Genomic DNA, 72089 nt, shown 5'->3' on the forward strand with positions numbered 1-72089 from the left:
GCTATCAGTTTTTTCTTCCGCTTTTTACCCATGCCTTTTAAAATTCATTCTGCTTAATGGGTCTCTTGTAACTTGTAGAATAGAAGCCAGGTTCTTCACAATCACACACAAAGTTTTTCATAAGCTGATCCTCACAATCCTTTCATCACCATATCACCACATATCCAAGTAGTGCCAGGAAACTTTAGTCTTTTCCTTCCACCTGAAATATCCTCCCATCTCATGCTAATTCTGCTATGAATGATGACAGCAAAACTTACTTGTATTTCTTACTGTTAGGGAACCATCCTCGGAGAAAGTAACTGTAGTACAGTTTGAAAGAAAGTAACTGCACAGTAGAAAAGTAACCGCTCTAGAGCATACGTTTGAAAAGGGACGGATTGATCAGATGGCCTAACTGCAAACTACAAACCAACTGTCATAACCATCGTCTCCATGACTACAGGACCCTGGGAGGTCGACGGGTGGGCGGGGCTAGCCTCTAGAAACTGTATATAAGGGGACCCTCAGACGCTGTAAACCAGAGGTTGCTCAGCCTCTCTCCCTGGTCCATAGTGCCTTGTGCCCACGGGGAGAAGCTCCTGGTCCATAGTGCCTTGTGCCCACGGGGAGAAGCTCCTGGTCCATAGTGCCTAGTACCCGCAGGAGTTGGCTTGATCGATCTCTCCTCCTAGTCGCCTAGAGTACCAATAAAGTGTATTTAGCTTGACTTTCCTCAGTCTCCTCGACTCTTCCTTCACAGCAACCCACCAGTTCCTGCAGGGGGAGATCCTGACACTTACCAATCTTTGGGCTAGGTGATTTATATCACATCATGTTGTCAAAATATTTTACCATATCTATTTTTACACACTTGGAAATAAAGTTTCAGACAAATTAAGTAACTTGCCCAAGGTGACTCAGCTAGTGAGTTCTAGAGCAAAGAATAAAACAAAAGTCTACAAGATAGAGCCCCAAATCCTTGCCCCTGTGATTCAATGCCCTTCATGATCTTCTTGTAGCCTTTGACAAACAAGTAAAGTACCACAGAGATTGGGAGCATAGGGTCTGTCTGGATCCAAACTTCTTGGTTTGAATTTTTACTCTATCATTTGCTGTCTGTTATCTTTTGCAAGTTGCTTAACTCCTTTAGGCCTCAGTTTCTTAGCTGTAAAATAGGGTCAATGATGATAATTATATTAACCTATATGCTAGGACTGTTGTGAATATCAAATAACTTAACACGGGGCCAGCACTTTTATATAACAGTTACGGTGCTGCTTGGGACACCTCTGTCCCATATTGGAGTGCCTGGGTTTCAGTTCCAGCTCTGCTATCAACTCCATCTTCCTGCTAATGCACACCCTGGGAAGGAGCAGGTGCTGATTTGAGTGCTTGAGTCCATGCCATCCATGTGGGAGACCTGGATGGAATTTCAGCCCCTTCTGTGTGGACTGTTGCAGACATCTGGAGAGTGAACCAGGAGATAGGAGATCTTGGTATGTCTCTTTCTTTCTGCATTTCAAATAAATTAAACAAATACATTAGAATAATAAGATATGTTAAACTTATCATTGTTCCTGACATATAGTATGTGATCCAGAAAAATTAACTATTAGTTTAACTGTTATTTTCTTTCACTCTCATTACTACACATACTTTATCCTGCTTTAGCTTTCTTCTGTCCATTTGTCCATGCTGTCTCCTAATACCAAATTCATTCTTCCCAGCCTAGATTAAATATCACCTCCTTTGTGTAACCTTTTTGAATTCCTCTAACTAGAAGTCAACCTTCCTTCTCCAGTATTCTAAGTAATTTATGGCTATCTTCCTCCTATAGTTCTTATCAATTTCTGCCCTTGATAACTTGTGTAAGTATCTGTCTCTTTCACAACTTCTTATGTTCAAGGACAGCAACTTATTTCTTTATGTGCTGCTTACAGTGTACAGCACATTACATGGTACATGACTTTTTAATAAATGTTTATTTATTTATTTGAAAGGCAGTTACAGAGAGGCAGAGGCAGAAAGAGAGAGAGAGAGAGAGAGAGAGAGAGAGGTCTTCCATCTGCTGGTTCACTTCCCAGATGGCCACAACAGCAGGAGCTGTGCCAATCCGAAGCCAGGAGCTTCTTCCCCATCTCCCACGCAGGTGCAAGGGCCTAAGGAATTGGGCCATCTTCTTCTGCTTTCCCAGGCCATAGCAGAGAGCTGGACTGGAAGTGGAGCAGCAAGGACTATAACCGGCACCCATATGGGATGCCAGCACTGCAGGCTGCAGCTTTACCTGCTACACCACAGTGCTGGCCCTGCACATGACCTTTAAGTGCAATAAATCGCTATTGAATTGTACTCATATTTTTCTTGTTATTCCTAGCAGTGCCAGCTGCAGCCTAGAACAAGCTGATGGAAGCTTCACTATGAAGTTAAGACAGCCAAGGCTTTCATCTCCTCTTTGCAGGCACTTTTATTTTGTGTTAATATTTTCCATGTGGGTGAACAAAAGCCCTGCCCGTGGGGGTGGCTAAAATAGGCTTAGTTCAGATAAGCCACCCTCTAGTTATTAGTTGTTATCCACCTGTAGACTGCCCTTCCAGTGGATATGGGGATGAGGTGCCTTTCTAAGTTTTTGAGATTGATGCACACATTGACTCAGGACTCCACGTGTCCCCAAGTCATTACACAGAACTAGGATGCTTCAGCTTTCTGGCATCCAGAGTAACTTCTAAGTTACCCTTTCTGGTTTCACCCAGACCCCCTCCCTTCGCCCCCCCCCCCCACACACTCCTTCACTTAACCACAAGTAATGCGGACCCTTATGCCTCTATGAGGAATTGCACATGAGTTTTACAGAACGGATAGTGCTCTGATGTGTGTTTTGGTGGTGGAGGGGGCAGCAGGGAGTATGGCTAGGTAGGGTGAGCATGAGATGAAACCTGCACTGATAACAGTGGCATTTCTAATGCTTCAGTTCCCAAAAATTGGAGATGAGCTCAGTAGAACAACTATTATTTATTGAACCAGTTGTACTAATTTAATCTCGATTCCCATGAAATAAAAAGAAAAAAAAATCCTCTCATATGTAGACTCATTTCATCTGAGAATATTGCCTGTTACTCTTTTATATTACTGCTTCCTTAACTTCCTGGCCCATGTCTCTCATTTCATGTGGACATTGGCACCTGGATCATTTTTTCCTTCTCTGTCATCATCCTGGGTGACTTCAAGGTTGTAAGAGATAACGCAGCTAACATCTGGATCCCTTGGGTCCTTTAACTTCCTCATTTGCAGTGATTTTGTACTCTGTCTCTCCTCAGCTCCCCCAACTGCTGTCATCATGTGAAACTGCTCCACTCTTGTTTTCTCTTTCTGTTTAATCTGATGATTATTTGATTTTTCATAGAATTCCTAAAAGAGAAAAAAAAATCACTTTACCTCTGATTCAACAAAACACACATACATACATTCTTTTTTTGTAGATCATTCAAATTTCATATATTTAAGTGTATATTTTGGTGAGGTACAGTGCAATGCTTCATTATATGTATACAAATGTGTAATGATCAAACAGAGTGGTTGACATTTACATTTACATTTTTTGCACATTTTGATTAACTTGCAATAACAGTGCATTCCTCTGGGGTACAATGTGAAATTCTATTAAATGTGCCACTAGACAATGGACAAATCAGGGCAATAAAATCTCCATATACCCATGATCACCACATGCTTGGCTGTTCTACTCTTGGATTATTAAATTCAAACATCCAGTTATTATCATACAATATTTCCAGGGTACCTTTCAGTTACTACCAGGCAATTCCTTTATGTAAACAGGTTCCAATTATAATGCAATCTTATTTATGAAGTTTCCAAAAAGAAGGAACTGAATCCTCAATCCTCCCCTCTTACCTATCTCCCAACCCTACTCTTTGAGCTCATATTATCAAATGAAGTTCCTCCTCAGACTAAGCAACGTCGCCTAGGCAAAGCCACTATGGCCATGGTTTGTCAATCATTGTTTATTATAAGGCTGTTCAGCTTAAAGTTAACCAATGACTAGGTCTAATAGTCAACAGTAGAATTAGAGTATGTGGATACAACAGGGACCTTCCTAGATTATTTTTTGTAGGAAGGCATGTAATTATAATGGTTTGGGGAGAATCTCTTTGGTGGCTTTGAACACCTATACACATGGCATTTTAAAATAGACTTTCCCTTTGGCCACCACAGTATTCCATTTTTTAAAAAATATTTTATTCTTTATTTTTTAAATAAAATACTTTTATTATTTAAATTAAAACTATTTATTTTATTATTTCTTTGAAAGGCAGAATTACAGATAGCAGGGTAGAGACAAAGAGAGAAAGAGATCTCCAGTCCACTGATCCACTCTCCAAATGACGATGATGGCTGGGGCTGGACCAGGCTGAGGCCAGGAGCCTGGAACTCCATTCAAGTCTCCAACATGGGTGACCGAGAACAATGTACTTGAATCATGTTCTACTGCTTTCCTAAGCACATTAGGAGGGAGCTGAATCAGAAGTGGAGCAACTGGGACTCAAACCAACGCTGATATGAATACCAGCACCACAGGCAGCAACTTAATCTGCTCCACCACAGTTTTTATTTTTTTAAAGAATTATTTATTTATTGGGAAGGCAATGTGATACAGAGTCCTTCCATCTACTGGTTCATTCCCCCAAATGGCTGCAACTGCTGTGGCTGGGGCCACACTGAAGCCAGGAGCCTTGGAACTCCATCCAGGGTTTCCCAGGGTTTCCCAGGGTTTCAGGGACCCAAAACACTTGGGCCATCATCCACTGCCTTCCCGGGCATGTTAGCAGCGAGCTGGATTGGAAACAGCAGCAAGGACTTGAACCAGCCCTTCAATATGGGATGCCATATGGCAGGCAGCAGTTTGGCTCACTGAACAGCAATGCCAGCTGCTCCTTTAATGATGGGAAGCCTGTGGGCCTTAAATGAAAAGCAAACCAAAATGACTTGATTTTCAATCAGCAGTTTCATTGGGCCTCATATACTGGATTTCAAACGTAAGAGTGGCTTATACTAATGGCTGCATAGGGCTGATGAATCTGTAGAGCCTGCAAAACTGGAGTTCTGGATACTTGGCTGCTCTTCTCTTGATAAGGGCTGTAATTATGCCTAGGGCCTTCTGTCCAGGACAGCCTGAAGTAACAGGGTGCATTTTCAGTCAGATATTGTTATCACTGCTAAAACATTCAGTAGGAATTATTTTGAATAAGCAAAAAAGAGAGACTGAGCCATCTGGAGACTCTCAAGCTGCTGCAAACAATGTTCATCATGCTTTTCTACAGTCTGTCCAAATAGGAGCAACTCTAATCATTTTCTCGCCTCTGTTTCAAATGAGGAGTCACTATAAAACTTGCATATGTTCACTTCTGTCCAATCTACACTTTTTGTAGGAAGGGCCACTCATTTAGAAGGAGGGAAATGCTACTCCTCACTGAGCTCCATCTTTCAAACTAGAACCGTGATCACAGTCAGATGAGGGATGGATGCTGGAAGGGAAGGGATGGGAGGACAAGTGGAGCTAAGTCACACCAAGAGAGCCCTGGACCACCAGCATACTGTGCAAGAGAGGTCAGGGAGTCTAATCTACTGCCAGTACATCTCCCCTCCCCAATACCAAAATGTAGTATCAGAGGAACTCCAGAACCATAATGCCTGTTTCAAATCATAGTACTTCCTATCTGTGTCAATTTAGGCAAGAAATTTCACCTCTATGAGCCTCAAAATCTCTGTCTCTCAATTGGGAATGCTAAAAAAATCCTATAAGGTTATATAGTTAGGTCTGAATGAAATGACAGGTACAGAAGCAATAGATTTGTTTGCTCATCTAATAACAACCTCGGTAGACAGGAAATATCCTGATTAGAACAAAGTATACAGAGGCCCAAGGGTAACAGAAGTAACAGACGGGGATATCTACTCCTTTGTGGTAATGCACCTTGTATTCTCATCCCACAGGGCCAGATGAGACAGTATTTACTTAAGAAACTATATTTGAGCACTCTGAATCCTCAGTACTTCTTTCTCAGGTCCTTATAGTAAATGGCATTGATTTAGGATTCAGGCTGATTGATTGGGTTCAAATTATACTACACCTTTTTCTAGCTATGAGGCCTTGTGCAAATGACTTAAGTTCTTAGGCCTCAGTATGTCTAATGGACATAATAAAGGCATAAATATGCTTAAATCACTTAAATATGCTTCGATATATGTAAATGCTTCATGTATTAAAAGTACCACAAAATTTGTTTACATATAAATATTTTAAAAGATTATTTATTTATTTGAAAGGCAGAATTACATAAAGAGATGAGAGAGGAAGAGAGAGAGAGTGATTCATTCCCCAAATGGCTGCAATGGCCTTGGCTGGGCCAGGTTGAAGCCAGGGGCCAGTATTTTGACAGCACCCCAATGACTTGGGTCATCTTCTGTCTCTTTTCCAGGGAGCTGGATCGGAACCGAGCAGTTAGGACCCAAACTGGCATCTGTATGTGATGCCAGCCCTGCACGCAGTGGCTTAACTTGCTGTGTCACAGTGCCGGCCCCAGAATTTGTTTGCTTTTATTACCACTGTGTCAGTGCTAGTCACAGTGCACTGCCCTCATCTGTTATCAGTTTTTAGCACATACCCAAACTTGCCTTGGAACTCATGCAATTCAAATAGTACATATCATAAAAATTCCAAACAGTAGTGCATGAAGACAATGAAGAATGGACATCCTCTTTATTTTACCTGCGGCCAATTTACTTTTTTAGAAAATATTAATTATTTATTTATGTGTGTGTGTGTGAGAGAGAGAGAAAGAGAGAGAGAGAGAGGTTTTTTTTTGTTGTTGTTGTTGTTGTTTTTTTTTTTTTTTTTTTTTTTTTTTTTATCTCCTGGTTCACTTTGCAAATGGTAGCAACAGCCAGGAATGGGCCACGACAAAGCCAGGAGCCAGAAGCTCTATCTGGGTCTCCCATGCACGTGGCTTGCAGGAGTCTGAGGACTTGCCTCATCTTCTGCTGCTTTCCCAGGTGTGTTACCAAGGAGCTGGATTGGACACAGAACAGCTGGGACTTGAACCAGCACTGTAATATGGGATGCTCGCATTGCAGACAGTAGCTTAACCCATTGGCTTAATGTAAGCCCTGAAAACCAGTTTTCTTGTATGAGTTTATAATATAATGTTATATAATCTGCCCTTTTCAGTTCACAAAAAATCATGGGAGTCTTTTCTTGCAAGTTCTCCTTTTTAGTTTAAAAAATGTTCAGGTAATTATTAAGATCAATGCCAACATTTCAGTATAAAGTAATCGAGAAAATATTACACACAAAAATACACTAAATGTATCATAGCTACATCTAAAAATCTTTGAAAAATTTGTCTAATACAAATTATTTATCCCAGAGATTTACCTATGTGTTAAAGCTTCTGGGGTGCCATGACCCCAAGAATGGAAGCCTATGATGCAAAGTGGCCTTTACACATTAATTATATGGCTTTTTATAGGATGGTAGATACCGGTGGAACCTGATAGGTCCCTTTTGCTAATCAACATGATGAACTGTACTTAGACACAGGTAAAACTTCCCTTTTGCTCAGGAACAGTCTTACGTGTGGGCCAGGCTGTTAGGAGAGAGAAAAAAGGGAGCAGGAACAAGATGGAGTGGAGGATGCAAACAGCTCAAAGTCCACCAGGAGACAGTTTAAAGAAAATCTACATTCAGAGAGATAAGGGGGAATTTAGTCATGAGAAGGAGAAGAGAAGACAATTTGAACCCTGAAAAATTTGTGGTTCCTGCTGAGGCTTAGAAAGAACATTACTAAAAGAGTGTGAAACACTCCTTTCATATTTCACATTATAAATGAAAAAATAATAAACTAAAAATAAAAATCTCCCATTGCTCCTATACCTGGAAATCAAGATATACTTAGAAATTATAGACACTTGTTAACAAGGCAGAAGCTGTGATTCATACTTACTGTGTTTTTAGACCCAGAGTTTTTAGACTCAGAAGAGGAAGGCAAAGGAAACTAATTACTACAGTGCATCCCAACCAGCTTCGTACTTCAGAACTCAGTTGAAAGCTCTAGAACTATGGCAGTCTTTTGCAGTACTTTTCAGGTTTACAAATTTCATATACTAAAACATTTTCTCTAAGAGATTTTTCATAAGGTTATCACCTTCCTGCTTTGCCAATTAAGGACATTAAAACAACAACAAAACTACTCCTTACTAATTCCAACATTTCTGAAGATAATGGGCATTTCATCATCAAAGATTTAAATATGATTAATCTCAGTATAACCATATTTTTATCAGTCAAATTTAGACTTAGTGAAAAGCCCTATTTTTCTCAATTCACTGTGGACCAGTGCAAATATAGCCACATACCCTTATGCTCCATCATTTGAAAATATCGGCCTAAATTGTTTTTAATAATCTTGCCAATCAAGACTCAAATCCTGGGACCAACACTGTGGCATAGGTTGTAAAGTCGCTGCCTGCAGTGTCGGCATCCCATACGGGCGCCGGTTTGAGACCTCACTGCTCTACTTCCGATCCAGCTCTCTGCTATGGCCTGGGAAAGCAGTAGAAGATGGCACAAGCTCTTGGGCTCCTGCACCCACATAGGAGACCCGGAAGAAGCTCCTGGCTCCTGGCTTCAGATCAGCGCAGCTCTGGCTTTTGCAACCAATTGGGGAGTGAACCAGCAGATGGAAGACCTGTATCCCTCTCTGCTCTCCTTCTCTCTCTGTGTAACTCTGACTTTCAAATAACTAAATAAATCTTTTTAAAAAAGACTCAAATCCTTTAGTCAGAAATACCATTTTCTTTTTACTTAGTACACTACTATCCTACTGCAATCTGATTTTTATCATTTCTTCTATCCTCAATAGAGACAAAACACTTGGCCATCACCATACTAAGGATAAGATCAAGAGTAGCTTCAGGGCCAGCGCCATGGCTCACTAGGCTAATCCTCTGCCTGCGGCGCCAGCACCCCGGGTTCTAGTCCCGGTTGGGGCGCCGGATTCTGTCCCAGTTGCCCCTCTTCCAGGCCAGCTCTCTGCTGTGGCCCAGGAGTGCAGTGGAGGATGGCCCAAGTGCTTGGGCCCTGCACCGTCTGGGAGACTAGGAGAAGCACCTGGCTCCTGGTTTCAGATCAGCGCGGTGCACCGGCCACAGTGGCCATTGGGGCATGAAACAACGGAAAAGGAAGACCTTTCTCTCTGTCTCTCTCTCTCACTGTCCACTCTGCCTGTCAAAAAAAAAAAAAAAAAGGTAAAAAGAAAAAAAAATGAGTAGCTTCAGATTCAAAGAACTAAGTTGCTTTTCTATATCACCAGCTTGTCAGGAAAACAGGTGATACAATCAATTTTGGGTTTTAAGTGTGTCTAATAGAAAAATATTTACAGAAAATTCAGACAAGATAGTTTAGTATCTTGGGGTAGGGACCAGCATTGTGGCATATCTCGTGTGAGCACTGGATTGAATTCTGGCTGCTCAGCTTCTGATCCAGCTCTCGGCTAATGTGCCTGGGAAAGAAGTGGAAGATGGCCCAAGTGCTTTGGCCCCTGCCATCTATGTGGGAGACTGAGGTGGAGTTCCTGGCTCCTGGCTTCAGCCTGGCCCAGCCCAGTTACTGATAGGATATCTTTCTGTGTGTCTCTCCCCAATTCTCTGTAACTCTGCCTTTCAAATAAATAAAACATATAAAAAAAAAAAAAAAACAGTGGAGGGTACACCTATTCCCCCAGGCCTGAAGAAGTGAAGGACACATGAGGATATAGCCCAGACACAGAAAAACCCCTTCCTCCAAAAAAGTCAATGTGGAAGATCAATACTAATACTCTAGGTTTACTATCTCTTCTCTTATATCCTTCCAAGGCACCTCATTGGCCAAAACCAACCAGAAACTCTACTCTGGCCAGTTTGCTTGCACACAGATTAAGGAGAATGAAGCATGAAATCTTAATGGACAACAAGAAAATTTGCAGTCTACACAGAGCAAATTTCTTTTTAATTCCTGGAAAATCAGATTTAGAGAAGTCTTAAGCCCAGGGTTTCATATATGGAGAAACTAAGACTAGAAGAGTGAAAACAAGTTATCCAGAATTACATACACATCAGTGGCAGATCCAGGAAGTAATATTATAGTATAGATTACATTTCAACTCTTTGAGTCACTTTTATGATATTTTTCAGGAATTGCTTGTTCTTTCAGTAATAAATAAACCCAAAGACTACAAAGACAAAAACAGACAATAAAAGGATTCTTTGCTTTATAGAATGTATATTTTCTGGGGCTGGCATCATGGTGTGGTGGGTTAATCCGCCACCTATGATGCCAGAATTCCATAAAGGCAGCAGTTTGTGTCCCAACTGCTCCATATCTGATCCAGCTCCCTGCTAACGTACCTGGGAAAGCAGCAGAAAATGGTTCAAGTACTTGTGTCTTTGGTACCCATGTGGGAGACGTGGATGGAGCTCCAGGCTCCTGGCATTGGCCTGGTTCAGCCTCAGCTGTTACAGCCACATGGAAAGTGAACCAGCAGATGAAAAATCTCTCTCCGTCTCTCCCTTTATCTCTGTAGGACGTTCAAATTAATAAATCTTTAAAAGTATGTTTTCTGATGGAAAGAAAATGGCCATATGTCAAATTTTACCCTACAGTTAAATTATAACAAATAATTGAAAATGTTTTTATAAACTGTTGGTTTTCAGGTGCCAACTCTGTAATGAAAGTAACAAGTGAACATTTAATAAGTGTTATTCAAAAATAGAATTTTGAAACACTCACTAATAAATATCACTTCACAAATAAAATACAATTATCAACAGAAGGTAAAAACCATAAATATTATGTCTTTTTTTCAATTAATTTTATTTATTTGAAAGACAGAATTAAAGAGAGAGAGAGAGAAAGAAAGAGAGAGCGAGCGAGCGAGAAAGAGAGAGATGTCTTCCATCTGCTGGTTCACTCCCCAAATGGCCACAAGGGCTGGAACTGTGCCAATCCAAAGCCAGGAGCCAGGAATTTCTTCTGTGTCTCCCACGTGGGTGCAGGGGCCCAAGGACCTGGACCATCCTCTGCTGCTTTTCTAGGCACATTAACAGGGACCTGGATCAGAAGTGGAGCAGCTGGGTCTTGAACTGGTGCCTGCATGGAATGCCAGCACTGCAGGTCAGGGGTTTAACCCACTACACTATGGGGCCAGCCCCTAAATATTATGTCTTAAACAATTTCAAAAACTTGTATTTCCAAAAACAGATTTTTCAAATCACATATATAAAGGAAAATTAAATTTCTATTTTACCATTAAAACTCCAAGTGCTGCAGAAAACGGAAATTTAAAAATATCTGAAATTGAACTCCTGAGAAAGACGTCGATGTATTAGAATAAATATTGTGTGTATTGACTGGACCCTAAGTGTTTGTCAATGACTACATCTGTCCCTAGGTAAAAATATCCCCTTAAATTAAAATCTCAAGCATTTGTTTGTCTATTTTGAAATGGGTTATATTCTAGTGCTTATTTCTTGCTATTTCTCATTTTAGATAAGAGCAGCTAATTATTTTCCATGTGTTTAGATAATATCCTTTGCAAAAACATGGTGATGCTATCACAGTTTGTTGCAGTTACCATTAAATGAATAATTTCCAAATTAATTCGTGTGTATCTAGGTCACACTGCACTTGAATTTTAAATAATAAGCCAATTCTCTACTCTTCCTTTTTGTCTATTTAAAGACTTCACATTCCTTCCATATTTATTATAGATTTGTTTTGACCCTTTCTTTCATGATTTTATGCAACATAGTGTAAAAGAATGAAGACTATAAAATTTGGAGGTAGTTAAATGATTGTATACCTGTTAGCTTTTGACTTTGGCAAAATTTCAAATTTCTTTTTTCTTCAGTTTCTTGGTAGTTAAGAAAGGAATTAATCTATACAACCATGGTGTTTAAGGACTTGAGTAATCCCCCACTGCTTTCCCAGGTGCATTAACAGGCAGTTGGATCAGAAATGGAGCAGCTGGGACTCGAACTGATGCCTGTATGGGATGCCAGCATTGCAGGTGGTGGCTTAACCAGCTGCACCACAATGCTAGCTCCCAGGCTTATATCTTGACTGTTGTTTGTACCAGCTGTGTGACCTTGGGCAATTAATCTGTCTGGGATGAGTTTTTCCCATCTGAAAAAATGGACATCATGATTGTACTTTGCTCATTCATTTATTGTGTCAATCCACTAAAATAATTGTGAGAAATGTTCTTAAAACCATTCCCTAAGGAATGAGGTACCCTTGGGGCTCATACCTTACAAATCTATTCTTTGAAATATTTATTGCTTCAATACACACCACTGCTCCAACCTTCCATGATCAAGGGAATCCTAACTGAGGACCAGTATTCAAAAGTTTGGGAATTTTTCCAAGATCAAGATCTGTCCTTGTGCTCTAATCTCTTCTGATGGAATTCGGCTACAAAACCAAGAAGGATTTTTGCTTGGGGGATGGGACTAAATCCTCTTCCATCCTTATAGTTTTCTATTGCCACAGAATTATGGTGTTCAGACTGCTGGTTAAGTTGATCAAAGAATTCAAACCATCTGCTTGTTTAAAACCTTTCCATTCCAAAAATGATGGTAGGTAATGTACAAGAAAATACACACATAAAATAAATGTTTATTATGAACATAAAAGAAAGAATAGAGATAGCAAGAAGAGAAAAGAGAGGAAACTATAGTAGAAACCTTAAAATTGTTCTGAGCACCCTACCAGCTGAAACGAAAAGGATAGGATACAGGGCATTTTACTAATGAATGCAAATTGCCATTCTATCGGGAGTGGAATTCTTTCCTATCTTTGTGTTGATTTATTTTTTCTTGTCAGTTTTAGTATGTGACATACTGGTGTCCAGAATAGCAGCCTTACATTCAGTGCAGAGATAGGAGAATTCAACACACCCGTGGCTAATTCTTTAAGCAATTTAAGATTTTGAAAATGATTGAAGACATAGTTAAACTATAATTCCATGGCTTTATGAAGATTTTACTTAATACAAAAGAAGAAAGAAATGGGCATATGTTAAGTCTCTATTATGTGCCCAATACAAGTCATTATTTACTTCTCAACACCCTATGAGTAAGGTATCATCCCTATTAAATAATTTGCTCAGCTGCACCACATTTACTCATTTGCCCATTAAAAATATTTATCAAAGGGTGATGATGTGCCAAGTGCTATTCTAGGTGTTAGTTATACAGCAGTGAAAAAACTCTGCTAATCCTTGAACTCATGTAGCTAATATTTTAGAAGTATAAGCATTAAATAGCATAATGTGATTTAAAAAGTAGGTTTGGATCAGAGATGGATAATCTTTTGTGTTGTGTCAAGGAGAACAGAATATAATTTAGTAGGTTTAGTTTACAACAAGCTAGCCTTCCTCTCAGTATGTTTGACAAAAGTAGCATGTCTTCTATTTACTTATATTGTTTCTGAAAAAAAATGGAAGTTTCCTAAAACAACTGAGCACAATTATTCACATGCTATTTTAAAAATGATATAACTGAGAGCAATATTTAAAGCAAAAGAGGCTATTTTGCTACAGGTCAATCTCATTAAGTTATTTGTTTTTTAAGTGACATCTTCAATTTTTTTCTTAGTATGAAGATAATATTTACTCCTTGTAGGAATAAAGGTAAATGATGCAAAAATGTATAAAATATAAATGACATGTCTTCTATGAGTTTCATCTTTATTCCAAAGATGATAGTATTAATTGCAATACTTTGAAAATTTCATGGAAATAGAATTAAAGTTTTGATGCAAAAAAATTGAAATCCATGCTTAGTATTTTTTAAATATATATTTCTGTTACTTTTTAGAAAGATTATTTATTCATTCATTCATTCATTCATTTATTTGAAACAAGGAGTGAGCGAAAGAAAGAGAAAAGGAGAGATGGAGGGAGGGTGGGAGGATGATAAAGAGAGGTGTCTTCCTCCAGGCAACAGATGGGACTGAGCCAAGATGAAGCCAGGAGCCAGGAACTACATCTGGGTCTCCCATATGGGCACCAGGGTCTCAAGTACTTGAGGTATTACTTGCCGCTTCCTGAGCACATTAGCAGGGAGTTGGATTGGAAGTGGAGCAAGAGGAACTCGAGCTGCCACTCTGATATGGGATGTGGATGTTGCAGGAAATGGCTTATCACATTGTGCCACAACACCTGCCCCTTCCATAACTTTTTGGACAAACTCTCATTTGCTGGATTTCAAAAATATTTGCACCAAAATAACTTATCTTTTATATCCATTTTTCCACAAACTTTTAAGTACTCAAGTTTATAATTTTGGATAATTTGTATTAATATATAATGTATTTAAGTATTTTTTAAGTTTTTCAAAAATGCATAATTCTATGTATTCTGTACAGTTTGTCATAGAAAAAACTAAACAAAACTTAATTAAGCCTAAATCTTTCACTGACTTCTAGTCATTTAGAAGCCACTAGGTTGTGCATCACACCTGTCTGGCGTATAGTAAATAAACTTAAAAAAGCTATTGGTGGTGAGAGAAAATAAAGTAAATAATGTCATGAAGAATCTCTAATAAACATCTGGAGATGAAAAAACAAAGAGGGTTGTGTAGGTACAAATCTTATCTCAGCAAAGGTCTGCCATTTTCATTTTTCCCTAGTTGAAAGTAAAGAAATATAGTGATTATGATCACTAAAAGGTAATTAATTCCAGGAATATTTGAGAATTTAACAGATTGGAAGAGAAAAGAAAATCTAAATTGGAGGAGGTTATTTAAGTAATTTGACACACCAGGGATAGGATTCAGAGGGAGAATAACAATTAAACTCTTAACCCTATAATGCTTCTGGTCTTGTAATGCATATGCAAAAACGTCTACTTATCTTGCCTACCCACTTTTTGGAAGGGTAGTAAACATGGTTGTGAGGGAGATAAGGTTGAGGGAAAAGAAGTAAACAACCTAAATATCTAATCCTGTATCCTGAATCAGAGAAGTGATGAAAAGTCAAATGATACTCTCCGTGGGAGACCTGGAAGAAGCTCCTGGATCCTGGCTTCAGAACAACTCAGCTTCCACCGTTCCTGCTATTTGGGGAGTGAACCAGAGGATGGAAGACCTCTCTCTCTCTGATTCTCCCTTGCTCTGTCTGAAATTCTGCCTGTTGAGTAAATAAATAAATACATCTTTAAAAAGAAAAAAAATAGCTGAGGGGCCGGCGCTGTGGGATCGTTGGTAAAGCCATCGCCTGCAGTACTGGCATCCCAAATGTGTGCCAGTTTGAATCCCAGCTGCTCCACTTCCAATTCAGCTCTCTACTATGGCCTGGGAAAGCAGTAGAAGATGGCCCAAGTCCTTGGGTCCCTGTGCCCATGTGGGAGACCTGGAAGAAGCTCCTGGTTCCTGGCTTTGGATCAGCACAGCTCTGGCTGTTGCGGCCAACTGCAGAGTGAAACAGCGGGTGGAAGACCTCTCTTTTTCTCTCTGCTTTTCCTTCTCTCTCTGTGTAACTCTGACTTTCCAAGAAATAAATAAATCTTTAAAAAATAACTGAGTTCTGCTACTCAAACCCTCAGAGCACAGAAAAGCAGATGAAATAAGCATGCCCAATCGTGAAATGAAAGTTTTGAGGAAAAACAGACCCAGATGAAGTGGGGCAGAAGTCAAGAATTTATCCAGCTTATATATAAACAAATATAAGGTTTGATTAGGCCACCCACTTTGAATATGTGAATAATTCAAAGAAATATTTTTGGCAGGTGTGCAAAATAACTACAATCATGCAGGAAGGAAAGAAAGAAGGAAGGAAAGATGTTACAAGAAGATATGAAGAATACATTCGTCAAGAAAGCATGGTGCAAAAACTGAAAGAAAAGTTCAATTGTTCCAAATTTCAGAATTACAGAGAGTATTAATTTAATGAGACAAAATATCAAAAACTACATGATAAAATCTGAATGTGATAAAAATGGAGGTTGTAAAGCTAATTAAATGACTAAAGCAATAACATTACAGAAGAAATAAATTAGAACCTCCCAAATATCCTAGAAAAAAAAAAAACATAAAACAGAGAACTTAGAAGAAAGGAGCTTGACATAACCAAAATGAATGCAAAATAATACTTACAATCATTAACAAAATTAGTGAAAAGATAGTAAGCCAAGAGGGTCATCAATGAATGGCCATGTGGCCAGTGCTGTGGTATAGCAGGTAAAGCCATTGCCTGCAGTGCCGGCATCCCATATGGGTGCTGGTTCGAGTCCTGGCTCCTCCATTTCCAGTCCAGCTCTCTGCTATGGCCTGGGAAAGCAGTAGAAGATGGCCCAAGTCCTTGGGCCCTTGCACTTGGGCGGGAAACCTGGAAGAAGCTCCTGGCTCCTGTCTTCAGATAGGCCCAGCTTCAACAGTTCCCGTTACAGCCATTTGGGGAGTGAACTAGTGGATCGAAGACTCTCTCTCTCTCTCTCTCTCTCTCTCTCTCCTTCTGCCTTTCTGTAACTCTGCCTTTAAAATAAATAAATAAATCTTAAAAACAAACACAACCCCAAAACTCATGAGTGGCCACAAAGAGACCAATTGTCCCTGAGGTAGAACACCAAAAAGATGCAAAGGGAAAAAAAAAGACAGAGGAAGGATTTCCTGAATTGAAGAAAGAACCGTTTCCATAGACATAAAACCATAGTGTATTCTAGGGGAAAAAGAGACAGACTTATAAACCTTTATTCACATCATCAAAAACATTTAAGAAGTTCAGGATAAAAACAGTATACTTTGAGCCTTTTATCAGTAGAAACAAGTTACAAAGAACAACCAATTTTATGCCTTGGAACTTTTCCTAATCATCATAATAAATAACATCATCATTTAACTGAACGTAAAAGCAAGAAAAGTAAGAAGTATATCAATAAACCCATCTTACATGAAAGGATTAAGGGAATATTATCTTATTATCTACAGTTAATAAATCAAGAGAAATAGGTTGATATATGTTATCTGAAGTTATAAATATATCTACTAGAAGAAGTAGAAACAGATTATGATTTTTGCAAATCACTGCAATGAAAAGAAACAACAAATGACAAGAAAAGATAAGCCATAAACCAAGATAAGAGAGAAAATATGGGGTGTTAATAATAGGGTGATGTGACTGTGGCTTACAGATTGTGACAAATATACCATACTAATTTTTTTAAATATTTATTTATTTATTTGAAAGTCAGAGTTACACAGAGAGAAGGAGAGGCAGAGAGAGAGAGAGAGAGAGAGAGAGAGAGAGAGAGGTATTCCATCCACTAGTTCACTCCCCAGTTGGCTGCAACAGCCAGGGCTGTTCAGATCTGAAGCCAGGAGCCAAGAGCTTCTTCCAGGTCTCCCACACGGGTGCAGGGGCCCAAGGACGTGGGTCATCTACTGCTTTCCCAGGCCATAGCAGAGAGCTGGATTGGAAGTGGAACAGCCAGGACTTGAACCAGCGCCCTGGGATGTCAGCACTGCAGGTGGCAGCTTTACCCACCAAGACACAGCATCAGCCCGTATCATACTAATTTAATAAGATGTTAATTATATGGGAAGTTGGGTGTGGGATTTATGGAAACTCTTGGTAGTACTTCACAATTTTTGTTTTGTAAATTTCCAACTATTCTTAAATAAAGAATTTAAAGTAAAAAGCAACAAGTATGAAGGAAGTAATATGAAATATGGTCTATGAAAACACGGAAATGGAAACAAGTCTACCTTTCCAAAAAGCTTCCTGATCAAGATAACATAGATATTACTACTCCATATTATATTCAAGGAATGAATATAGCAAAATATAACAACCCAGGGCCGACACTGTGGCACAGTGGGTTAAGCCACTGCTTACAATTTTGACATCCCATAACAGAGTGTTTGAGTCTTGTCTGCTCCATTTCCAATCCAGCTAATGCACTGGGAAGGCAGCATAAGATGGCCCAAGTAATTGGGCCCTTTCACAGATGTAGGAGACCAGGATGAAGTTCCTAGTTCTTGGCTTCAGCTTGGCCAGTCTCTCTCTCTCTTTCTTCCTCTCCCTCACCTCTCTCCCTCTCTCCCTCTCCCTGTCACACTGCTTTTTAAATAAGTGAATAAATAAATAAGTAAATATTTTTTTTAAAGCCAGGAATGCCAAAGTAAAAGGAAGGACAATTGGATTCCAAAAAAGACAGCTGGTGTGGTGCTATTAATGTCAGACTGGTTTGAATTAAATATAAATATTGTAAAAGGATGCAAAAGAGATAGTTTACAGTACAAAAGATAGAATCCACAATAATTATATACCTGTATAAACAAAATATCATCATAACTTGCAAACCATAAACTATAGGACAGAAGACACAAGTAGCAAGAGATGTTAACTCATCCACTGAAAAAGTAAACCAAAAAAACCCATAAAGGCTGACAGGTTCTGGATAGCAAGCACAACTAACAAAATTGATGTAATAAAGATATATACAGTGCATTACCATGAGTGCAGAGAGCATTACTTATTTCCACGCTCTATGGAATATTTACAAGAATTGCCCATATATAAGGCTATAAAAAAACAAGAGTAAGTGTAGTATAGATCATATTCTCTGATCAAAATGGAATAAAACTAAAAATCAGTTTATAAATAGAATACAGAAACTGTCAGTTTCAAAATCTATAAACTCTATCAAATAAATAGAATTGATAAATAATTTGACAATTGATTCTTGTAAAATTTGTGAAATGTAAAAATTACTTTCTATATCAATATTAGGAAGGAAGCAATATATGTGAAATTAGAAAAAAAATAGTTAAAATTGAGTACAAATTATATTTGAAAGACTTGTAAAAGAGTACCTTTCCAGGGCCACCACTGTGGCACAGCAGGTTAAACCACTGCCTACAGTATCACCATTCCAATAAGCGCTGGTTCAAGTCCTGGCTCCTCCACTTCCAGTCCAGCTCCCTACAAATGTACCTGGGAAAGCACTGGGGAATGGCCAAAGTGCTTGGGACCCTGCACCTATGTGGGAGACCCGAAAGAGGATCCTGGCTCCTGGCTCCTGGCTCCTGACTTTGGCCTGGCCCAGCCCTGGCTGTTGCTACCATTTTGGGGGGTGAACCAAAGGATGGAAGATTCTCTTTCTCTCTCTCTCTCTCTCTCTCTCTCTCTCTGTCTTCTGTAACTTGGCCTTTCAAATAAACAAATATTTTTTTAAAAACAGAGTATCTTTGCAAAAGTCTGTATCAATTATCTTGCTAACTATATTAGATAATTGTTTTTCCAGAAAATGCAAGTTAATAAAATAAACACCAGAAAAATATTACAAATTATGTAGACCAAATATGTAAGAAATCAATAAAGTTCTAAACATCTTGGTCCTAAAGAGCACTTTTATAGAACACTTATTAAAGATGCAAACACTTAAGTAAACTATTGGCTAATGGAATAAAGCTGTATGTTAAATGAATGCAAAAGTGTTTCAATATTGTTAAGTCTATTAAAATAATATATCATATTAAATGACCAAAGAGAAAAATGTAGTCATCTGAATTAGTGTAAAGAAGGAATTTAAAAAATCCAATACACATTTCTTGATTTGAGGCTGTTATTTTTCTTGTCACTCAGTAGTGGAACATATGGATACTTCCCTAAAATAATAAATATTTCCTCAAGCTAAAGTCAAGATATTATTTAAGGCTAAAATATAAGGATGCTTAAAATGAAAATCAGTAATAATAAAATTGGTCCCACCATAGTATTTTTACTTGCATTGCTTTGTAAGTTTTGGACAACTGCATTTGACTAGAGTAAAAATTAAAGGTTAATTATTGGCCGGCGCCGCGGCTCACTAGGCTAATCCTCCGCCTAGCGGCGCCGGCAGACCGGGTTCTAGTCCCGGTCGGGGCGCCGGATTCTGTCCCGGTTGCCCCTCTTCCAGGCCAGCCCTCTGCTGTGGCCAGGGAGTGCAGTGGAGGATGGCCCAGGTGCTTGGGCCCTGCACCCCATGGGAGACCAGGAAAAGCACCTGGCTCCTGGCTCCTGCCATCGGATCAGCGCGGTGCGCCGGCCGCAGCGCGCCGACCGCGGCGGCCATTGGAGGGTGAACCAACGGCAAAGGAAGACCTTTCTCTCTGTCTCTCTCTCTCACTGTCCACTCTGCCTGTCAAAAAAAAAAAAAAAAATTAAAGGTTAATTATTAAAATATTAGGCAAAAGTTATGCTTATTGATTATATGATTATACACTTAAAGATTCTTATGAGAAACTGAAGAATGTAAAGGAAAAGTATTGGCAAAGATGGTCACTTACAAGATTAACATAAAAAGAATAGATTTTCTTCTTTTGTTGAAATTTTTTATTATCACATAGTGATTGTATGGAGTACAAAGTGATGCTTCAAATCAGTACATATTGTACAATGATCAAATTAGGGCAATAAACATATCCATCACAAAAATATTTATCTTTTCTTTGTGGTGAGAACATTCAAAATATCCTCTTCTAGCTATTTTGAAATTTACAATGAGTTACTGTTAGTTATATTCACGACCCTACTGCACAGTTGAACACCGGAACTTACTCAACCACACTGGAAAGTTGAACCTATTAAAGCACCCTGCTCCTCACTACTATCCTTGTCTCTGATAAACCCTATTTTACTTCAATTCCTATGAGCTCAACTTTTAAAGCTTCACATATAGATGAAATTATGCAGTTTTTGTCTTTCTGTGCCCAGCTATTTCCCTTAAAGAATGAGTTAGAGGCTGGTGTTATGGCATAGTAGGCTAAGTCTCTACCTGCAGTTTAAGCATTCCATATGGGCGCCGGTTCTAGTACCGGTTGCTCCTCTTCCAATCCAGCTGTCTGCTATGGCCTGGGAAAGCAGTAGAAGATGGCCCAAGTGCTTGGGACCCTGCACCCATGTGGGAGACCTGGAAGAAGCTCCTGGCAATTGGCTTCAGATCAGATAAGCTCTGGCCTTTGCGGCTATTTGGGGAGTGAACCAGAGGATGGAAGACCTCTATCTCTGTCTCTGCCTCTCTCTGTCTGTAGCTCTACCTCTCAAATAAATAAATAAATAAATAATTTAAAAAAATATTGTGGACATAAAAGAATGTTAATAAATGAAAATACATGTTTTTAGATAAGAAGATAACATTGTAAAAATGCCCACATTCAGCAATATATGTATAAATTCAATGTGATCCCAATCAAAATTCTCACAAGGTTTTCTTGAGGATATGACATAACTTTAAAATTCACTCAGGAAAATAACTATGTGAAAGTAGCCAAGAAAAATTGAAAAAGAAAATAATATGAAGAGATGACCTTAGGCAGATACTTAAATATATCAGATGGTAAAGGAATTGAAATTCTCTGAAGCTAAATAAGAGATACACAGAAAGCAAAAAAAAAAAAAAAAAGAAAAAGAAACAAATTGGAGTCAATAAGTAGACCTCAGTACACTGAGGGATCTCATATTTTCTAAAAGTGTTATTTCAAATAATTCAAGAAAATGGACAAATGGTACTGGTGTAAACGGCTAACAATTTGAAAAAATAAAACTGGAATTTTCCTCATTCTTTAGACTCCCCCTTTTAAAAATTCATTGAAGAATGACCAATAAAATATGGATTTAAAAGAATAAACATGTGAGACCCCAGCGGAAAGAATGGGCCATCAAAGAAGGAGGTACCTTTCTCTAAAGGGAGGAGAGAACTTCCACTTTGACTATGGCCTTGTCTAAATAAGATTGGGGTTGGTGAACTCAAGAGGCTTCCATAGCCTTGGCAGCTCATGACAAGAGCCTCGGTGATCACTGACGTCATAAATAAGAGTGTCAATTGTTAAATCAACAACAGGAGTCACTGTGCACTTACTCATCATGTAGGATCTCTGTCCTTAATGTGTTGTACTATACAAAATAATGGTAAAACTACTACTCAAACAGTACTCTATACTTTGCGTGTCTGTTGAGGGTGCAAGCTGTTGAAATCTTTACTTAGTATATACTAAATTGATCTTCTGTATATAAAGATAATTGAAAATGAATCTTGATGTGAATGGGATGGAAGAGGGAGTGGGAGATGGGATGGTTGCAGGTGGGAGGGAGGTTATGGGGGAAAAAGCCACTGTAATCCAAAAATTGTACTTTGGAAATTTATATTTATTAAATAAAAGTTAAAAAAAGAATAAAAATGCAATATTGCTTCAGGCTATCCACTGAAATTAAGCCACACACTATAAGCAGATATTGTGTCATAACAGGTAAAGCTGCTGCCTGTGACACCAGCCTCCCATATGGGCACTGGTTCGAGTTCTAGCTGCTCCACTTCTGATCCAGCTCCCTGCTAATGCAACTGGGAAAGCAGAAGAGGATGGCCCAAGTGTTTGGGCCCCTGCACCCATGAGGGAGACCCAGAAGAAGCGTGTGGTTCCTAGCTTCAGCCTGGCCCAGCCCCAAAGATTGCAGCCATTTGGGGAGCAAACCAGAAGATGAAAGACCCCTTTCTCTGTCTCTCCCTCTCATTTGCCATAATTCTGCCTTTCAAATTAATAAAATAAATCTTAAAAAATAAACAACACACCCAAAGAAAAACTACAAGGGAAAATAGAAAAATGTTTAGAAATATGAAAAAAATTAAAAATATATGGAATACAGGTAAATCAGTGCTTACAGAGAAAGGTAAAACTATAAATACTTATACTAAAAACAAAGAATAAAGATCTCAAGTCAGCGACTTAACTTTACAACTTAAAAAATGACAGGAGAGTAGGCACTTGCTTTAGTGGTTAAGACATTACTTAAGACATCAGCATCCCATACCCAAGTACCTATATTCAAATTCTGGCTCCACTTCTAATTCTAGCTTCTTGCTAATGTTCATACTGGGTGGTAGCAGGTAATGGTTCAAGTAGTTGGGCCTTGTCACCCATGTGGGAGACCCAGATTGGGTTCCCAGTTCACCAGGTTTGGCCTAGCCCAGCTTCAGCTGTTGCCTGTTGTAGGAATTGTGAACAAGCAGATGAGATGAGAGTGCTCTCTCTCTCTCTGTCTCTCTCTGTCTCTCTCTGTCTCTCTCTGTCTCTCTCTGTCTCTCTCCAACTCCCTCCCTCCCTCCCTCTCTGTTTCTCTCTCCATCCAAAAATAAATGAATATTTTTTTGAAAACCTGGAAAAAGAAAAGAAACTAATCCAAAGGAAGATAAAGGGGGAAAGTAATGAAGACAGGAGTGGAAATAAATGAAAAGAAAATAGAAAATTTACAGAGAAAATCAATGACCAAAAACTGGTTCTTTGACAAGATCAGCAAAATTGATAGACTTTTTTGCTAGAATGAACAAGAAAAACAGGAGACTCAACAACAAAAATAAATAAATGAAATGACTATTGATCTTGTAGAAATAATGATTATAAATGAACACTATGAACAATCACATGCCATGAAATTAAATAAATTAGATTAAATGGAATAATATCTAGAAGACAAAACTACTATAATTGACAAAAGAAGTGATGAAAAATGGGATAGACCCATAACAGTGAAACGATTGTATTAGTAATCAAATCATCTACACATAAAGAAAGTTTTAGGTTGTAATGGTCAATTTTTCCAAATACGTAAATAAAAAAACATAGTAACTTAACTAGCAGGGTGGATGACTAGATAGATAGAATGACAGATGAGAGAGTGAGGGTGAGAGCGAGAGCAAGAGTGAGAGAAAGAGAGAGGTAAGAAAATTGGTTCACACAATTATGGAAGCTGATGATTTCCAAGATCTGCAGTCAGCAATCTGCAGACCTAGGAGAGCCTGTGGCTGTGGTTGCATTCTAAAGGAGTCACACAGAAAGAGTTCCCTTTTACTCAGCCATTTTATTCTATTCAGGCCTTCAACTGATTGGATGAGGCTCACCGATATTAGCAAGGGGAATCTGTCTTACATATTCAATCAATTCAAATGGTAATCTCATCCAGAAACATCCTCACAGACACAAGCAGGATAATTTTTGGCCAAATATCTGGACACCCCATGACCCAGTGAAATTGACACATAAAATTAACTATCACAAATCCATGCTTTGTCAATCTAACACTCATAAAAACCATCTCAAACCTTATTGAACAGCAAAATAAAGATAAAATAAGGTCATGAGTATTAGCTTTTTGTCATTATAACAAAGCAGCTTAAAGAATGTACTCATAAAAGAAGGATATTTATTTTGGCACATGGATTTGGAAGTTTACAGTTCAAGACTGGGCAGGTGTCATTGGTTTGGCCATCTGGTAGGGCCAGAGGATCAGAACAGTGGGCAACATGAAGAGGTGTGATCATATGATGAGCAAGAAAGTAGATGAAGAGGGGGCTGGTGCTGTGGCATAGCGGGTAAGGCCGCCACCTGCAGTGCCGGCTTCCCATGTGAGCACCGATTTGAGTCCTGGCTGCTCCACTTCTGATGCAGCTTTCTGCCATGGCCTGGGACAGCAGTAGAAGATGGCCCAAGTCCTTGGGCCCCTACACCCACATGGGAGACCTGGAAGAAGCTCCTGGCTCCTGACTTCTGATCGGCGCAGCTCCAACCATTGCAGCCAACTGAGGTGTGAACCAGTGGATGGAAGACCTCTCTCTCTCTCTCTCTCTCTCTCTCTCTCTCTCTCTCTCTTTCTCTCTTTGCCTCTGCTTCTCTCTCTATGTAACTCTGAGTTTCAAATAAATAAATAAAAGAGCATGTGGGCCTGACCCAGAATTATATAACCAATCTTCTCAGAAGATCTACCTTCCAAAAACATGCCGCCATTGAGTTAAGGATCGCCCACCAGGCTCACCTCCTAAACAATATAGTTGGATTAAGTCTACATTATCAACCCATAACTTAGGGGTTTAAATATCTGCAAGAGTTCAGGACCCAAATTCTTTCCAAAACATAATGCAATATTCTGTCTAATGTGGTATAAATATTTTTATACAGTAAAAATGCACTATGCACTAACCCCTTCCCCAGTAAAAGAGGTAAAGTCCTCGAGTGTTGTTTACTATTTTCTTTGATATCCCATAATGTAAATATTATCATACAAATTTAACCACGTTAAATACTATGATATAAGGTCAATATTCTTACATTACATGAATAAAATAAAACCAAAAATATTGGCTTAATACACACAGGAACTTATTCATAACAAAATAACATGGAAATAATCATGAAAGTTAGAGTTGTTTCTGTAACTAGTCATATGGTCATCACTGCTATTTATAACTATTTTCTTCCACTACCTATTCTGTATTCCCTTTGCATCATCAAGCACTTCAGATCATTATAGGTCTTTACCTTGTAGAGTAATCTAAATCAACATTCTTGAAGGGTCTAGGCCTTAGGTCATAATCCTACTCTGATTGGGTTTCCATTCACAGGGCATGGTGATACTTAAAGGATGTCCTGTATTCCAGAAATGTTCTTTCTTACCTCCATTGTGGCATAGTAGTCTAATCTCTCCTTGATGGTCAGTTTCAGTCATCTCAGCCAGCACAGTAATTCTTTACTTTTTGATTTAGAGGCATACGTGGCCCAAAATGGGCAGGTGACAGTCTTAAATTCTATTTAAATGGAATCATTGTCTCTTGGTAGATGCATTCTTCCTTTGAGAACTAAGACCTCTATGCAAGTAGAAAATGAGGTTGTGGGACCAGGAATCAAAAATTTTGCTATTGTTCATTGGGGTAATAGTGAATGGGGCTACTCCCATTTCTGACCTTTGATTCCTATACACATGAATCCTGGTTATGGGAGAAATAACATTGTATAGTGAATGCTGATTCTGGTTGTTTACAGCCTTCTGGAGAATCTTTCCCCAGATCTACAAGGTAATATAACCTAGGTGTAGCTGTAACTGCATCTTCAAATAATCACTAAGCCATTCTATTAAGCCAGCTACTTTGAAGACGGTGGGAATATGGTTAAGTCCAGTGAGTTCAATCAGCAGGGCTCCATTGCTCGTTCATTTGCTGTAAAGTGAGTTCCTTGCTCAGAAACAATTCTGAATGTAATACCATGGTCATAGATAAGGTATTTTGTAAGATAAAAAAAACTAGTATTACTAAAATAAAGAATGAAATAAGAGACATCACCAATCTTATAAAATAAAAAGGATTATTAAGAGAATACTATGAGCCGGCGCCATGGCTCACTAGGCTAATCCTCCGCCTTGCGGCGCCGGCACACCGGGTTCTAGTCCCGGTCGGGGCGCCGGATTCTGTCCCGGTTGCCCCTCTTCCAGGCCAGCTCTCTGCTGTGGCCAGGGAGTGCAGTGGAGGATGGCCCAAGTGCTTGGGCCCTGCACCCCATGGGAGACCAGGATAAGTACCTGGCGCCTGCCATCGGATCAGCGTGGTGCGCCGGCCGCAGCGCGCTGGCCGCGGCGGCCATTGGAGGGTGAACCAACAGCAAAGGAAGACCTTTCTCTCTGTCTCTCTCTCTCTCACTGTCCACTCTACCTGTTAAAAGAAAAGAGAGAATACTATGAAGAACTGTAAGCCCACAAATCAGAGAACTTAGACAAAATGGAAAAAATTTCTGGAACCATTCAAGTAAAATAGATGAAAGAAGGATAGATTATCTGAATAGATTGAATAATAATTAAAGTTTTAAAAGTTCTTGCAAAGAAAATCACAGACCCAGATGGCTTTACTGGTGAATTCTATAAAATATTTAAATAGAATCAACACTAATACCTTTAACAAACTAAATGACACTAATTTCCTCTGAAAAATGAATGTAAGGGATCACATCTCCACTAATTCTATGAGCAAGTATTGCCCTGGTATCAAAACCAGAAAATGGCATCATAAGGAAAGAAAACTAGAGGTCCATATCTGTTGTGATCACAGACACAAATATGCTAAAACAAAAACTAGAAAAGCAAACTTAGCAATGTCTAAAAAGTACTATAAACCATGACAAAGTAGATTTTATTCCAGGATTTCAAGATGGGATTAATAGATGAAAATCAATTAATATAATTACCATAATAATTAAATAAAGAAAAATTATTAGGTCCAAAAGACTCAGAAAATAATTTGACAAAATATATTACTCCTTCACGATAGAAACATTGAAAAAAATATAGGAATAATAAGGAGCTTCCTCAACTTTAAAAAAGACATCTATGAAATACACATCTAACACAATACTGAAAAGTGGCATACTGAATGCTTTCTCTCCAATATCAAAGGCAAGAAAAAGATAACCATTCTCAGCACTACTATTGAACATTGTAATAAATGTTCTAGCCAGAGAAAATAAGCAAAAAGAAATTAATGAAAGATGTGCAGCTTGGTGAGGAAGAATTGAAGCTATGTTTATTCACAAAAGCTCCTGGCTTCCAGGTTTGGCCTGGCCCAGCCCCACCCAGGCATTGCGGTCATTTGGGCAGTGAACCACCAGTTGGAAGATTTTCCCTCTCTCTCTCTCTCTCTCTCTCTCTCTCACTCTGACTTTCAAATAAATAAATAAATCTTTTTTTTAACAAAAGTAAAATTGTGATCATCATACACTTTTAGTGTGAATATGAAATGGTATAATCACTTTGGAAAACATTTTGGAATTTCTTAAAACGTTGAGTATCAATTTAACATATGATCCAACAAATCTAATCTTAGAGATAAGAGAAATGAAAATATGCATCCATACAAAAATTTGTACATTGTGCTTCATATCAACAGTATTCATAGTAATTCAAATGTGGAGCCAACCCAAATAGCCATCAATTGCTGAATGGGTAAGCACATATAATATACACATATAATTTAACATTATATCTTGTCATAGACTGAATGTTTGAGTTCCCTCACATTCATATGTCGAAACTCTAACACCAAATTGAGGGAATTTGCATATGGGAACTTTGGAGGTTAATAAAGTTTAGATGAGCTCAGGAGCGTTGAGGGTTGGACCACCATGATGGATTAATGTTCTTTTAAGAAAGGGAAGAGAGATCAGAGAGAAAACAGCCAGCTAAAAACAAGCGACAGGGCTCACTCTCGGACCCATCAGAAGCTTGATCTTCGATTTCTCAGTCTCTCAAACTGGGAGAAATGCATGTCTACTGTCTAAGTCACCCAAACTATGGTATTTTGTTATGGCATACAAAGAAGACTAAGACATCTGACCTGGAATGTTAAAGAAGAACTTATATATAATATAACATGGATGAAATCATATTCTAAGTGATAGAGATAAGTCACAAAACATCACATATTACATTATTCCCTTCATTTTAATAATCTGTTATAGACAAATCCATAGAGACAGAAAGCAAATTGGCAGTTCCCTAGGGCTAGGGAATTAAAATTGACTGGAAATGACTGCTAATAATTTAGGGCTTCTTTGCACAGTAATGAAAATGTTTAAAATTAGACAGTGGTGATGGTTCCACATTTCTGTGAATATACTGAAAAAGCAATTAATTTTATAATTTGCAAGAGTAGATTTTGTGATATATGAATTATATATCAATAAAGGTTTAGTGAACTTACTATAATTGACTAAACTAATAGAAAAGACAACCACTTGATCATTTCAATAGATGCTGAAAATTATCCAAAACTTATTCATAATGACATGAATGACATGGTTTGATAAATAGAATGTTCACCCATCAAGATAAAAATTCTCATGATTAAAATATTAGGAATACAAGAGAACTTATTTAACCTAATAAATGGGAACTACAAATATGTTGATCTAATATCCCACTTAATTTTGAAAACCACAATGTTTTCCCCATTATACTAAGTAATGATTCAAGGATTTCTCATCACCACTTCTATTTAACTTTGTTCTGGAAATCCTAACAAATAGCATCTGTCAAAAGAAATAAAAATTTATATTGATTAGAAAAGTAAATGTAAACTATATTTCCTCACAGATAACATAATCATCAAACAAATCCTATGGATCTCCTAAAAAAAGCCATAACTATTAGAACTGATAAATGACTTTAGGACATGATACAACATAAATATATAGAAATCAGTTATATTTCTATAAGTTACCAACAAAAGATAAAATTAAAATAGGATAATTTACAATATGTGACCAAATGAAACACTTAGGGAAAATTTATCAAAATATATGAAAAAATACACAGACTGAAAAACATTGTTTAGAGAAGTTAAGGAAAGCTATATTCAGTGAGAGCTATTTCATATTCATGGTTTAATATTATCAGGATATTTATTTTTCCAAAATTAACATGTAGACATAACACAATCTCTATAAAAATATTAACAGGCTTTTTTTCAGGTGGGTAGAAATTACAAACTAATTCCAAAATTTATATGAAAATGAAAGGGACATAGAATAACAAAAAACTAATTTGGACAAAAATGTTGTGTCATAGTCTCTCTCTCTCTATATATATATCTATCTCTATCCCTCTTTCTGTCTCTCCCTCTTTTCTGTAACTTTTAAAAAATGTTAGAATGCCTTCGTTTTAAAACTTATTATGAAGCAACATTAATCATTCCTATCTTATATCATATACAAAAATCACTCACAGTGAATCTGGGATCTAAATCTAAGACTCAAAACCACCAAGTTACTAGAATAAAACATAAGGGAACACCACAAAACTTGGCATAGGCAAAGAATTCTTAAATAAAACCCAGAAGCGGCCAGCGCCACGGCTCACTAGGTTAATTCTCCACCTGCAGCGCCGGCACCCTGGGTTCTAGTCCTGGTTGGGGCACCGGATTCTGTCCCGGTTGCTCCTCTTCCAGGCCAGCTCTCTGCTGTGGCCCGGGAAGGCAGTGGAGGATGGCCCAAGTGCTTGAGCCCTGCACCGGCATGGGAGACCAGGAGAAGCACCTGGCTCCTTGCTCCGGATCGATGCAGCGCGCCGGCCACAGCGTGCTGGCCATAGCAGCCATTTGGGGGGTGAACCAACAGAAAAGGAAGACCTTTCTCTCTGTCTCTCTCTCTTTCACTGTCTAACTCTACCTGTCAAAATAAATAAATAAATAAATAAAACCCCAGAAGCACAGACAATAAAGGCAAAAACAGACAAATGGGATTACATCAAGAAGCATTTACAACAGTGAAGGAAACACTCAACAATGTGAAGAGGCAACCTGACAGAATGGGAGAAAAATAGCAAATTTGCTGATAAAGGATTAATATTCACCATATAAAATGAATTCAAGAAACTCAACAACAACAAAGCAAGCAATCTAGTTATGAAATGGTTAAGGCAGACATTTTCCAAATGATGAAATACAAATGACCAACAGACACATAAAAAGATGCTTAGAGGGGCTGGCATTGTGGCACAGCAGGTTAAGCCTCCACCTGCAATACCAGTATCCAATATGAGTTAGGTTCAAGACCCGGCTGCTCCACTTCTGATCCAGCTCCCTGCTAATGCTCCTGGGGAAGCAGTAGAGGATAGTCCAAGTCCTTGGGCCCCAGCTCCCACGTGGGAAGAAGCTCTTGGCTCCTGGCTTTGGTCTGATCCAGCCCCAGCAATTGTGGCCATTTAGGGAGTGAACCAGCAAATAGAAGGTCTCTCTCTCTCTCTCTCTCTCTTCTCCTCCTCCCCTTCCTCCTCCTCTCTCTATAACTCTAGATCATTAGCCATCATGGAAATGCAAAGAAAATACACAATGAAGTTTTACCTCACCCTAGTTAAAATAGCTATCATCCAAAAGGCAAAAAATACCAAATACTCTTACTGAATTCTGTATTTAGTGGAGGGTTATGCTTGTGATTATTCATCAAATTAATTAAATTAAATATTAATTAAATTAATGTGAATTCAATTGGAAGTACATCATTGTGAAAATTAAAAAAAAAAAAATAAGAAAAGAAGGAGGAAGGATGTGAGTGAGGGAGGGACAGAGAATTTGGTGGGAAGTATCATTTGTTCCATTTATATGAATTTTTAAAAAGTAATAAAAGGAGTTAAACTGGCCTGGACACATGGAAAGGGTTTGTTTTTTTTTTTTTTTTTTTTAATCAAGCATCTAGTATTAACATAAAGATGGACAGAACAGAGAGTTCAAAGACACATCCACAGGCCGGCGCCATGGCTCACTAGGCTAATCCTCTGCCTTGTGGCGCCAGCACACCGGGTTCTAGTTCCGGACGGGGCGCCGGATTCTGTCCCGGTTGCCCCTCTTCCAGGCCAGCTCTCTGCTGTGGCCAGGGAGTGCAGTGGAGGATGGCCCAAGTGCTTGGGCCCTGCACCCCATGGGAGACCAGGATAAGTACCTGGCTCCTGCCTTCGGATCAGCACAGTGCGCCGGCCGCATCGTGCCAGGCGCGGCGGCCATTAGAGGGTGAACCAACGGCAAAGAAAGACCTTTCTTTCTGTCTCTCTCTCATTGTCCACTCTGCCTGTAAAAAAAAAAGACACATCCACAATTAAATGATAAATTGATTTTTGAGTGAGATGCCAAGACAATTCAGTGGAGCAAGGAAATAATATTTCAAGCAAATTGTAATGGGAAAATGGTATGTTCCTATGTGAAAAAGAATACTAGCCCTTACTTTACCCCATATACAAAGTTTAACCAGAAATGGATCATACTCCTAAATGCAAGATAAATAGCTAAAAAAAAAAAGCTTCTAGAAGATATTAAAGGAGAAAAAATACACTGAACTTTGGTCAAGCAAGAGACTTTTAAATAAGGCACAAAGGAAAAAAATAAATTTTAACTTGACTCAAATCAAGAATTTTTGCTTTTATAGAATATTATTAAGTCTTAATATTTGTAGGAAAGTGGATGGAACTAGAGAACATTGTGTTATATTAAATAAGCCAGATGCAAAAATTCTACATGTTCTTACTCATATAGTTAAAAATGTTGATTTCAAAGAAGGGGATAGAAAATTCATTACCACAGGCTGAGAAGGGAAATTGGATAGCAGGTATGTCTGAAAACACAGGGAGGGGGAATAAATTCTAGTGTTCTACACACATCAGGATGACCATTACTTGCAAAGCCTATGATATATTTTATGAAGAACGAGAAGAGATGAGTTCTATGCACAAAACACAAAGAAATGATAAGGAAATGGAAATAACAATCTTATTTGATCATTACACATTGTATACATGTATTGGATTGTTACATTATATTCTATAAATATGTGCAATTATTATGTCAGTTTAAAAGAAACATCAAACAGATAAAAAAGAAACAAAAGAATCTTATGATGGTAAGCAGATGGTTTACTAATCCACTTGTGTGCATGTACAAAATGCAAAAAATGTTTAAATAAAAAAATAGAAAATCAAGCCACAGATTGAGAGAATATATTTGCGATAACTATAATTGTCAAGTAACACACAGAATATATATAAAACTTTCATAACTCAACAACAACACAAAACAGCCTCATAGGCCACAGATTATAAAAGGCACTTCAAAGAACACATATACAAATGATCAGTAAGTGCAGAAAAAATTGTTCAACATAACTAATCATTATAAATTTTAAATAAAGTAAATCCACAATGAAATACCAAGACAAACTACTAGAAAAGCTAACATTAAAAAAGTGAAATAACAAGAAATGCAAGGATGTGGAGGAGCACCTGGAACATCCAAACCTTGCTGGTGAAAATGCAAAATGTGAAGCTGGCACTGTGGCATAGGGTAAAGCCGCCGCCTACAGTACCAGCATCCCATATGAGTGCTGGTTTGAGTCCCAGCTGCTTCATTTCCAATCAAGCTCTCTGTATGGACTGGGAAGGCAGTGGAGGATGGCCTGAGTGCTTGGGCCCTTGCACCCACATGTGACACCCAGAGGAAGCTCTTGGCTTCTGGCTAAAGTTCGGCACAGTGCCGGTCATTGTAGCCATTTGGGATAGAACCAGTAGATGGAAGATTCTCTGCATCTGCCTCTCTGTAACTCTGTGTATCAAATAAATGAATAAATCTTTAAAAATGGTTCAGGCCGGCACTGTGTTGCAGTGGGTTAAAGACCCAGCCTGCAGTGCCGGCATCCCATATGGGATCATGTCCCGGTTCATGTCCCAGTTGCTCCTCTTCTGATCCAGCTCAATGCTATGGCCTAAGAAAGCAGTTTAAGATGGCCCAACTCCTTGGGCCACTGCACCTGTGTGGGAGACCTGGAAGAAATTCCTGGCTCCTGCCTTCAGATCAGCTTTTTTCTGGCCGTTTCGATCATTTGGAGAGTGAGCCAACAGAATGGAAGATCTCTCTTTCTGGCTCTACCTCTCAGTAACTCTGTCTTTCAAATAAATAAAATAATTCTTTAAAAAAATTAAAAATGGTTCATAAAAATGCTAAATATTTACATCTATGCATGTAACTGTATTTTACATATCTATAGACAGCAAGAGAGCGAGCACAAAAGTGCCTAAAATGTTGGAAATTGACTAATCTGAGTGAAGCGGTTGAGATGTTCAGTGGCTTTTCACTTTTATGTACATTTGAAAATTTTCAGAATAAAAATTAGTAGAAATATTATTTTTACATTTTATATAAAAACTATTCACATTATTCTGTTGTTTGGAGCTCATCCTAGTATCTCTATTAATTATGTGGAATAAGATTTGCTCCTTAAAACCAACCCTTTGAAGTAGCAAAATAGTCAGTTTACAAGGATAAATTGTGAGGTTTCTATGTGAAAGCACAGAAAGATGGCATATGAGCTTTCACAGCAACAAGTAAAAGACAATTCTTTAGAAGCTTTTGTGGAATGAGCATTTCATGCAATTCTTGGGATGCCCATATCTCATATCAAAGTGTTCAGGTTCAAGTCCTGGATCTGTTTCTGTTTCTAGCTTCCTACTGATATGCACGTTGAAGGCAGCAGGTAATGGCGCAGGTACCTGGATCATGGATACTTACATAGGAGACTTGGATTGAGTCTCAGAATCCTGCTTTTTGCCTGTACAGCCCCAAATGTTGCAGGCATTTAGGGATTTAGGAGAGTGTACCAGAGAATGAAAGATTCTCTCTCTCTCTCTCTCTCATACATGCCATTTCCAGGAAAACCAAATAAACTTTAAAAAGCACCAGACATTGTATCTGTACAATGATGGGTTTGAAATGAGTCATCTTTAGTTGTTTTCAAAGATGATGATTGGAAGTAAACAACATAGACCTCCACTTCCTACCACTATGCTGCTGTTTTGTAAAGAAAAGGAACAACTACATTGAGAATATTATATGTAATCTAAGAAATAAGCCTAAACCACATATTCTTAGAAAGCATCTGAGCATATTCTCTGCTATTTTCAGGTCCTGCCTCTGTAATTTTTCAGATCAAGTAATTGAAAGCCAAAAATGCAACTTTCTTATGATCAATCTGCTTTTCATTTGCAGAACTCAGACTAGATCAGAGTCTCCTAAACCTTTGTTACATGTGCTTTCGTGTTGAAAAGACAGAGACTATGAAGAAGTGAAGACCAAAGAAAATAGGCTTGTTCACCAAATCTAATATAAGAACTTCAAATATCTTTTCTTAAACCTCAAATGAGATCATTTTAAGGGAAAGGAAATAAAATGGTTTTTTTACACAGAAAATAGTAATAGTATGTAATTGTTATCTCAAGAGACAGCATAAAGCACAAATAAAAACAGCATCCAAAAAAGTTTAGATAGTCACAGAGCATAAATTAGTGCTATGTTATTGTGAAGGGAAGCTACTCACGGAATGTGAGGTGGTGCAAATAGCAGTGAACCACAAATTTCTGAGTTCCAGACCTGCAAATTGGTCCTACTGCTTCGACAACCTGGAACCTTAAAGAAACTTCTTTGTCTTCTGCTCACCTCAAATTTTGTTGTCAAAAAGGAGGATTAGACTTGACAAGTATTTTTCAAAGTGTGTTCTTCAGAACATTAGTTCCATGATATCATCTGCAAAAAGGGATTTTGAAGCCAAATGATTTCAACAAATTTTTAATATTATACGTTTCTCTTAGAAATGTATGATACACATGAGAATAGTAACAATGCTCAGAAGTCACAAACACAGTACACTCTCAAACTTTATTTCACTGAATAATTTTTCAAACATATAATTACAGGATGCATTTTTCATAGAATGCATATTAACATCATGTAGGAATACTACTTCATGGAAACTCTTTTGGATAACTGTATATTTCCTTTGAGTGCCTTGATACAGGTAATGCCTTGCCTGAAATCTATTCCATGTATAATGTCTTTTTTTAAAAAGACTTATTTATTTTATTTGAAAGGCAGAATTACAGAGAGAGGGAGAGACAGAGAGAGAAAGATCTTCCATCTACTGGTTTACTCCCCAGTGGCCACAATAGCCGGAGCTGGGCCAGATCGAAGCCAGGACCCGGGAGCTTCTTCCAGGTCTCCCATGTGGTGCAGGGACCCAAGTACTTGGGGCATCTTCTACTGCTTTCCCAAGCACATTAGCAGAGAGCTGGATCAGAAGTGGAACAGCCCGGAATCAAACCAGTGCCCATAAGAGATACCAGCAGCACAGATGGAGGCTTAACCCACTATGCCACAGTGACAGCCCCTATAATGTCTTTTTGATGTAGGTTTAGGGGCAAGAATGTGTATCAGAGGGAACAACACACACACATGTGCACAAACACATTTTTTATATTTACATTTTATTTTATTTAATGAAGATAAATTTCCAAAGTACAGCTTATGGATTACAATAGCCCCCCCATAACTTCCATCCCACCCACAACACTCTCCTCTCCCACTCCCTCTCCCATTCCATTCACATCAAGATTAGTTTTCAATTATCTTTATATACAGAAGATCAATTTAGCATATATTAAGTAAATATTTCAACAGTTTGCACCCACACAGAAACACAAAGTGTAAAATACTATTTGAGTACTAGTTATAGCATTAAACACCTAAGAGTAATTGTGTATTAATTACAGAGTTCAACCAATAGTTTTAAGTAGAACATAAAAAATACTAAAAGGGTAAAGTATTAAGTTCTTTTTTTTTCTTTTTTTTTGTTTGTTATATAGTTATTTTTTATTTAATAAATGTGAATTTACAAAGTGCAACTTTTGTATTGTTGTGGCTTCCCACCACCCAACCTCCCTCCCTCCCATGGCCCTCCTCTCTCCCACTCCCTCTCCCATCCCGCCCTTCATCGAATTTCATTTTCAATTACCTTCATATACTGAAAATCAACTTAGTATATACTAAGCAGGGATTTCAACAGGCTGCACTCACACAACCACACAAGGTATAGGGTATTGTTCGACTGGTAGTGTTGTTTTTTAAGTTTCATAGTAGAACACATTAAGGACAGAGATCCTACGTGGGAAGCATGTACCCAGTGACAAACACATATATTTTTACATATATAAACATGTGCACATACACATACCTGCAAACACACATGGGCCAGATATCTTCCATTTGTTCCTCAAAATCTACTCTCAGGAGACCAATGATGAATTTCATCTTCAAGGCTCTTGCACCTTCTGGGTTCAGCCAACAGGAGGCACCATCACAAAACTGGATAAAGACAGTGAAGTAAACATTATTATTCCATTGGCTTCCTCTCTAAGAACTTATCTTGTATTTTTTGAGCCTCTTGACTGAAAACCACTACTCTTTTCCAGGTGGCCAATTCTACAGAACTGTCTCTCTATCGAGATTTTAACAACTGCTCCTTCTCCTACTCCTCCCCTGGGGGTGATAAAGTACATGGACTATTATCTTGACAGACTGCACTATCCATTATTGTTCCCATCTATCAGCTTTGCAAATAACACCTCTGTAAAAAGCTTCATTGTAAAGTAGTCTGGCTCAAATTATACTATTTTGAGTGTGCCATCTGCTTCTGGCTGGAACACTTAAATATTCCACTGTTTTCAGCAAGTTGAGTTTGATGTTCATATGGGGTCTCCAGGTGAAGATATAAATTAGTAGAAAATAAGATCTTTAGGTTTGGAACTAAAGAAGAAAAGAAGCCTAAACTAGTGCTACAGAACTGAGAATCATTGGTTATGAGGGGGAGTTGAAGCTATAGCAGAGGATATAATTGCCCAGTGAAAGAACAGAGCGAAGTGAGAACTTAACATAGAAGACAGCATGCAAAGAGGGAATATCGCTTCTTGTAAAGCCAGATTGTTAATAAGAAGCTAATTGTGTAAGGACCCTGTCAAAAACGAGGTCAATAATTTTTTTTTTTTTTGACAGGCAGAGTGGACAGTGAGAGAGACAGAGAGAAAGGTCTTCCTTTGCCGTTGGTTCACCCTCCAATGGCCGCCGCGGTCGGCGCGCTGCGGCCGGCGCACCGCGCTGATCCGATGGCAGGAGCCAGGAGCCAGGTGCTTTTCCTGGTCTCCCATGGGGTGCAGGGCCCAAGCACCTGGGCCATCCTCCACTGCACTCCCTGGCCACAGCAGAGGGCTGGCCTGGAAGAGGGGCAACCGGGACAGAATCCGGTGCCCCGACCGGGACTAGAACCCGGTGTGCCGGCGCCGCAAGGCGGAAGATTAGCCTAGTGAGCCGCGGCGCCGGCCCAATAATTTAATATATACATTTTATTCAGACCATCTCTGCCTATTAGAAGCATTTTTTCTAATGACTTCAGTTTGGGAGTACTTTAAACTTTAGTGCTGCTTAGATTTTCCTAGATCCTCTGCTTTTTTCGTGGCATAATGATTCTCCAGGCTTCCTGTTTAACATAACCTCCCTCTAGAGGATTTGTTAAACCAATTAATTTATAATTAACCAATTTTTTTCTGATTCAAGGCTAGAAATATAATTTCTCTTGACAATACCTGTTGATTTTATTGACCAATTTTTGTGATCGGAAATTGTTCCACTGCCTCTGTATAGACCATAAAACGCATCACTGCAGTGTTACCTGAAAAGTCAGTTACCTGGGGCCAACTCAGTTTTCATTCTTGTAATAATGGGAAAAATATCCTACACTACAGGAATTTAAAGGTACATTTGAAAAGATGCATCATGGAATCATAAAAGATTCCTGCATTAGCAATCAGGAGATCTGGGTTTTAAAGCTGAAAATCGACCAAATTTGACTTTTGGCCCCAGTTTTCTCATCTACAACATCAAAGAGTTGGACTAGATTGCTATTTTTCAAAATATATTCCTTGGAGCCCTGGGGAACTACTTCAGAAGGCCTTTAAGGAAGCAAAGTGAGACTGAGAAGGTGGCTCTTTGTTCATATGCTCCCTCTTGCAAAGCAGCTTTGCTTTTCTCTTGTAGATTTTTGATACCATGTAAGATTTCATGTGAATGAAACACTGCTCAAGCTCAACCAACCAACAACTCCAGACTAGATGATTTTTGAAATATCTTCTAGAGCTGACCATCCAGGAATTTAAATATGATGGCACAAATAATAGTATCTTCCCTTAAGACTATTCCGCAAGATCCTCCTTCCTGCTCAAAGGTTTAAATGCTGTGCAGGCAGAGGAAGTTAACAGCTGAATGATCTCCCTCTCCTGGTCCTGGTGCTGCCTTACTCTGTCTTAAGCCCCTACCTCCAGTTTTGCAGTGGGAGACAGGTGGAGCCTAGACTTCATTGTGATGTGCTTTTGGTCCTCCTCCCACTGTGCATTATTCAGGGCTATGTGGGAGAGGGTTACTATTTAGGTAAGATGGGCCAGACTCCAAAATTGGAAAGCAAACAAACTTGAAATGTTTCTCTCACCAAATTGTGCTCTCTAATCTCTTCCCTTCCATCTTTATTTATTCTTCTGTTAATTTTGTGGTTGGAACAAGTCTAAATATAAATGAAATCTCCCCCAGCTGGCCAATCTCTCCAGCCAGATACCAAAGTATAGGGAACCGTGTTACTGTTACCATTTGCTTCACATCTGGAGTCTCAAGAAAATTAAGGGGGCAAGGACATGTTTTGGCCAATATCTCCTAACAGGAATCCTGAGGCTAGGCTTTGTGGATACTGAGCCAGGAAAGATAATACAGACAGAATACTCTTGGTTTTAGCAAGGAAAATGTGTAGAAAAGATTAGTCTCCATAGAAGACATGAATTGCTTGGCAGGAATGCAGTTTACAGGGCAGGCCCGAGAGAGACACTAATAAGAACCCCCCAGAAATTAGCTCCCAGATGACTCCCCAGGAAGCTTAGAATGGAAAAAATCGGGGCTCAAACTGCCAGAGGAAGTCAGGAAAAGAAGCAGCAAATATGTCAGAGGAGGTAAGGAGCCCTTTCTTTGTCAGAGCTGCTGCATTGTCTCACTGATGTCCCCTTATTCATTTATGAGGGGCTCAGGGAGAAAAGGAATGAAGGCTAAGATTAGAATCCTCTTGTGCTCTTTAACATCAATTTTCGACTTTGTTTGAAGAATAAGAATTGTAGATGTAGTGTTATAATGAATTGGAGTTCAACACACTGACTGCAGTGCCAGCTAAGTGTCAGACCATGTGCTAGACCAAAAAGCCTATAGCCTAATGGTGGAAAGAGTAAGGAGAAATCCAACACAATGCAGTGAATGGACCAACAGTGGTTGGAAAAGCACATCACATAAGGATAAAGGAGGATCACGACACAAAGACACATAGCTTCATAGAATATCATCATTAGAAAGAAAGAAATAGAGAATATGCAGTCCAATCCCTTCTCTGTATAGATGGAAGAAATGAAGTCTAGAGTAATGAAGGCACTTCATCCAAGGTCACAGAACTAACCATTGACAAAGCTGCACTCCTCATTTAAAGAATCAGGCTGTCATCTCTCTTCCTTTCTGTAGAGATGATGAATTTTATACTCCTTCAATATGGTCCTTTGGCCTGTAAATTATCCCAGGATCCCCAGCCTAGGGAAAAATCTAGGAGAAGTTGGTGAGGGGTTTCTGCACCGTGGAGGACATGCCTATTTGTCTCTTGGAGAAGCAGAGCAGATCTAACTTTGTGTGTCTTTTCTCTTAGGATGATAGGCTCCACATGAATAGGTTTACATAGAAATTTGTCATCCCCTAATAACAGTATTAGGGGTCCAGGTTTATCCAAGAAGTAGTGGAATTATGGTTGTGAAGGAAACCTCTTAGGTCCCCTTCTATTTCCCACTTCAAAGTTGTGGTCTCTAATCCTCTCAGCAGGACAAAGATAGCCAAGTTTCTCTAATTCTACTTACATTTTCATAATCCTGTTAGGTAATAATTTGATTCCTTCTGGTGTTCTTCCAATAACAGGGAGATTGCTTTTCTCAGAGATAGAGCATTATATCCCAGAATACATTTGTTAAAAAGTGATATCTTTTGATGAATAGATGGACATCTGCTTTTGTAAAGTTTCTGCTTTCTTTGGGAACATTTTCATTAGGTAGGTCTCCTCTGCCTTTGGTGATGTGGAAACCACAATTATGTTATCTTGAGCTTTCTTTCTCAGGCTAAATAGTCTCACATCTTTCAGTTGTTCTTCATGGGACCCAGACTCTAGCTCTTTCCTTCTTCCTTGATTTTGATCCTCTGGACATGTACTCAGTTAGGATCAGGAAGAGAATATGGGGAAAAGATACTCTTTCATATACTGCTAGTGGAAATGTTAATTGGCAGATATTTGGATAGCATAATTGGACAAATTAATGAATATCTTAAATATGTTTGAGAAACTCTACTGCTAAGACTCGATCCTATAGAAACATCAGCATGAGTGGATAGACAGAGATAAATAGGTAGGTAGATAGGCAGATAGATAAAAATGGTATTGCTTATCATAGCAGATAATTGGAAAAACGTAAGTGCCCACTAAAAGAACATTGATTTTGAAAAATGCTATCATCATACTATGAAAAGAAGTGCCAGCACTGATGACAGAAGATCTATGTAATAATATGGAGATATGCCCAAAGTGCATTAAATGAAAAAAGTAAGTTGAAAGTTAACATGCATTGTATGATTTCATTTTTGTAAAAAAAGCCACAAACTATGCATGATGTATTGATATGGAAACATAAATTTTATAGATATAGAAAACATCTGAAAAGATACACAAATTATCTCTAAGAAGTGGACTTAAGCTTGCCTTCATCATTTTCTTCTTTAAATTTCTATACTGAATTCAATGACCATGGACCACTTTTGCAAATTAAAATAATTATTATAAAACAAAAGTTTGGGAGCTAGTGCTATGCCGTAGCCAGTAAATCCGTCGCCTGCAGTGCCAGCATCCCATATGGGTGTGAGTTTGAGTCCTGGCTGCTCCACTTCAGATCTAGCTCTCTGCTATGGCCTGGGAAAGCAGAAGAAGATGGCCCAAGTCCTTGGGTCCCTGCACCCATGTGGGAGACCAGGAAGAAGCTCCTGGCTCCTGGCTTCGGATCGGCACAGCTCTGGCTGTTGTGTTCAATTGGGGAGTAAACCAGCGGATGGAAAACCTGACTCTCTCTCTCTCTCTGCCTCTGCCTCTCTGTAACTCTGCCTTTCAAATAAAATAAATAAATCTTAAAAAAAAAGAACATGAAAAGGTGGCTAAGGAATCCCCAGTGTTCCATGTTCCCTACTCTCTTGTTCATTATGACAGTCACCTCTAGAGTATCTATATAAAGACAGGAGTAACAAAGAGTTGACTTGGGGAGCTGGTGCCAGACTACCTGGGTTTGAATCCATTCTCTTAGATTTAGTCACACATGACTTTGTTGAAGTTACTTAATGTATTTATATGTCAGTTTCCTCCTCTGTGAAATGGTGCAAACACAGTACTTACGTTATGTAGTTGTTCTGAGGATTAAATGGCTTAATACATGCAAAGCACTTAAATGGTGATTGGCACATAATAAAAATTTGAAAGATATCAGTAGCAGTTATAATTATTATTATCTTATAATCAGTCCTATCCTCTCAGTCACCAAGACTTGAAATACTAATCATTCTTAACACATTCCCTTCCCTTTCTCCTCACAATAGGTCAATTGTCCAGTCCTGAATCCTGTTAGGTTAAGCCATACACAATCCTCATTTCTTTCTTTTTTTTTCTTTTTTTGACAGGCAGAGTGGACAGTGAGAGAGAGAGACAGAGAGAAAGGTCTTCCTTTACCGCTGGTTCACCCTCCAATGGCCGTCATGGCCGGCGCACCATGGCCAGCGCACCGCGCTGATCCAAAGCCAGGAGCCAGGTATTTCTCCTGGTCTCCCATGGGGTGCAGGGCCCAAGCACTTAGGCCATCCTCCACTGCACTCCCTGGCCACAGCAGAGAGCTGGCCTGGAAGAGGGGCAACTGGGAAAGAATCCGGTGCCCCGACCGGGACTAGAACCCGGTGTGCCGGCGCCGCAAGGCAGAGTATTAGCCTATTGAGCCGCGGTGCTGGCCACAATCCTCATTTCTGTAAAACAAAAAGAGTTGTCTGTCTACAGTCATTTCATATAGTTCAACTTAATGCCACCCCAAGTTTCACAAATTTCTTCATTATTTTCCTAAATTAGACCATTATACTTGGACTGTTACAGCAGTCAGTCTTCTAACTGGACTCCCTAATTCCTGGTTCTCTTCCTACACTAATCTGACTTGCACACATACTCTGATGGAATCATTATCCTAAACCTACTGATCATGCTTCAATCTGCTTACAGGCCACTAATGACTTCCTACTGATCATAAGAGCAGTTGTCAACCCTTTTTCTGACATGTTACATGTAAATAGGTAACAGTCACATGCGCAATATCTTCTAATAGACATACTCAGATCCTCGCATACCCCAAAACAAATTATCCCAGTATGTGAAGCATATTCACTGTAGTTTTTAAACATATTATACAGAGTATTTTATAAGACTATGATTAATGAAATCAAACATTTTAACTGACTTGAATATTTTGAATGATGCCAATAGGCATTTACGTAATTACTTTAAGAGTTTTAAAATCATTCAGTGATGATTCCATTTTTTTAAGTGAGGGAGGGAAAGCTGACAGAAGTGAAGTGCAGTGGGGAAAGCGCTGTGGCACAATGGGTTAAGCCACTGTCTGCAGCACGGGTGTCCCATATAGGTGTCAGATTGAGTCCCTGTTGGTCCATTGTTGATCTAACTCCCTGCTGATGTGCCTAGGAAAGCAATAAAAGATGGCCCAAGTGCTTGGAACCCTGCTACCAATTTGGGAGACCTGGATGGAATTCTAGGCTCCTGACTATGGCCTGGCCCAGCCCAGGCAGTTGTGGCCATTTGGTGTGTGAACCAGCAGATGAGCAGATAGAAGCTCTTTCCCTCTGTGTTTTTCTTTTTCTCTCTGTAACTCTGCCTTTCAAACACATAAAATACATCTCAAAAAAAGAAGTAATCTGTCAGCTTCTGTGCCATACTATCAGGTTTGATTCAAAATGTCTCTTTAACTTATTTGAAACCACTGATGAAGTCAACCAGGACCAGATACTACACCCAACAAGGCATTGTGGTTTGCAATCTCCTTCTAACTAGTCCAACTGATAATGGCATTTATTTTAAAAAAATCTATGCAACACATATTCATTCTTTGAGCATTTTCTATGAAATGGCACCATGTTCTTTTCTGATCTTATTAATAGAAACATTCATAGTCTCAGGTAGAAAGTAAATGTAGAAGGGCAAGACTTCATTTATTTATCTACATTTGCCTTTTTCCTAAGAATGAATGTACCTAAGTGTAAAATGAAAAATAAAATCACAGGGGACTGCAAACTTCCAAGTCCTTAAAATCATGGTCGCCCATTATTGAATTTAAAAGAAAGTGTAAGACTAGATAAGGGTGAGCGTTTTATGTAGCTCTCAGTGAGCCAGCTTGTAACTCCATTCACTTTCCTACTTAAGAAAGCACATCAGAAAACTGGTTAACAAAGGTGGTCTTATTAGAGGACAACCCTGAGTCTACTTGATTTTCTTTCTAGGTAAATCATTTGCAAACATTGGTACTTTAACTCTTATGGGTAACAGATTACTTTTGACACATCAGTGGGTTGCAACATTAGGTTTGATCTTCCGAATAAAGTCCAAGACCTTTTGGCTGGCCTTCTGGCATGGTTGTACTCTAGCACTAAACTTTTGTGAGTACCCTTCCCATATCAAGTGCTCTAATCATATGGTTTTTATCACTGCCTTCTGCTCACACCAAGCCACAGTGTTTTCATATAAAGGCCTAATGTTGGAGCCAGAATTCAATCTCAGGTAGGTAGTCTGGCTTCAGAGTCTGTGCATTTAACCACTACACTCTACTGCCTCTCATATACTTCTTGCCTTATGGCACTTGCTTTCTGAGAGGGGAGGATGGTTGAAGGTCTCTTTCCTATACCTTTGTGTCTTCTACCGAGATTTGCATGTAGTAGGCCTATCCAGTTAACGTGTGTTGAATCAAGATCCTACCTGGTATGATAAAATTGTAAGCAACACTTAAAAATAAATTCATTAAACTTTAGGGAAACTATATTAAAATTGGACACAATGTATTTTTATATCAGACCCTGTGGCAAACTGAAAAATACAACTGGAGATAAGAAAGAAAACTGTGTCCTGTGATTCACATAATCTAAGTCCCTATCAGTTGTGAGAATACAATTCACTGTTTATTGCTTCATGAAGATTACAATGGCTTCTAGCATAGCTACTCCTACAGGTTTTAAAGTTAAAAGCTCTAAAACTGCAAGGAAATTTATAAAGCCACTATACTAGAATTTTACTGTTACATGTATCATTTGTTTTATCACTTATAATTTATTAGTTATTTGATACTAAATAGATTGTCTGAGCTTTGCTTCCCCCATCTGTATTATGGAGATAAACACCTCAAAAGGTTGTTGTAGGAATTGAATATACCTATACTTTTTCTTAAAATAATACTTCTGAAACCTTGTTCTAGCAACAGTGTGCAGGATATACTTAGAGAAAGAATAGGAACCTCTATGAGTCAGATTATAGGGAGAGGAGAAGGAGAAATACCTGGAGCATGCAGAATGGGTGGGGTTGTCACGAAAGTAGAATTAACAGAGCTATTTGACAACGGAATATAGTGGAAGATGAAAACCATGGCAATGATAATGCTAAGGTATTGAATATGGGTGACTGTAGAGTTCAACTGGAGTGGTTAAAGGGAAAATTTAAATGGAATTAGTCATCAAAGAGTTTAAAATTTGAAGTCATGGCAAGTTAAAGTTTGTTGATAGCTTTTGGGATTACCCCAGTTAGAAACACTGTACTCTTAAGGAAGACAACATAAAATCAAGAGACCTGCACTTGTGGTGTTAACTCTATGGTCACATCTGAAGCTAAAGTTCATTGCTTACCAGCAGGGGTGGAGAATTTCTGGCCCATGGGCCATATAAAGTCTGCAAAATCATTTGGTCTGACTCTGCCAAGGCACCCACAGGTGGGATTGGAAATTCAATCAATCTATGGCAAGCTAATTTTGAGTTAATCATTTTGTATACCAATGAATGGTGTCATAAATATCCAATTGGCCCTTGAAGGAGAAAAGATTCCCTAACTTTGGTAGAGGAAAAATATCACCATACAGAAAACATAAAGCTTCCTCTGTGTGCTGGTTCCTGTGTTAAACTTACAATAGGCACCTAATCCTCAAAATAAACATGTTCACTAAGTCGTATTATTCTCACTTTATACATGAAGAAACAGAGGCCCGGTTTCATAAACCAGAAAATAGTGCAACTCATATTGGAACCCAGAGCTTTGTGACTTCTGTAATAATTTCCATCAATAGACCTCTCCTGTTTGAGACATCGAAATATTGTGTCCCATTCTGTCCCCCTAGTCCTAAAGTTTTAAAAGTTTTGAGATGACTTAAATGATGAGAAAGAGGATTGGACTGTGATGGATATACAGTAGGAAAAAGGCCTCAGTGTTTTCCTTGGACAAGGTAAGGGTTGAAGAAATAGACTTCTGTAATAGTCTACTTACTGCTCATAATGTGCTATGGCTACTACTAGAGATGAAGGACAACTTGTTCTAGAAATTAACTTAGCTTTATGGGAGCTGCTGGTGGGGAGGGGACAGAAAATAACTTTCACTCTTACTTGAATTTTGATGCTCCTGAAAATAGAGATTTTAAGTAATATTTAAGAATGTGGACTCTTCTTTAAATAAGAAATGCCCCCATAGGCTCCACAATTACAAAAATTCAAAGCCATAATCTTAACCAGGAACAAACCATGAGAAACCAAACTTGAGTCTTTGTTTGTGCTTCCTCTGCCTGGAGCTTTGGAGTCCTGGTTTCTTTTCAGAACTGACAAGCTGAAGATGAGCTGGGGAAATGGGAAATGGGATATGGACTCTAGGAGTAGTCCAGTTAAAAGATTTCTCTCTTCCATGTTGGAATTCCTTTTAACAAAATTTCTAAGACATCACAGTCTGGTGCTGTCTGCACCTTGAAGGATGAAGGAAGGAAACTCCAACTACTCTGAGGGAACAGATGTTCCAGAAGAACAATAGCCACTTGGTGAAGTGGTGGTTTGAAAACAACCTGAGAAAAAAGGCAGAGAAGTTTGGAATTATAGGTGACAACGAGCAGCAGAAAAGATTTATGGTAAGTATAAGCACTCACCAGTGAGTCTTGGAAAGAGGTGTGGAAATCAATGAGTGACCCCGGGGTTTCTTCTGCCACCCTAAAGTCACCTACCATCTGGCAACCCAGGCCATTCTGTGAGTTGATATAGGAGTTCTTGGTTATAGTCTGGGGTCCATCTCCTGTTCCTGAGGTCCTCTCCTCATCAGACCTGCTGGTTGCTTTCTTCTGTTTCATTGAGCCTTGCTGGTGGCAGAGAGGAGGGAAGGTTCTGGAGTTATCAGTCTGTATCATCATCCCTACTCCCTCCCTCTAGGAAGCTGGGGCGGGGAAGTGGTGGTGGTGGGGGGTGTTGTAGGTTGGAACAGAGAGCTACCCGCAGGCCATAGTGAGGGACAAGGGGCCTTTGATCAGCTCCCCGTTACTGAGCTGTTTTTCCTCATGTCCTTTTTATTTTTTCTTCTTTTTTTTTGTCTTTAAAATTTATTTATTTATTTACCCATTTAGTCTCTGCTGAGCAGACATGGTTAGCTATCTAAAGGTCACTAGCATGGAACCACTTGGCCAGAGCCCAGTGTTTCAGCTTTGCCAGGGACACACTGTTCTACTGTACCTCAGCACTGTAAAAAAAAAAAAAAAAACAAAAAAAAAAACACTCAATTCCAGCCCATTTTACTTTTCATTCCTTCCTTCTTTCTCCTTTTCTGCTTTTCTTATTCCCACTCTTTTGGTTCATTTACACTAGTGGTATGTATATTCTTTCTTAGTCCTCCTTCTACTCTTTGCGGTTTCTCTTCTCTTTTCCCTATGTGTCCCTTTACCAGGTTTTTTCCCCTTCTTGTGCTGACCTGAAAGCACTTCCTGTGACCAGTGAAACATATCTGGCCGTGGTGGTCTAGGGAGATAGCAGGTAGGAAAGACAAAAGACTCCTGTTTTCATCCTCCAAGTAGAACTAAAGTTGAATGGTGGTGAGGTCTTGGTGGAATGCTGAACTGCGAGAATAGCTGGGGAGAGCATGAGGGGAACCACTGTGTAGAGGATGGTCTCACCAGGGGAAAGACTGAAGTTGTGTGAAGGGTGTCAAAAAGTGACAACTCCAAACTAGATTTCTTGATGGCAAAGGAGACTAAATTCGGAAATCTGAGAGGCTTTGGCACGGCCTGGTCCACATGATTTCCAGGATGATTCCATCCTGTTAACCCTCCTGTATTCTAATTTTTGCCCACATTAACCCACCGTCTCTCCACCATCACCATGACCACCACTATTACCACCGCTCAGGCCATGGTTTGCATCCCTTCTCTTTTGCCCATCATTATTTCTTGCCAGCCTTCTATGGAGCCCCTCCCAGCTCCCTCAGGCTACCTCTGAATCACTCTCTTGGCACTTTAGTTTATTGTTATGCTTGTTTGAGAAATCTATGAGGTAGCAAAAATATGAAGGCAGCAAAGGCCTTGCTGAATTCAAATATATAAATCCATATCCACACTCTCAGAATCTTCTTCTGTCTACCTGATCCCATGAGCAGTAATGCTCAGGTCTAGGGCCCTGCCTGTATCTGTTATACCAGGCTATTGCCATGCAGGTGACACACACTATCCTGAACCAAGGCCCCACTAGAAAAGAAGGCCTGGTATGAAGGATTTAAGAATTGCTTATCCTGGACATAATTAGATCATAGTGGGGAGAGATAAAATCTCTGAAAAAGGGGAGTTCATATGCATCTTAATGGAAGTAAACAGAGATCAAAAAGGTAAGATGATGGCTGTAGGCCAGATGAAACAAATGTTTCTATTAATGTGAGTTCTTAAATAGTAACATAGGTAACTATGAAATGTTGATAGTCCCTGCATTCTTTCCAGGAGGTTCTCTCTCTACTTTGGATAGGTCAACACTGTATTCCCTGGGAGTCCTGCAATTGGTTATGGGATTTGTGATTATTAAAGATATTGGAAATTGGAGTTTGTCCAGAGAAATTTAAGCCACAAGTTAAGCTATGACCTAGATAGAAAGAGATAAAGGAACAAAAGACTTGTTTTTGTAAAAGATAAGACTTGTAGATTATTGCCTTCAGTCACTGAAGGTCTGGGATGTAAGAAAAGGACCAGATATTCCTGACCTCTAAGTCTGTATCTGTTAACAATGAGGCAGACTGTATGGGAGTGAAAAGGGAGACAATAAGTGAAAATTAAGCCAGGCAGAAGCCTTGAGTGACCCAACCCTTTTTAAACATTCTTGGAAGAGGTGGAATCATATAAAATGTAGTCTGAGAGCCCCCATCTACTAACCTGTGCCCTGTGAAGGGTTTAGAGGAATAGAGAAAAGATTTTCATAGTGAGATTAAAGAATTAGGAGCAAACATGCCCCCAAGTCTTCATTAGAGGGAGCAAGGATTTATTTTTCAATTAATTTTAACTGTTTTCATTTTATTTGAAAGAGAGAAGGAGAGGAAAAGTGGGAGAGAGTGAGCTTCTATCCACTGATTCACTCCCTAAATGCCAGCCAAGGCTTGGGCAAGCTGTAGCCTGGAGTCCAGAAATAAATCATGAGAGATAAAGACCTAAGAACTTGGGTGTGTGCTAGCAGGAAGCTGGAATCAGAAACAGAGCTGGGAATTGAACTCATGCACTCTGATAAGGGATGTGGATGGCTCAAATGGAGTCTTACCTACTACACCAAACACCTGCCTCCAAGGTAGCAAGGCTTTTGAAACTAGACCCACTGGCTCATTCTTCCTCCAGACCTCAGATGACATTTTCACCTCTTTTTCCAAGACAAAGGTCAGATTATAAGAGAAGAGGCATCAAGAGTTTCTCTGCTTTTTCACTTCTCTAAACTCACATATTCCACTTCAGATAAAGGAAGTGGAAATTTGAATGGTATTTTCACCTTGAAATGTTGAGGAATCTGCTCAGCATTCAACTCCATCTCTTGAAGTATTCTTACATGCTTCCTCTCTTTGAATGCCTTCTACCTGTGTCAAGCCCTGCCCCTCCCCTGGGAGGCAGTGTTGTGCAAAGCAAAGAGCTGTGGATCTTATAATAGGAAGACTCCAATTGCAACTCAGCTTCCCACTAAATCACGTTGACTAAATCACTTCTGGGAGTCTTAGATGCTATATTTGTCAAATGGAGATAATGCCACTTATCTGATAGAATTGCTCTCAGAGCTACATGACATAAAGTATGTAAAGCGCTTAGCATAATGCTTGAAAAATAGGTGTTAACCACCAGTTGTTTTGTAAATATAATTGCCTCCAATTCTTATTGTGGAATTCTGGCTTTAGTTCCTAGAGTCACTCTGGAAATGGCCTTAGCATTATGTCTATATAAACACATTATAATTGGGCCTTAGTATGGTTATATGCATATTCCCCTGAAAAAACTCTATATCATCCTAAATATGCACTACAGTGTCATGTTTGACTAAGTCAATGAGAAATGTGTGTCCTTCGAGTCATTCTGAGGGAATGTGAAGGTATGTTGCCTAGTAAATCTCTTTTAAGGGAAAAGAACCTGAATTCAGGATCTACTTCTAAGTATATGAGAAAAGTATTCCATGAGAACCAATCTTCCAAACTTTATCTGAACTTGCAGAAGGAGTTAGCCAGCAGCTACCATGGTAGATGGCTTTATTTTCAAGGTGTGTTGAGAAAAATATTGAGGGGCCAGAGGCTAGGTGAAGAATCATTCCTACCATTCAGAAGCCCTGTAATATCTCCAAGTCCTAACTGTCTGTTGAGGAACTAGCATAAGATATTGTTCCAATAATTTGTTACCTGGACATCTCACTGCTCATGATTGAGAAAATCAGTAAATTTTATGGAAGATGAGCACCAAAGCAGCAAGTGTCTCATGCCAATACTCTACATGATTATGAGAGCTGGTCTTACCATCACCTTCTAGAAATACTTTACCAGTGACAGGGCAGGCTCACCAAAGCTAATTGACCACTACATAAGGAAATAGGGCTCATGATAACCCATGATTTGCTGAGCTGGATATGTGAAAAAAAAAAAAAAAACAGATTCTCCCAGAAATACAAGATGGAAAGTAGCAGTGAGTGTGAGACAGAAGGAAGAGCATAAGGGTTTGCTGATGTTCAACACCAAATATATATATAGTCTCCTGCAGTATAGGGCCACCAAATAATAACACACAGACAACAAGCATCCAGGAGCCAGGAAGAAGCTCTCAGCAAGCAGTAAAAGGAGAGAAGACACTAGGAAGATCTTAAATAAAGAACACCAGATGCTACTCTGATCTGTAAATCGTGTTAAAACAAGAAAGAGAGAAAATTAATTAGATGAGAGTAAGAATCCAAAAATGCACTTAAGACTCAGGTGATAGATTTAAACTCACAAAATGACATTACACAGAGAAGAATTCAATCACTCCTATGCTTGAGTACAGGAAAACCAACTATGGGATTATAGAATTGGGGAGAATGTCTAACAACTTGCCCCCAATTGGTAGAGTTGGAAACATACCAGGGGATTCCAATTCAATCCCATCAAGGTGGCATGTGCCAATGCCATCTCACTACTGCAAGTGATCAATTTCAGTTCACAATTGATCATAATGAAAGGACTAAGAGTCAAAGGGAGCACATAAACAAGTCTAGTATCTGCTAACACCAACCGATAGAATAAATAAAGGGGAGAGTGATCCAACATGGGAAGTGAGATACTCAGCAGACTCATAGAATGGCGGATGTCCTAAATAGCACTCTGGCCTCAGAATCAGCCCTAAAGGCACTCGGATCTGGCTGAAAAGCCCATGAGAGTATTTCAGGCATGGAAAGCCAAGACACTCTGGCAAAAAGATCTCTGTGAGTGAGATCCCAGTGGAAAGAACAGGTCTTCAAAGAGGGAGGTGCCTTTCTCTGAAGGGAGGAGAGAACCTCCACTTTGACTATGACCGTGTCTAAACAAGATAAGAGTCGGAGAACTCAAGGGGCTTCCATAGCCTTGGAAACTCATAACGGGTGCATAGGGAGATTACTGATGCCATAAACAGGAGTGTCAATTGGTAAAGTCAACAACAGGAGTCACTGTGCACTTACTCCTCATGTAGGATCTCTGTCCTTAACGTGCTGTACACTGAGGCTTAATGCTATAACGAGTACTCAAACAGTATATTTCACTTTGTGTTTCTATGGGGGTGCAAACGACTGAAATCTTTACTTAATGTACACTAAACTGATCTTCTGTAAAAAAAAAAAAAAAAAAAAAAGAAAGAAATTATCAATTCCCAACTTGACTCTCACTGGGATTAAACATGACAATAGGTCTGATCTGATTTCATCATCATTTAAAAAAAATCATCTATTATTTTTCACTTTATGTTTCTGTGTGGGAGCAAACTGTTGAAATCCTTACTTAAGGTATACTAAGCTGATCTTCTGTATATTAAGATAATCGAAAATGAATCTTGATGTGAATGGAAGGGGAGAGGGAGTGGGAAAGGGGAGGGTTGTGGGTGGGAGGGACGGTATGGGGGTGAAGCCATTGTAACACATGAGTCGTACTTTGGAAATTTATATTCATTAAATAAAAGATTAAAAAAAAAAAGAATCAACAAACTTGGGAGTTTCAGCTCAGTATGTCAGAACATGAAATATATGGTTTCCCAGAAAGCTAATTTCATTGAGGTTGGGATATAGGAATCCAAGCATAATGCTCAAAGTGAGGAAGGTAAGCTCAAAGTAAGTAAGGAATATAATTCTAGGTGCCCTATTTGAAGCAGTTCTATGATCATTTGAAGGGTGTTGAGAAAACACATATAGTGAACAAGGTGCTTGAAATTATAACATGAGGAATAGCTGCAGGAACTAGAACTAGGTAGGATAGGAAAGACTTAATAGGAAAAAACAACATTGGTTTTCAAATAACTTCAGTATAGTTATGTGAAAGACAGATTATTGCCCTTTATGTATTTTCAGGTGATAAAAATAAGATCATAACAGACAAGGAAGAGTGTTAGGGTCATTCTAAATAATAAATTGTCCCAGGAGATGATAAGTTCTCCACCACATCCAAGAAGATGGTGGGGATAGGCATTTGGTCTGGTAGACAGGCCGCCGGTTAGGTTACCCACATACCATATCAGAGTGCCTATGTGCTACACCCAGCTCTGACTCCTGATGTCAGCTCTTTGTAATGTGAACCCTGGGAAGCAGTGATGATTTCTCAAGTCTTGCCACCCATGTGGAAGATTTGGATTGAATCCCTGGCTCTGAGCTTCCCTGTAATCCAACCCCGCTTCTCCTGTCATTGAGGGCATCTCCAAAGTGAACCAGTAAAGAGGATATTCTCTCTCTACTCTATATCTAGTGTGTATTTTGTACCTACAGCATATTTCAACTAAGACCAGACCTATTTCTGGTGCTCAATAGCCACACGTGATTGGTAAATTCTGCATTAAATAACAAATACCTAGAAAAGCCTCTTGAAGTCTTGAGCAGCATGAAGAACTGTATGAGGACCAGTATTGTGGCTCAGAGGGTTAAGCCCCAGCTTTTGACATCATCCCATATCAGACTGTCAGTTCAAGTCCAAGCTGTTCTGCTTCTGATGCACCTCACTGCAAATGTAGCTGGAGAGGCAGTGGAAGATGGCCCAAATACTTGTACTCCTGCTATCATGTTGGAGACCTGGATGGAGTTCCTGGCATCAGCCTGGTACATCCTGAACTGTTGTATCCATATGGGAAATGACCCAGTGGGTGGAAGATCTCTTCTCCCCTCCCCATCCCATTGCTCTGCCTTTCAAATAAATTAATAAATCTTTCAAAAAATAATAAGAACTGTATGAGCTCACCTGGAAAGCAGCATTTCCTTAAAGGTAATGTAAAAATGTGGTATTATTATCTATAAAGCACAAGTTCCTGCAGGACAAACTTAGTTATCTGGTTTCTCCTGACAACTTTTTTTAAAATAATAGTTTTATAAAAGAATATTAAGCTTATTGGATACTTTGTTTTCTTTTTTTCTACACCAACTTTTTTTTTTTCATTTCTGCTATTGACTTTAAAACCCACTAATTCCATCAGTTATCAAGTGAGAATGCATTAGAAGTTAGGTAGAGAGTTCAAGAAAGGAAGAACCCCTGCTAGAAGCAGATATACCTCTGGCCACCAGAGACTAATGTATTAGCAAATTAGTTGAGTAGATGTTTATACTCAAGAATAGTATATGAAATATGTTTGGAAATGTGTCCAACACATAGAGAATGTTCAATAAATGAGAGTTTCCCTACTTCTTCAATGTCCCATGTAAGTGCCTCTAGTTTGACCAAGACCTCTTAGTCAAAAGGCTATAACCAACAATGGAGATGAGGACTAAAACTTCCTGGCTTTGTTATGGCTTTCCTTGGGTATCTATGCAGATAGGGTATGGTATGGACTGGGAATCACCTCCACTTCCTCATGCCACAGGACAGAGATAAGGTCATATTCATATAATAATCACATTATTGTACTTTCAAAAGGTCCTACAACACTGGGAGCTGAGGAAGTGTTTAGTATCAAGAGTGGGTTAATTCTGAAGGTATATGACATAGCTTGAAGTGTACTGGGAAGTTCGTCCTTTAAAAATATTCTCCAGCACGTAACACTGGGTCAGAAATGTCACTGCATAATGTGCCTGGGAAAGCAGAAGGTTGCTCAAGTACTTGGGTCTCTGCCACCCATGAGGGAGACTTAGATAGAGTTCCAGGCTCCTGGCTTCAGCCTGGCCCAGCCCTGGCCATTGTAGCTATTTGGGGAGTAAACCAGTGGATGGAAGATCTCTTTCTCTTTGTCTCTCCCTCTATCTCTCCAACTCTGCCACTCAAATAAATCATTTTTTTTAAAAAGTAAAATAATTCATTCAGTTAATTGGCTCTCTTCTCTCCTTCATCCCTTCTATACTCACTCGTGTTCTAACCAACCTTCAAAACAGACTCAAACAAAAAAATCCCAAATACCCCATCAATTACAGTTCCTCACGCAAAATACAAACTTTGTCAAATTTTCCTAAATGAAACTTCTTTTAGCTCTTAAAATGCATTTTACACAATCCCCTACTCAGTGCGGAACTACTTGCTACATTGACCACATTCTCCTTTGTGTCCAAGTCAGCTGTTTGTTCTCTCATCTGTGTTAGGCAAAGGGATTTTTAGGGGCATATCCTTTGATCCCCCAAAACACAGCAAAAAAACCTCATTCTTAGAACTGAAGATTCAGAAATGCTGATGTTGGGCCTTAATTCTCCACTACCTTTTGCCTTATTTTGTAGTCGTCAGGACAGTGTTCTGCAAGGCCAAACATTTGATGGCCAAAAAGAACCTCCCCTCAGGGCTTAAAGAAAACTCTGGATCAGATTGAAGCACTATGAAAGACAACAACAACAACAACGCAGTTCAGACAAATGTCTTAGTGAGGACATACATAGTAAAGTGGTTAAAAGCATGGACCTTTGAATCAGACTGCCTGACTATCCATCTCTGTGACATTGGCTAAGTTACTCATCCACAGCAAATGTCAGATTTCTCATCTTAAATGAGGGGATAATTGTGAGACTTAAACTATGTAATGCCTATTGTGTTAGTGAGACTATACAGCACAACAATTGTAGTCATCAATGCTATTATCAGTGGCACAGTCTGTGAAGAGTACATTTGCCTAAGTGTTCAGAGACCATATAAGCATTCCTTCACTAGGTACCCTTTCAAGAAGCCTTACTTTTTTTTTTTAAGAATTATTTATTTATTTGAAAGTCAGAGTTACACAGAGATGAAAGAGAGGCAGAGAGAGAGAGAGAGAGAGAGAGAGAGAGAGAGGTCTTCCATTAGCTAGTTCACTCCCCAGTTGGCCGCAATGGCTGGAGCTGGGCCGATTCGAAGGCAGGAGCCGGGAGCTTCTTCCAGGTCTCCCATGTGGGTGCAGGGGCCCAAGGACTTGGGCCATCTTCTACTGCTTTCCCAGGCCACAGCAGAGAGCTGGATTGGAAGTGGAGCAGCCAGGAATCGAACCGGTACCCATATGGGATGCCAGCACTGCAGGTGATAGCTTTACCCTCTGGGCCACAGAGTCTGCCCTGAAGCCTTACTTTTAAAATCTTAATTTAAACTAAGATCTTCTCTCTTCTCTACTGCTTGTCTCCCTCCAGTACAGAAAGATGTGCCACTTTGAATAAGCTTCATTTTATTCCCTATCTAATCAGAATTCTGTTGGGGGTATGCTTAAGTTGCTCTCCTCATCTGTCCCCCAAATAGCCAACACAGAGTTTTCCTTCATCATTTTTCCAAAAAGCAGAGAGCACTGCTTGCCACAGTCCATACAGGTTCCATGGCAGTTAACAAGTACTCTGAGACTATGTTTCGTTACTTCATTTTGCTGAAAAATCATGGCTTATGTTCCCAGGATATAAGAGCAGAGTACATGGGACTTCAGAAAGAATGGGGAAGAAATATTTGGAAAGAGTTCTTGGTCCATGGATTGGGGGCTCCTAATTCATTCAGGTAAACCAAATGCATCCCCAGGAATTTATTTTCTACCACTATTTATAATAATCAAATTTGGAGACTTAAAGGGAGTTAAGAGAGGAATTAAAAACAGTTATAGTCATTAGGAAAGGTACATACTCCAGGATACAGTAGATGCACTGTAATATTTGGAAGAAAGAGGTGGCTATTTGGCTTAGTAGTTAAGAGAATGGCCAGCTGGAATGTCCATGCTCCATATCAGAGTGCCTGGATATCAGATGGCTCCAGCTTCCTGCTAATGTAGACTTTGAGAAGCAGCAGTATTGGCTCAAGTAATTGGGTTCCTGTCACCTATGTGGAAGATTGGTATTGAATTCCTAGCTCCCAGCTTTGGCTCAGCAAAGCCGTGGCCATTGTGGGCATTTGATGAGTGAGCTAGTATGTGTTTTCTCCCCTCATCACTCTTCCCCAAATAATTATTTTAAATGGGAGGATAAATAAATAAATGTCTTTTAAACGAAAATGAGGCCGGCGCCACGGCTCACTAGGCTAATCCTCCGCCTTGCGGCGCCGGCACACCGGGTTCTAGTCCCGGTCGGGGCGCCGGATTCTGTCCCGGTTGCCCCTCTTTCAGGCCAGCTCTCTGCTATGGCCCGGGAGTGCAGTGGAGGATGGCCCAAGTGCTTGGGCCCTGCACCTGCATGGGAGACCAGGAGGAAGCACCTGGCTCCTGGCTTCAGATCAGCGCGGTGCGCTGGTCGAAGTGCGCCAGCCGCAGCGGCCATTGGAGGGTGAACCAACGGCAAAGGAAGACCTTTCTCTCTGTCTCTCTCTCTCATTGTCCACTCTGCCTGACAAAATAAATAAAAAATAAAAAAAGAAGTTCAAAATCAAAGTTTCAGCAGACAAAAGTCCCTCTAAAGTTTGTAACGAAGAGTCCTCCCTTGCTTCTCCCTACTTTCTGGTAGTTTGCTGGCAATCTATCTTTTCCCTTGGCTTGTTAATGCATTATTCCTATCTTTTGTCTTCACATGACATTGTCTCAATGCCTACCCACATAGTCTTTCCTCTGCATGATTGTCTCTGTGTCCAAATTTCCCCTTTTTATAAGGACACCACTAGTATTGGATTAGGGGGCTCACTGTTATGACTTCATCTTAACTTGATTATTTCTGTAAACACCCTATTCCCAAATAATTTAAATCTGACTCTCTGTTATTAGTGCTCCATCATACTTTCTGATTAGGACACATTGTTGAATCTATAAAACCAACATTCCATGTAAGAATTTGTTTGAGAAATAAAAAGATCTCTGTGACTTCAAAATATAAAAGATTTGGAGAGCTGTCTTATCGGTGGCCTGACCAATTGACAGAGATGTGGCTACTATTTTTGCAAAAGAATGTTCGTCAGATCCTAGAAAAAACATAGTGAAGAAGTACTGAAAATCAGACATATCCGGGGTTCTTGGTTATGAGACCGATTTAAGCCTAGTCTTTGGTATGGCTTATGTTCTAACAGAAGTTTCCCCAAGGGGCCATGTGATTTAGGTCCAGGATAAATGACTCGCTTTTCTAAGGAAGAAGATTAGTGCCCTCTTTCTGAGGTTTGACTTCTAGAGGTCTAGTCACCTCTCAGGAAGATGGTCAACTATGATTGTTTGCACAAGATTGTTTCTCACAGCTGAGCCAATAATTAATATTGGAGATTTGGCTTTCATGAAAAAAGTAGGTAAAGTGAGGGCAGACCGGAAGTGCCAGAATGTACACAGGGAGGTTTGTTTTTTTTTTTTTTTAACTCTTGATGTGCCTTTCTTAATTCACTTTCTTTTAAGGCACCCATTTGTCAGAGCTCTTCCATGTTGATTAAACTTATTAGTTTGGAACTCATTGCAGTTGTACAGTAATTTGTTTTAATATCAAACTTCTATTGTTTATAAAGGAACGGTGGGTACTACTTTGAGAGTGCTGTGAAGATCCAAGGAGGAAGCTCCTGGCTCCTGGCTTTGGATTGGTGCAGCTCTGGCCATTGTGGCCAATTGGGGAGTAAATCAGCGGATGGAAGATCTCTCTCTCTCTCTCTCTCTCTCTCTCTGCCTCTCTTTCTCTCTCTGTGTAAATCTGACTTTCAAATAACTAAATAAATAACTAAATCTTAAAAAATGGGATACATCACTCATTCGGGCCTAATGCCTCTAATTTGGAGGTAGAGCTGTCTTCCTGTTTACAGGTTGGGGAAAACTTCCATGGCTAAGCTACTGGGAAGATACTGGGAAGAATGTTGAAAAAAAAGTAACCACCTGTGTGATATCAGTGGGAGCTAGGGACAAAATAGAGGCAAGTTGGCCACTTTTTCTCAGTCTCTGCCCAAGTTTCCCACAGCAAGTCAGGAAATGAGAGAAGACAGCTAGTATGAGAAAGGATGAGTCTGGCCCCAGAAGGCAAGCCAATATATGAGCGGATCAGGAATGTGTCCTCGGCTTATTGCTTCTCCTCAAGAAATACTGTAATGGAAAGAAGTACCATGTCATAAAGATTTCCTTTATGTCCCTGAAATGAAAGTTGCCCACATTCACTTTGTGAATGCAGATGCTACCCTAGAGAATCAAAGGTTTTTCATTTTTTAACCTATGTTGTGCTTCTCTTCTCCCCAGTATTTTCCAATAACAAGTTAACTGTATGCTTATCAATTTAAGTGGTGAATTCCCCTCTGGGGCTGTGAAAGGTGTATGTTCTGAGCACACATGTACAAATCCCTATTACAGAGGCTGGCATTGTGGAATAGAGGGTAAGGCCACTGCCTGTGATGCCGGCGTCCCATATGGGTTCCCGTTCGAATTCTGACTGCTCTACTTCTGATCTAGCTCCCTGCTAATGCACCTGGGAAAGAATGGAAGATGGCTTAAGTGCTTGGGCTCCTTTGCCCACTGGGATGGCCTGGACAATGCTTTTTACAGGCCCAGCTTCAGCTTTTACAGCCATTTGGGGAGTGAACCAGCTGATAGAAGCGCGCGCTCTCTCTCTCTCTCTCTCTGTAGCTTTGTCTTTCCAATAAGTAAATAAATCTTTTAATAAATCCCTATTACAGCATGTAATCAATGAAAGGTGGTAAATATGCACAGTGACTGGTTTTGATTTTTTTTTTTTTTTTTAGTTTCTACAATAAGGTACAACTTAGGTGTTGGTTTCCTCATAGCTCACTTCTTTTTCAGCGATAGGCAGCTCTGTTGTCTGAGATAGAATTTTTGAGGGTGTTAGAACTTTTTCAGCTGAACTCTGGCCCTAGTATTGTTACTGAGCCCTCATTAACCTCTCCCGCATTCCCTCTCTATTCCCCTTTAACAAGTTCTAACCTAGGAGAGACCTTCGCTACTTATATCGGTTTCCAAAAAGGCGCTGACCCTAATTCTGCCTGACTCCACGGAGCTTCTCTTTTTTCTCATCCAGTGCCATAGTGCATTACTCAAGACATCTACTGTTCTAGTCATTCTTTCAACAGAAGCATTTCCTAAATGCTTCTTACTCAGTTGCTTAAAAACAGATTCAGAACATTCTGTTATCCCCAAAAACTCATTGTCTCTTCTGTAACTCCATCTGGATCTCCACATGGGTGGCAAGGACCCAAGTTCTTGAGCCTCCCAAGGTGTGCATTAGCATAAAGCTGAACTGGAAGCCCAAAAGCCAAGATGCAAACCAGACACTCTGATATGGGATCTGGGCATCCCTGATGACTTAACTACTAGCTGTGCCACAATGCCCTCCCCCATACTGTTTTGCATAATAGCTGTGCTAATTATTATTCCCAAGATTTTTCAAGGATTCCCTTTTCTGCACATCCTCCCCATCACTTATTATCCATTGTCTTTTCCTTAATGGTGATAATAACTGTGGGTGATATCTTATTGTGTTTATGATTTGCATGTCCCTGATGATAAGCGATGCTGAGCATGTTTTTGTATGCCTGTTGGCCCTTTTGGTGTCTTCCTGGGAGAACTGTCTACTTAAGTATACTGCTCATTTTAATCAGAATATTTGTTTTTTTTTTTATATTGAACTGAGTTTTTCTATATTTTAAATATTGACCCCTTTTAAGATATTTTCTCCCATTCTGTGTGTTGTCACTTCACTCTCTTGATGGTTTCTTACATTATGATCCAAGAACCTTACTCCTGGATCTATACTCAAAGGAAGTAAAGTATATTTGCTGAAGAAACAACTGTTTCCCCATATGAATCAGACTAAGTGTTCATCAACTGATTACTAAATTAATATATGATTTAACACAATGCAATTACTATTCATTCATAAAAGGATAAACTCCTGCCATTTGTGACAGCATACTTGAACTGGAGGTCATTATGATAAGAGAAATAAACCAAATTCTCGGTAATTTTATTGATATATGAAATCTAAGAAAGTTGATCTCATGGAACTTCAGACAAAATACTGGTTACTTGGGGCTGGTGCTGTGGTGTAGTGGGCTAAGCCTCTAGCTACAGCACTGGAATCCATATGGGCAATGGTTCATGTCCTGGCTGCTCTTCTTCCGATCCAGCTCTCTGCTATGGCCTAGGAAAGCAGTGGAAGATGGCCCAAGTACTTGGGCCCCTGCACCTGTGTGGAAAACACGGAAGAAGCTCCTGGTTCCTAGGTTCTGGTCAGCTCAGCTCCAGCCATTGTGGCCATCTGGGGAGTGAATCAGCAGGTGGGTATTTGCTCTGTTTCTCCCTCTCTCTGTCTGTAACTCTTCCTCTCAAATAGACAAATAAAATCTTTAAAAAATTAATGGATACCAGAGGCTTGGTAAAATGGGAGTGGTGGGATAAGGATTGGTCAACAAGCACTAAGTTATAATTAAATAAAAGAAATAGGTTCTAGTGTTCTTTTGCACAATTGAATGGCTACAGATGATGATAATGTACTGTACATTTCAAAAAAGTGAAAAGAAACTATATTAAATGTTTTCTTCACAAATAAATATTTGAGGAAATAGATATGTTTGTATTGAGTTGAATATTATACAATGTATACATATATTGACACGTAACTCAGCATTCTATAAGTATGTACAATTTTGTATATCAATCAAAATATAAATAAAAAGAAATATGCTTACCTTTATCCCATTTAAATCAGGCTATATGATGTAACTTCTTGAAAATAGTACAACTGCAGTCATATAAAATTATTTGTGTGTATATATATGTCTAGAAAGAGATCTTCAGATCGAAAAATGACAAAATGTATTTGTTTAATCAGTCTTTGCAAACTTCCAATAACAAGTCAGATGATGAGTAGTTTACATTACAAGGTCCTTAGTGTCTCTATTGCAAGCATCCAACTCTGTCATTGTAGCATAAAAGCAGTCATAGACAAATAAGTAAACACATGGATGTGCTGTTTCTCAGAACATTTTATTTGCAAAACTAAGCTGTATACCAAATTTGGTCCACAGGACATGAGGTTACTGATCTCTGCATCAACTGCACCAAAATATTCCTTGTATGATTTGATGTAAATGATGATAAGGAGGAGGATAACGATGATGGTGGTGGTGGTGATGATAATGATAGCCTATATTGAATAATTATGGTGTAATGGGCTCTGTACCAAGCACTTTACATGCATTATATCATTTGTTCTTCAAATCAGCTCCTTGAAGAGGACCCTATTTTTTACTGATATATTACAAATGAGGAACTGAGGCATAGACTGGTTAGATTAGAAGTGAAGTGAGGAGAATTGAAATTGAGTTATGGTTGTGAAGATATAAAAGCCACCTAAGCTCTCTGAATCTCAATTTACTTCTCTAAAATAGCAGAAAAAATAATGCCTGGCTTGTTTTACTCACTATCTATCTATAATAGATAGATAGATAAGTACTTTGTATAATATAAAGTGCTAAAAAGTATAAATTATTATTATAGTTATTTATAAATTGCCTCATTCAAAAAGGATTTGAGATACTTTATTACATCACATTGACTCTTATCCTAATAGATACACAGGCCTCAATATTCTCTAAACAGAGATAGTTACTCATACTGGGCAAGTAGCTATTTTCAAGGCTGACTCACATCAAATAGGGTGGGGACTGTGTCTTCCTTATGGATGAATTGACATTAGCCCATGACTAAGTCAGAGAAAATAAAGATAAAATGAAAGTGTGAATATTTGAAAACAGCCCAATGGGCAATTTCAACTCCACTTAACCTGAACTAACCTCATTATATTCCTCCAAAACCAGCTCCTACATATCTCAGTTAATAGCATAATAATGCTCTTAGTAATCTGTATAGAAACCTGTATGTCTTAAATTCTTATTTCTTTTTCAAATTCCTCCATTTAAACAATTTCCAAATCTCACTATTTTTGTACCACATCTTCATAATTTTTACCTGAGTCATTGCTATTATCTTCTAACTCATCTTCTGCTCTCCATTCCAATAAATATTTCATAATATTTTCAGAATTATTTCACAGAATCTGATTTTGATCATCTCTGGTCTACTGCCCAGAAGACTTGAGTCTCTTTGGCATACCCTCTGCAATTTTTCATTTTTAATCATTTTAACTTCTTTTTTCTCCTATTTCAAGAATCAGTTAAATTTCACTTATATACATTACATGTTTTTAGAACTCAATATGTTAGTTATAACAAAGCAGAGAAAAATATATTTGATTATTGTTTACAGCCCTTGTTCACACTCCTGAGGAACAGTGGTGTTTCTACTTATTACTTGTTGAATTCTTTACTTAGAGGAGGATTATTCTTGTGATTACAAAGTAAGTTGAAAGTATGCAATTGTAAAAATTAAAAGAAAAATAAGAAAGGATGGAGGAGGGAGGGTGGGAGTGAGGAAAGGGAGTATCATTATGTTATTAAAACTGCATATATTACATACATGAAATCTGTTCCATTTATATAAATAAATTTAATTTCTTTCAAAAAGAATTAGAGTTTAACACCTTCACAATGTTTACCTCATGTCTCATCCTTTTTTTTAACTTTTATTTAATGAGTATAAGTTTCCAAAGTACAGCTTATGCATTACAATAGCCCCCCCCATAACTTCCCTCCCACCCGCAACCCTCCCCTTTCCCGCTCCCTCTCCCCTTCCATTCACATCAAGATTCATTTTCATTTCTCTTATATACAGAAGATCAGTTTAGTATATATTAAGTAAAGATTTCAACAGTTTGCACCCACATAGAAATACAAAGTGAAAAATATTGTTTGAGTACTACTTATAGCATTAAATCACAATGTACAGCACATTAGGGACAGAGATCCTACATGAGGAGTAAGTGCACAGTGACTCCTGTTGTTGCATGTCTCATCCTTTTATGTATTTTAATACTTCATTTTGAAACAGAAGAATATTAGCTAAAATGTTGTATGTGTAATTTTATTTTATCCACTGGAGTATGAACATTCTGAAGGGTTCTGGTTCCACAAAATACTCATGTCTTAATTGCAGGAACCTGTGAATATATTACTTTGCTTGTCTAAAGGGACTTTGCAAATGTGATTAAATTAAGGACTTTGAGATAATAGAGAGCATCCTGAATCATCCAGGTGGGACACTGTAATCATATGGTCCTTAAAAACAGATACTTTTTCCCAGTTGCAGATAACTTTAGTTTGCTCATCTGCCAAATGAAGAAGTACTAGTTTGTGATTTGCAAATGATGCTAGTGCGAAAACCTTTCCTGGGTTATAACAGGCACAACCACAGATCCTGGAACCCTAGCAAACTTAGAGTTATCTGTAGAAGCTTACATTTGAAGGAAGAGCTCTATGAGGAAATAACGCAAAACCTCCTGGATTAACTATTCACTAGAATTTCCTCTTGCCCTGACATCAAATAAGCTAAGCTAGCTAGGAAGGAAGATTTTCATAGTAGTGAAAGATTTAAACTTTGGATTTGGAACTGCCTCAGTTCAAACTTTCTTTGTTTTGCAGTTCTGTGGTTTCCCTATCACTTGACTAGCCATTGATTTTTGTTGTTGTTGATTATCCTTTCTTAGGGTTCATTATATTTTCTATATTTTAAGATTCGTGTCTTTCCACAATCATGAGAAGTTACGAACTGAAAGAAAACAAAAAGAGTAGCTCTGGCATCCTTGGGCACTTTCTTTAAACTTCTCTGTGCCCATTTCTTCATCTGGAAACAGGGGGAGTAATAGTACTTACTCTTCTCCCCACCAGGAATTTGTGAGAGTTAAAATGTCAATTATGGTTAATATGCATGAAGTACTTAGAAATGTGAGTATCATGCATTAAATATTGAAAAATGCTGCTCTGGGAATATCAAAGGGGGAAAATTCCTGTTTTGGAATAAGCTTTAATTTAATTTTTGCTGCTAATCTCAAATACTCTCCATCTAATCGTCTCCTTTTCCTCAAGAGGGTGAAGAGGGCTATGGAGGAAGAATGAGAAGAAAATGTGTTCCTGTTTCTCTTTATCACATCTCAACTTTGGCATAATCGTCTCCTCACTGTACAGCTTACCTGGTGTATAAGAGATAGGGGACGCTGGAGAGAACAAGGGAGTTTCCAGTCTTCCTCAAATTTAGCTTGGATCCATATAAAGGTTCAACAGTGAAAGGTCAGGCACCTGCAAGGAAGTCTCAGCTCAGATGGATAGACAGCAGTTACATTTTTCCCAAGACCATGTTTCTCTTGGTAACGGGTTATAAGATTTCTTTCAGGTGCATCAGAATTGTCTGGAAACTTATTAAGAATGCATATTTCTATGCCCAATTTCAGATATACTGAATCAGAGCCTTTGGATGTCCATCTTAGTAAGATACTTTTTTTTTCCAATTTTCCAGTTGTCTTACTACTGTCCTAGGTTTTAAAGGAAGGGCATTTTGGGGGTAGCATAGTAGGAGGCATGCAGATGAAAATGGTAGGAATAAGCTCTCTGCAACCGGATTGCCTAAATTTAAATCACAACTCATGGATTTACTGACTATGTAATCTTGAGCAAGCTACTTAAAGTCTCTCTACTTCAGTTTATTCAGCTACAAAGTGGTTAATTAATAATACTTCTTGAGATTGTTGTGAGAATTAAATGAGAGGATCTATATAAAACAGCTAAAACAGTTCATGAAATATGGTAGTTTTCAATAGATCTTAATTGTCAGTATTATAGATTTTAAGGAGTTGGGCCCTACCAGAGATGGTGGAGAAGTGAAAATTCTATTACATTTCTCAAGAAAGTTGCCAGAAGAGTGGTGGTGATTCATAATAGCAAATTTCTTGGATAAGGGAGGAGGCAGCCAGATATATGACTGCTAGATGAAAGGGCAGAGGCAGCCATGTACCACTGAAAACTACGCAATTTCCAATAGGTTCTTGATTCTTGTTCCGAAATCACATAGTCATATAAACACAATCTGATAGTTGGTCATTGGTGAAGTCCAATTATGTTGGTACAAAGATAGCTTATTCAAAGTTTCCCCAAATGAATTTGCAGTAGGAGTTGTATCCATGATTGAATAACTGTTCATATGCAGCTTTTAATATATTAGGCAGTTGTGGTTAAATACAGTGATCAATTTTATACAAATACAGGGCATGTATAAATTTAACTTGGTAGTAACTAAAAACAGTGGATGATTTTTTAGTTTTTTTTTTTTTTTGAGATGATGGTGTTCCCTGTGCAAAATTACATAGATGTGAGCTGAATTAAAGTATGTAGCTTCTGCACTAGAGAGAACAGTGATAGTTTCTCATTCTACCCTCTTCACCCTCTCTGGGAGTTTCTAGTTTAATCTGAAGGGATATTGCAATTTAGAAGCATATTAAAGACCAGCCAGAGGGGGAAAAGTTCCAAATCCACAGCACACAAAAAAGAGATGAAAGAAGTATGGTTAGACAGAATAGAGAGCAGACAAGTGGAGGAGGAGAATTATTATCACCCAACAGCTGAACATTCTTCCTATGAAAGCGAATCCTGATTTAATTCTGAGCCCTTGAGAGAATGAGGGATAATGGTAAGAATCTACAGGAAGGTAGTGCACAGCTACCTGGAAGAAAAACCTAATTGAATTATTGGATAGCAAAATAATGAAAAACTTGCTACTCATTAGGTGGTGATTTCTCTGTTCCTGCAGAGCAAGCAAAACTCAACCATTATATACCAAGATAACTCACATATCAGATACTGGGGTTCTTAATCTGGTATCTTAGAATTTAGGGGATCTTTGAATTTCAATGGGAAATTTGTATTTTAATTTGAAAAATTTCTGATTGAAATTTAACCTTTCTTTTTTTAACTTTTATTTAGTAAATATAAATTTCCAATGTACAGCTTATGGATTACAATGGCTTCCCCCCGCCACAACTTCCCTCCCACCCACAACCCTCCCATCTCCCACTCCCTCTCCCATTCCATTCGCATTAAGATTCATTTTCATTTATCTTTATATACAGAAGATCAATTTAGTATATACTAAGTAAAGATTTCAACAGTTTGCACCCACACAGAAACATAAAGTGTAAAATACTGTTTCAGTACTAGTCATAGCATCAATTCACGTTGAACAATACAGGAGGAGCAAGTGCACAGTGACTCCTGTTCTTGACTTGACAATTTGACACTCTTGTTTATGGCAGCAGTGATCTCCCTAGGCTGTTGTCATGAGTTGCCAAGGCTATGGAAGCCTTTTGAGTTCGCCGACTCTGATCTTATTTGGACAAGGTCATAGTCAAAGTGGAAGTTCTCTCCTCCCTTCAGAGAAAGGTACCTCCTTCTTTGATGGCCCGTTCTTTCTACTGGGATCTCACTCACGGAGATCTTTCATTTAGGTGTTTTTGTTGTTGTTGTTGTTTGTGTGTGGTTTTTTTTGTTTGTTTGTTTGTTTTTGTTTTTGCCAGAGTGTTTTGGCTTTCCATGCCTAAAATACTCTCATGGGCTCTTCATCCAGATCCAAATGCCTTAAGGGCTGATTCTGAGGCCAGAGTGCAGTTTAGGACATTTGCCAATCTATGAGTCTGCTGTGTATCCCGCTTCCCATGTTGGATCATTCTGTCCCTTTTTAATTCTATCAGTTAGTATTAGCAGACACTAGTCTTGTTTATGTGATCCCTTTAACTCTTAGACCTATCAGTATGTCAGTATGATCAATTGTGAACTGAACTTGATCACTTGGACTAGTGAGATGGCATTGGTACATGCCACCTTGATGGGATTGAATTGGAATCCCCTGGCACATTTCTAACTCTACCATTTAGGGCAAGTCAGGTTGAGCATGTCCCAAATTGTACATCTCCTCCATCTCTTATTCCTACTCTTATATTTAACAGAGATCAATTTTCATTAATTTTTTAATAAACTTTCTCTTTCTTTATTTTTTTAATTTTTGACAGAGTGGACAGTGAGAGAGAGAGACAGAGAGAAGGTCTTCCTTTTGCCTTTGGTTCACCTTCCAATGTCCTTCCTGGCCGGCGCGCTGTGGCCGGCACATCGTTCTGATCTGAAACCAGGAGCCAGGTGCTTCTCCTGGTCTCCCATGCAGGTGCAGGGCCTAAGGACTTGGGCCATCCTCCACTGCACTCCCGGGCCATAGCAGAGGGCTGGCCTGGAAGAGGGGCAACCGGGACAGAATCCGGCACCCCGACCGGGACTAGAACCCAGTGTGCCAGCGCCGCAAGGTGGAGGATTATCCTATTGAGCCACGGCGCCGGCTAATTTTCATTAAATTTAAACACCTTAGAATAATTGTGTGTTAATTACAGAGTTCAACCAATAGTATTAAGTAGAACAAAAAAATACTAAAAGGGATAAAGTATTAAGTTGTTCATCAACAGTCAGGACAAGGGCTGATCAAGTTAATATTTCTCATAGTGTCCATTTCACTTCAACACGTTTCCTTTTTGGTGCTGGGTTAGTTGTCACTGATCAGGGAGAACATATGATATTTGTCCCTCTGGGACTGGCTTATTTCACTCAGCATGATGTTTTCCAGATTCCTCCATTTTGTTGCAAATGATTGGATTTCATTGTTTGGTTTTTTTTTTTTTTTAATACTGCTGTATAGTATTCTATAGAGTACATGTTCCATAATTTCTTTATCCAGTCTACTGTTGGTGGACATTTAGGTTGATTCCATGTCTTAGCTATTGTGAATTGAGCTGCAATATACATTCAGGTGCAGACAGCTTTTTTGTTTGCCAATTTAATTTCCTTTGGGTAAATTCCAAGGAGTGGGATGGCTGGGTTGTATGGTAGGGTTATATTCAGGTTTCTGAGGAATCTCCAAACTGACTTATATAGTGGCTTAACCAGTTTGCATTCCCACCAACAGTGGGTTAGTTTCTCTTTTTCCCCACATCCTCGCCAGCATCTGTTGTTGGTAGATTTCTGTATGTGAGCTGTTCTAACCGGGGTGAGGGGAAACTTCATTGTGGTTTTGATTTGCATGTCCCTGATTTCTAGTGATCCTGAACATTTTTTCTAGTGTCGGTTGGCCATCTGCATTTCCTCTTTTGAAAAATGTTTATTGAGGTCCTTGGCCCATCTCTTGAGTGTGTTATTTGTTTTGTTGATGTGGAGTTTCTTGATCTCTTTGTAGATTCTGGTTATTAAACCTTTATCTGTTGCATAGTTTGCAAATATTTTTTCCCATACTGTCGGTTGCCTCTTCACTTTCCTGACTGTTTCTGCTGCAGTACAGAAACTTCTCAATTTGATGCAATCCCAATTGTTAATTTTGGCTTTGTCTGCCTGTGCCCCCGGGTCTTTCCCAAGAAGTCTTTGCTGGTACCTATATCTTGCAGGGTTTCTCCAATGTTCTCTAATAATCTGATGGAGTCGGGTCATAGATTTAGCTCTTTAATCCATGTTGAGTAGATTTTTGTGTAAGGTGAAAGGTAGGGGTCTTGCTGCATGCTTCTGCACATTGAAATCAAGTTTGCCCTGCAGCATTTATTGAATAGACTGTCCTTACTCCAGGGATTGGTTTCAGTTCCTTGATCAAATATAAGTTGGCTGTAGATGTTTGGATTGATTTCTGGTGTTTCTATTCTCTTCCATTGGTCTATCCATCTGTTTCTGTACCAGTGCCATGCTGTTTTGATTATAACTGCCCTGTAGTATGTCCTGAAATCTGGTGTTGTGATGCCTCTGGTTTTGTTTCTGTTGTACAAGATTGCTTTAGCTATTCAAGGTCTGTGTCTCCATATGAATTTCGGCATCATTTTTTTCCACATCTGAGACGAATGTCTGGCATTTTGATTGGTATTGCATTGAATCTATAAATTGCTTTTGGGAGAATGGACATTTTGATGATATTGATTCTTCCAATCCATGAGCATGGAAGATTTTTCCATTTTTTGGTATCCTCTTCTATTTCTTTCTTTAAAATTTTGTAATTCTCATCATAGAGATCTTTAACGTCCTTGGTTAAGTTGATTCCAAGGTATTTGATTGTTTTTGTGGCTATTGTGAATGGGATTGATCTTAGAGGTTCTTTCTCAGCCGTGAGATTGCTTGTGTATATAAAGGCTGTTGATTTTTGTGCATTGATTTTTATATCCTGTTACTTTGCCAAACTCTTCTATGAGTTCCAATAGTCTCTTAGTAGAGTTTTTTGGATCCCCTAAATAAAGAATCATATCATCTGCAAAGAGGGACTGTGTGACTTCTTCCTTCCCAATTTGTTTCCCTTTAATTTCTTTTTCTTGCCAAATGGCCCTGGCTAAAACTTCCAGAACTATATTGAATAGCAGTGGTGAGAGTGGGCATCTGTGTTTGGTACCAGATCTCAGTGGAAATGCTTCCAACTTTTCCCCATTCAATAGGATGCTGGCAGTGGGTTTTTCATAAATTGCTTTGATTGTATTGAGAAACGTTCCTTCCATACCCAATTTGCTTAGAGTTTTCATCATAAAAGGGTGTTGTATTTTATCAAATGCTTTCTCTGCGTCTATTGAGATATTCATATGGATTTTATTCTGCAGTCTGTTAATGTGGTGTATCACATTGATTGATTTGCACACATTGAACCATCCCTGAATACCAGGGATAAATCCCACTTGGTCTGGGTGGATGATCTTTCTGATGTGTTGTTGCATTCTATTGGCCAGAATTTTATTGAGGATTTTTGCATTTATGTGCATCAGGGATATTGGTCTGTAATTTTCTTTCAATGCTGCATCTTTTTCAGGCTTAGGAATTAAGGTGATGCTGGCTTCATAGAAAGAGTTTGGGAGGACTCCCTCTTTTTTTTTTGTTCTGAATAGTTTGAGGAGAATTGGAGTTAGTTCTTCTTTAAATGTCTGGTAGAATTCAGCAGTGAATCCATCTGGTCCTGGGCTTTTCCTTGTTGGGAGTTCCTTTATTACTGTTTCAATTTCTGTCTCAGTTATGGGTCTGTCCCAGTCAGGACGCCGATTCTGTCCCAGTTGCTCCTCTTCCAGTCCAGCTCTCTGCTGTGGTCCGGGAGTGCAGTGGAGGATGGCCCAAGTCCTTGGGCCTTGCACCCACATGGGAGGCCAGGAGAAGCACCTGGCTCCTGATCAGCGTGGTACACCAGACACAGCGCGCCGGCTGCAGCGGCCATTGGAGGGTGAACCAGCGGTAAAGGAAGACCTTTCTCTCTGTCTCTCTCTCTCTCTCTCTCACTGTCCACTCTGCCTGTAAAAAAATAAAAATTTAAAAAAAATTTTAAAAAAAAGATTCTGAGTCTTCACCCTTTTTCTTCTTTCCTTCACAGATTTGAAAAGTCCATTGGTATGCTTTTTATCCATTGAAAACTTAATTTCACACGATTCTTCTCAACATTAAGTACATTTTCTTGAGAAAAAATAACCATCATTGAAACTCTCATTCACATTATAAACTAATTTACAAATATGGAATTGTATCAGAAATAGTATTTATAAAAGTCTGCTGATTTTTTATATACAAAAATATACACAGAAACCAGTTTTTTGTACACACAGTATGGAAGTAGATATCTCTTTTGTTATTTTCCTGCATACTAGTTAGAAAGTAATGTGATGTCATTTGTTCTCAAAAAGCCATTTGAAAAAATAATTTTCTATATCTTCACTTCAATATAAAGTATTTTTAAAAGTAAAAGAATGACAATGAGTGAGTGAGTTGTTAGCTAAAAGAACTTGGGCAATGGCAATGGAGACACTAAGAGCTACAGTGCTTCACACATTAACTCATTTAACATCCACAACAGATGTATAGGAGAATCAGAAGTTATTTTTACCCCAAATCCGTTTTATAGTTTGGAGAAACCAATGTTTAGATTAGAAACTATTCAAAGTCAAATAAATGATAAGTGGTTGGACTAGATTTTAAACCCAGGTGTGGCTAACTATAGAGCCAATACTGTCAACCACAGAACTATACTGCTTCTCAAGGATTAAAATTAAAATGCAGCTTGTCTGTTACTATCTGTGCATCCTTAGGCATATCAAAATCTCATCTGTAAAGTGGAAATAATGATAGCGACTTTAAAAAGTTAAGCACATAAGTTGACAGTGACTGTTAACTTTCCCTAAAATGTGTGTACACACACACAGAGGGGAAGAGTGCTCAGTAAGGATTAGATGACACAATGTGTAAAATAACTATCCTTGAGCTTGACCAAATAGTGAGCTTTATGAGGTCAGAAATCATGACTGCTTTCTTCTTCATTGAATCCTGAGGCCCTAGAACTAGAACTCACACATAAATAGGAACTATGAAAATATGTTCTGGAGGCCACCACTGTGACTCACGAGGTTGAATTGCTGCTTGTGATGCTAGCATCCTATATTAGAGTGTAGGTTCAACTCCGGGCTGCTCTGATTCCATTATAACTTTCTACTAATGCTCCTGGGAAGGCAACAGAGAATGATCCAAGTACCTGGGCCACCACCACCTGTGGGAGACTAGGATGAAGTTCTTGGCTCTTGGTTCTGGCCTGGCCCAGACCTGGTTGTTGTGGCCATTTGGGAGTTATCCAGCAGACAGAAGATCTCCTTCTGTCTCTTCCTCTTTCTCTTTCACTGTGCCTTTCAGATAGGTAAATCTTACAAAATATGTTTTGAATGAATTAATTTAATCAAATTAATTAATTAATTTAATATTATTAT

The 72089-nt window shown here is 39.0% G+C and overlaps 1 protein-coding gene across 1 annotated transcript; it reads right to left on the bottom strand.

Moving 5' to 3' along the window:
• Window positions 1-2798: 2798 nt before the first annotated feature.
• LOC149119629 (uncharacterized) lies at window positions 2799-46816 on the bottom strand. The gene is made up of 4 exons (XM_089323937.1): window positions 46559-46816; window positions 36424-36554; window positions 34735-34940; window positions 2799-3387 (listed from the first exon to the last, which is right to left on the bottom strand). Exons 1-3 carry the CDS (start codon window positions 46814-46816, stop codon window positions 34937-34939), a joined length of 393 nt encoding a protein of 130 aa, XP_089180063.1. The 3' UTR covers window positions 2799-3387; window positions 34735-34936.
• Between the last annotated feature and the right edge of the window lie 25273 nt (window positions 46817-72089).

This window comes from Oryctolagus cuniculus, chromosome X (assembly GCF_051225735.1).
Source record: "Oryctolagus cuniculus isolate XC-2025 breed Fujian yellow rabbit chromosome X, ASM5122573v1, whole genome shotgun sequence".
NCBI lineage: Eukaryota > Metazoa > Chordata > Mammalia > Lagomorpha > Leporidae > Oryctolagus > Oryctolagus cuniculus.

Excerpts from the sequence above, each read along its gene's own strand:
- LOC149119629 (XM_089323937.1), bottom strand. The coding sequence starts at position 46,816 with ATGATGATACAGACTGATAACTCCAGAACCTTCCCTCCTCTCTGCCAC. Across the intron at positions 36,555-46,558 it reads CCTCTTTCCAAGACTCACTG|TTTTGTGATGGTGCCTCCTG; the intron begins GTGAGTGCTTAT and ends GTCTTTATCCAG.